The sequence below is a fragment of the Contarinia nasturtii genome, unplaced genomic scaffold (assembly GCF_009176525.2).
Source record: "Contarinia nasturtii isolate CC-2019 unplaced genomic scaffold, AAFC_CNas_1.1 Cnas_scaffold_414, whole genome shotgun sequence".
Taxonomy (NCBI): domain Eukaryota; kingdom Metazoa; phylum Arthropoda; class Insecta; order Diptera; family Cecidomyiidae; genus Contarinia; species Contarinia nasturtii.
In genome coordinates this window covers 4,087,225-4,154,039 of record NW_022197768.1, presented here as the reverse complement: position 1 = coordinate 4,154,039, position 66,815 = coordinate 4,087,225, and the positions used below count along the sequence as shown (strand labels likewise).

The window sequence follows — 66,815 nt, the reverse complement described above, 5'->3', positions numbered from 1 at the left end:
AGCACCATTACAATCAAATGACAATGCAGAATTACCCGCTGATCATTGAAAAATAATAAGATTCTCTACAACGCCCCACAAATGAGCGATAACGAAAAGTAAAAGAAAAAAGTATTGCATATTTATCGCTATACGGATGGCTGCAAATATGTTGACAACGCAGCATAAACAGTAGAAATTTGAAAATTGATTACAACATGGTATTATTTAAATTAAAGCGGTTTAAGTAATAATTCGCATTTCGATAAGAAATCAGTGCGAAATGTACAGCACCCCACTTCGGTATTGTGAATGTATTGATGTTATCCATAAATAACTTCTGACCACTCACTGACTCAATGTTCGAAAAATTTCATCACATCGAACATTTGAAAAAAGTGTCTGGTGATCGCACGAAATTTCTCCTTATTTGAAAACTAAATTACATTGCATTGCACTAACCAAATATTCAACACACATTTTAACGAATGATAACATTATTAAATCATACAATGTTGTTTTTTTTTATTTTTTATTTCACAGCAGTGGCCCAAGAAAGCTTCAAATGTCCAGATGATTTTGGCTTTTACCCACATGAAAATTCATGTGATAAATATTGGAAATGTGATAATAATGTAGCTGAATTGAAAACATGCGGAAATGGTCTTGCTTTCGATGCATCTGATTCGAAATTCTTAACAGAAAACTGTGATTATTTGCACAACGTTGATTGCGGCGATCGTACCCAACTTGGTAATTAATTAGCTATCTTTATCGCTGTACATCGAACGTAATTGAACAAACAAATTTAATGAGACGCTTGCATACATAATAAGAAAGTGGGATAGAGATAGAGATAGAGAGAGAGACGTAACCACATTCGCATTGGTGTCTCGCATTCAATGCACGCACTCGAACATTCACGGTGTAAACGCTTCGTTGGATTCATCTATTTTGGTATTTGCCATCAAAATCGATTGCATTTTACCGTTTAAATTATTTTTTTCGTTCGATAATGTGCTTCGATGAATTTTTTTTTTCACACTCAATTTATTCATCTGTCACCGTTTTACGAAAAATGCGTCAAACTTCGTGTGTGTACAATGTTCAGTTTTAGGTATTCATTTGGCACGTTCGTTCACTTGGTAAACAACTAGTATTATATTATATTTGATAGTATTACGCTAATACAAACGGTTCAAGTAATGGACACTGACATTTCCATTTGACGTTCGACAAATTTACTATTTTACAGTTTACATTCTCGGCTTCAACTTAAACCATAAACATGTACGGAATTGAAATGCATTTCCATTCAATTGATTACGTAATTCTCTCTCTACATTTTGTCTGCAAATACAGTAAACAAGAGATGGAAAAAAAAGAAGAAATAGAGTAAGATGCAAAGAGTGAAGAGTACACAGAGAAATGAAGTAATGATAAAAAAACCGATGCACTCAATGCCCATACACACTTGTTGAATTGAGCAAGATTTCTAAACCTTTGAAAAATTTGACGTATTTTTGATGATTCAAAGCGTTGTCGATTGTCGTTCATTGCTTTGTTCTTGTTTCTCTATTTCATTTTCGTTTTTATCTTTACGGACGATGAAAAGTTCGAATTATTTGATTTCATTTCTTTTATATGTCTTTACAACGTCTTTACAACGTCCATATGTGATTTATGGAGTCGGCTATCTTAAAACCACACGTTTTTCGTTTATTCTTTATGTCATCAGACAACTGACTGAATCATAATCACACGATGAATGGAGAGATTTCATGGTCGAAATTATGTGGAAACAGCCAAATTTTGACACCAATTTGGCCATACATTGATGCAAGTTTTTATTTTCAACGAAAATTGGGAAAGTGTCGTCTGTTAGAACTTCATTTTTTGTTTTCGACGATTCAACAGCCAATTTAATGTCTGATAGTTTGGGGTTGATCTCTGATTGAAGTAAAAACCTTTTCCCCCGCAAATTTTCAAAAAAATTTGAAATTACCCATTTCTGTTTTACTAATTTCCAACAATGTTTTCCATGTATATTGAGAAATTTATTCTTATTGTTCGATTTCATCATTACCTCAAGCATTTCATCGTTCAAATGAATTCATTTCTTTTATATCTCTTTTTGCGATTTATAGAACCAGCTATTTCAACAACACACTGTTCCCGCTTGTATGGTATCTTTGCCGATGAAAATAAATGCGATGTTTTTTGGAATTGCTGGAATGGCGAAGCAAGCCGTTATCAATGTTCACCTGGATTAGCTTATGATCGTGAAGCACGTGTCTGTATGTGGGCCGACCAAGTTCCAGAATGTAAAAACGAAGGTAAACCCAAACGATTTTTGCTTTATATTTGGTCTTCGTAATTCTGTTGCCACTAAATAAATGAATCGTATGCCTTGTATAAATTAATCGGTGCGCTAAACAAAGTATCACGTTTTGAATGAAAACTTGCAGAAGTCGCCAATGGATTCAATTGCCCAGCACCCGGTGAAGTTTCAAATGCTGGTTCATTCTCACGTCATGCTCACCCAGAAGATTGCCGTAAATACTACATCTGTCTGGAAGGTGTTGCCCGTGAATATGGTTGTCCAATCGGAACAGTATTCAAAATTGGTGACAGCGATGGCACTGGAAACTGTGAAGACCCAGAAGATGTTCCCGGATGGTAAGTGATCACATAATTATCACTGTTTATTTTTTGTTTGTTTCGTTTGCTTTTTTTCGTTGCACTCCATTTTAGCTTTCTCTGTGTTGCTTGATTCGCTTTTTTTTATTAATTTGCCAATCGTGCTTAGTAGGTTTTTATTTCGATGTATTCCACAGAGATTACGTGCTTATATTTGAAATTTTTCGTTCATGTAACAAATGCTTGCAACTGTGCACCTTGGTGAAACTGTACATGATTTAAAAGAAATTAATTTATAAATAACAATCTAATCACATTCATTTACAACCAATTAACAACAATTATCTCCCAAACTTTGTGCTAATACATATTTATCTTTCAATCTTTGCAAACATAAGACATTTTCCATTCGAACACACACACACACACACACACACCTATCAAAATAAAATAATATAAAAAACCATCAACATAGAAAAACACATATATCGTACCAATGACCATAAAAAAATGACATGAAATTGCTGAAATTTTCTGTAAAAAACAAACAAACATCTATTTACATTACAGCGAAGACTACTACGGAGACTTGGATTTGAAGAGCATTCGTAAGAGTGAATTGTTAGCTGGTATTGCAAGTACATCAAACAAAGCACCGTCCAAACCACGTCCATCTGCCGAAAAGGAAGCGTAAATTAAGGACAAATCTTGGCTTCCCTTTTCTATTTAGTTAAAACTATTACCTTATAATCTGAGTCTCGAAAATAATTTATAAATATATTATTTGACAATAAAATGACAACAAAAACAAGAACATCACACAAACAAAAAACAACACCAACACCAACAATCAACCGAAATTTATGACAATATGAAAAAAGAAATGAAGGCTACATTGTCGAAAAATTCGAATGTGGAATCACACATTCAATTTGCAATATCCAACAAATAAAAATGGAAATAAACATTGATTGTCTTATTGTTTCATTTGAGAAATCCCTGCATTTGCTTACTTTCGCATGAATATCTTCCAATGTTCAATTCTTAACATCATTCTTGTTCCAAAGCAATCGGACATTTCGAAACGCAACCATTGTCATAAAATATGAACATTTTTGTCCAATGCATAAGATGACCAAAATGGCAATCAATTTTAACTTCTCATTTTTATTGAAAACATTTATGCGAGACTGTTAATGTATAAGAAAACGTGACATCATTTAATGACACAAAGAATTCAAGAGAAATAATAGTCCACCGTCATCAATTAATAAAAAAAAAACAAAATCAAAACAATCATTTTTGTGAATGTATATAAAATCACATGTTTTCTTTTCAATTAGTAGCAAAAATAGTTTCATCGTTATTAATATGCGATAGGCATCTGTTCTACACACAAGTTCTTAAAACAGAACCATTCAAATACATCTAGAAAAAGAAACAAAAAACTAACCATAATGCCTATTTTATTAGAAAAAGAAGAGAATAAAAAGTCAAAATAAAACAATCAAATATCGATAGCTTTTGTGTATTTTCACTCAAACTGATACTGAAATCAGCCAACTTTTTTTCTATTACACCCAAAATAGCACAAGAAATTTCTTTTTATTTGCAACAAGTAACCACTAACACATTAAAGGTGTACCAAAGTAGTGGCCAAATTATGATCCAGACCAGATAACTGTAGTTATGTGCCTAATCGTTTCTCAAAATATTCACTTAATATGGCACATAAAATCGAACGGTTCTGGATTTGTAAGGGGAATCAGGAACAAACTGTCTTTACGAATGATTTAATCACTGCACTTTTGTGATGGCACACATTTCTTTCACACTATAATAGAGAGATATTAACTTCTTCGAAATGTTTATTTCACTTCATAATTTAGCCGAAATTTTTTGCAACTATCGACAGCAAACAATATTAGCAACAAATATCTCTACTCATTACCTTTTTTTCTTTCTCTCTTTTTTCACACATTTTCGATTTTTAAAAACAAAAACATCATACCATTTTCTAAACACATACAGTGAAGAGTATTACGGTAAAGTCGACTTGAAAGCACTCAAGAAAGCGGGCTACTGAGATTGAGATGTGCAACAGTTAAATATTTGATGAACACCACAATTTCACTGTTCAGCGGGATTTCGAAAATGGAAACATTAGAGTGAATAAAAATCTTTTCTTTTTTTTTTATCAAATCAAATAAAACGAAAATCGAAATTAAATTTTAAGAAATACACGATAAAAGAAATATAACGAAGAAAACACACGATAACATATCAAATCTTATTGCGAAGAACATCAACTAAAGACTGACAGGGATATGCAAATCGAAGCGATTTATGCAACAAAAACGAAATATTTACATCGAATACATCTATTCAATCGACGAAAACGTTTATTTATTCCGCTAAATTGAATGTATTAAATAATTTTTAATATTAAAATATTTTATGTTTTCCCTTTTGTTTTTGTTATTCAAATCTATGTTTTTATTATACGTATGGAATTTAATTTCAAAATATGGACAATTGACTCATTTTCACAAATAAGTTTTTGGAGATAGTGAATAAATGAAAAGACAACCTCAAAATCTATTCGAATCATTTTACACCATTTTTCTTAGATAAATCAAAACGGACGCAATAATTCTTTTGAAGGAATTTATTGATAAATTTTGAATGATTTCGGTAAGTATACTTCTTTACCAACGAAACGATGGCCAATATAAGGGGTAATATTTTATCTTCGCTGTGTTAGCTATCGATTAACAAAAATGTGCCTTAAAATGTTGTACCATTGATTCAAATATTCATTGAAATATTTATTTCACGATTACAATTCGAACGAAGATTTGGTTTTGAAAAATGAGATATGCCGTAGAATTCAAATTCCAGTTTTGCTTTTGATCCACGAGCGAACAGATGTCACACGACCATATACTCCCGGTGATTTCGGATTTATACAGCACGGCCCCATGAAACTACACCGATTAACACACGAGCATCTCCAGTCATAACCAGCACATATCATTCGATCATTTATTATAACGGCAAAACCATGCCATGTAAATAAACTGCGTGTAGCTCCTTTGGAAAATCTTGTTTTGGAAAACTCCTTGTTCCTGATGAAAAAGTCAATGGTCATTGTAATTTTTTCATTTTTCTTTATAGTTTAACCATTTACCCCATCCAGATGCCAATGCAATTGTTCCGCACTTTCAATCTCAAAATCTTCCATTTCTAATGCAATCGGCTGAACTTTGTCAGAAAATGCTAGCTTTTCGACCAATTCCAAGAGTAAGAAATCGAAATCGATATTGATTATATTATAGTTTTCGTGGCGAATGATGTGTTTTACTTGGATAACAGATCCATCTTGTTGATTGTTTGATGAACCAGCACGGATGAAATATTCACTCGCATTTCCTGAACTGGAATAAAGAGCATTGATCAAACAAAATATCACTTAAATAATGGCTTCACTTCTACTCTAGTGAATTTATCTCAACAGCTCTTCAATTGCCACCATATCAACATGGAATGATTCACGGTACAATGCACTGCTACTATGAATGTAGTACGTTTAGAAATAAACTTTAGTGAATGACACTTCCCGAGAGCACATGTTACGCTCTAAAATGAGCGTCTACGCTCAAGAAAATAAATGGACTGTCAACAAAGAGTCAATGATCATTATTTGGATTTGAAAAATGGTTACGCTACCATTACGCTTTTTACTTTGACATCAAATCATTGAATTCAAACAATGGTTACACTACGTTTATGCAACGGCCTAACGGCTCAACCGTATTCTTACAAACCCATTAGATGTGATATTTGTTGTTTCAAAAAATAAAAAAATATTAATTTAGCCGTTAGGCCGTTGGGCCATTAAACTGCCTAACGACCCAACGACCCAACGGCCCAACGACCTAACGCATAGACCGTTTTGTTCGGCGGCTCAATAAAAGGTCACGTTCATAGCGTTTTTCTTGCGAATTGTTTTTTAAATCACAACTTTAACCCATCGCTTACAAATCATTTCGCATAAAATTCGCAAAATATCGAATAATTCGCTATGTTCTGATTGAGTTTCGATCCCCTAGTTCAATTCATATTAACAACTTTTTTCATCTTGTAATAAGAGCACACATGAATAAGTGCGAATAAAAATTCGTCGAAGTAATTTTTAAAATCTTACTATTAAAATGGAACTAATAAATAGTTCTTCATAAGGTGTTCGTAAACATACCAGCAACGAATGGTTTTCGTTTATTTAGCTCCATTTCTAGCGACGGCTTGATTTTAGATATAAATTATATTGAGTCCATGTATTTCAAATAAAAAAAAGACAAAAGAAGAACCTGGAGACTGTGAATATCCCCATAGAAGAAAATTTTGCTTAATTCATATTTGAAATCGCTTTTAGATTATTAGCTCCATCTATTGTATAAATCAAACACTTTAGACCAAAGCTATTGCCAACAGATACTAATTAAAACTGCTGCTATTTTTTATATCTTTGCGTAAGTTCCGTTTAATAATATTTCTATTTAAATAATAAAAGGATATTTGTCAAATTTCTTTATATATTTGAATATTTTAATCTGATAAATGCGATAAAAAGGTATTTCAAGATGTTTGCGCTTCTGAAACAGAAATGAGCGGTAAACTATGTTGACATTCGTTTATGTGATGTCAATTTGAAGCTGAATGTTTTGTCAAACCAAGGTTATAGTGGAATGATTTTTTTTTTGTGCAAATCATTTGAATAAACAGCAAATGAAATCATGGATAATTTAAAAAAAAGTCGATGTTTATTAAAAAGTGTTGAGGCAACGCATCCACACATTGAAATATCTACAAACAGTGACACATTAATTGGTAGAACGCGCGAATCACAACTTGACGATACATTGGTGTCGAAAAAACACATAAAAATGCGCGCTGATTTTGATAAGAAATGCGTTATCTTCGAAATACTCGGTTTGAATCCATCGACACTGAACGGTGTGACTTTAGAAAAAAATAAAAAACACAAAGCTTTCCAAGACGATATAATCGAAATTATTCCATCAAAGTATCCATATAAAATTCACTTTGAATTGGCCAATCACAGTCGAAAACGAAGTGCAGACGACAAAACGATCGAAAGTCCACCGAAAAGAATGAAATACAAAATAGGCATTTCATTGGATGCGAACAAACAAGGTACAAATACATCATGGGAGAGCTACAATAATGGCCAATTGTTGGTGTATACATCGCCAAATTGTCAACCATCGGAAAAAATTGCTGCTTATGATATGGATGGAACGCTCATCAAAACTCAATCAGGAAAAGTGTTTCCAACCGACATTGATGATTGGACATTGGCATTTGGTCCTGTGACAACAACACTAAAATCAAAACATTCGGATGGATTCAAAATTGTGATATTAACGAATCAAGCTGGTGTTACGTCGGGAAAAACAAAAGTGGCTGACATCAAAAAGAAAATCGAAAATGTTATAAAAGCGCTTTGCGTACCAGTACAAGTATTTGTTGCAACTGGTGACAATTACTTCCGTAAACCAATGACTGGTATGTGGCAGGCTTTATGTGATCAAAAAAATGGCATAAATGTCGTTGACATGAATCAGAGCTATTTTGTGGGTGATGCAGCCGGTCGTCCAGAAATCAAAGCAATGAAAAAGAAAAAAGACCATTCATCTGCCGATCGTTTGATGGCCATCAATTTAAATTTGACATTTTTCACACCCGAAGAACACTTTTTAAAAGTACCAACGCAAAATTGGATCAAACCGGAATTTAATCCCAAAGACTATTTAAAACGAACAGTTCAAATGATCGATGAGCCGAGAACCAAAATTACATCAACTGATCTGGAATTGATTTTATTGGTGGGCGGACCTGGAACCGGTATATAAAACTGAACAATTTTCTTTTTCTCTCGTTACATTATGATTTATCGATATTCATATAGTTTCTTTTGTCATTTTATAGGTAAAAGTCGCTTTTGTAAAGATCATTTGGAAGGAAACTATGAGATTGTAAGCCGTGACGTGATTGGAACATGGCAAAAATGTGTTGATCGTGTCAATGATTGTTTGAAAACAAAACGCAAAGTTGTGGTCGACAATACGAATGGAGACCGAGAAAGTCGTGCCCGTTATGTGAATGCAGCTAAAAAGCATAAAGTTCCATGTCGATGTTTTGTTATGACAACTAGCTTCAAGCATGCCGAACACAATATCGCATTCCGTGAACTTACTGATACCAAACATTCGAAAATCAATAAAATTGTACTGAACAGTTATAAAAAAAACTACCAAGATCCAACGAAGGAAGAAGGATTCACTGAAATTGTCCGCATTAATTTTGTTCCAAAGTTCAACGATGAACAAGATAAATGGCTTTATGAAATGTATTTGTTAGCGTAAAAATCATTTGATGTCGCTTTTTTTTCTCTATTTATTGTCATTTTCGAGGCTATTCTGTTATTTGAATAAAAGAAATGCAAGTAGATAAGAAAAAAACAAAGATGTTAGAAATGATGGAATTTCTATGAATTTTTATTTCGATTTTTTTTTTATTAAAGAAGAAGAGCCATTGTTTTGAATAATGTCTATTCCTTCTTGGCGGCAGCCTTTTTGGCTTTTGGTACCCGTTGTGATCTCAACAAAGCGCTAGCACGGCGAACGGCAGCCTGTAAAAATTGAAACATAAATAAAAATTAATCAAATTATCAAAGATGATTGTGAATCGCATTCAATTGAAATATTGGGAGTTTGTCAATCAGTAAGGTTGGATCATCAAAATTATTACAGCGATCTTGGTATGTAGCAAATTTTTATAACAGAGTCATCATAACGACGTTTAAGTGAAATTTAAATCGTTAATCAATTTACCTGTTTGAGGTCGTTACGATAATGGTTGTGAACCAAAGTGTTTCGTAGCTTCTTCAATGAACGACGTGCACCTTGGTCGAAATTGACTTTGTAGGTGTTCTTTGCTGGTTTGTTCTACAATTTTTAGAAACAGAAAAAAAAAGACATTTTAAACACAACTCATTTTTCATTTTTTTTTTTACAAATATGTTTGTTTTTTTGTAAATAATCAGTTATCATGGGTGATGAATGTAGTCAATCATAAACTCTCAGTTAAAATGAACATCATTTTGTAATCAATTTGAGCGAACAAAATAAAAACAAATGCTAAATAAAACTCACTTCATTCTTCTTGGTTTTCAAGACAACTGTGAAACCTTTCTTGTCATTAGCTGGAACAACAGCAACGGTTTTCTTTTGTACCAAACCACTGTAGCGGAATGAGCTCACATTTTTAAGATTGCTTGCTTCCTGAAAGCGGAAAAAAGTGCATTAATTACCTTGGTCTCACTACAAAAATGTGACGATTTAACGAAATGTGAAAAGCCTCAGAGTAGCAAATAATATGAAATAATCATGATTCGATCAGAGATCTTGGTGATAAATACATTCATCATAAATTGTATGCAAAATTTGCGTTTGCCACTGTACTTCATTGAACTTACCGTGCTGAATGGTTTCTTGATGTTGCGTTTTTTCAGCAAGTATGCATTGTTGTTGCGGACGATCAACCAGTTCAAATCAGGTGAAGCCATCGTTTATCCTGAAATGATCACGCCATAAAAATACGGTACATTAGCAAAAAAAAGTTCCATTGAACAAAATTGTATACGACACATAACCTCACAAAAAATATAGATTTTTAATGTATTGCACACATCAGTCATATGGGTGATGAATGTAGTCAATCATAAACTCTCAGATTTTCAAAAACATCATTTGAATGCAATACACAAGACAAAAACCATATTTTCCATAAATTATGTCTCGACTTTCACTTCCGAATGGACATTAAATGCAAAAAAAAAAAAACAAATTGAACCATTTCGTCTTGTTTGTCACCGAGATGCCGAACATACAACACGTGTAAACACAAGCATTTCGTTTTTAATTAAATTTCTAACGCTAATTTCTGGACACATTTGGAAAATTTCCATGAAATTATTGTGCACAATGTAAAACCGAATTGAAATCAATTGCACTTAAAATGTGGTTCGAATTTGTTTTGACGAATTGATTAAAATAAAAATTTATTTGGTCGGAGAAACTCACCTTTGTGTGATAGTGGCAAATGTCGAAAAGAAAAAGGAAATGGTATGGCGGATTGAAGTCATATTTGACGTTTCAATTGTGAATAACAAACATGGCGACCTCTATCAAATTGATGTTCGAAATTTCGAAATGTGTGCATGTCAATGACAGATGGCAATTTCACAACAGCAACACCACTATTTTTATTTTGAACAAATGAAATAAACAAATCAACGTAAAATACGAATAAAAATAAAAACCACCGAAATTTGGAGTTTTGAACATAAGAGTAGCGACTACTTTATTCAATTTCTTAAAATGCTTTCAGAACAACACAAGAAACAAAAGTCAGCTGAATTTAACAAGAAACAATTTATGTTGGGAAACATTCTCAAATTGCTACAAATTGTGTGAAAAATTGAATAATTCAAATGATTTCACTCTATTCACATGTTTTCAAAATATGTGTGTGTACGGTGATTTTGTGTGTGGTTTTTTTCCTGTTTAAATTATTTAAGTCATTTTGTTGGATATGTTCAAGAGCTAAGAGTAACGTGTAAACATTTTATTTGTATTGTTTTCGTTTTGACCGTATTATCATTTGGTTAATTTTCTTGTTTTAAATAGGTTTCGGCACGATTTTCCACAATGTCTTTCACCAATTTTTCAAGTGATTCGCGTGAGTCTATCATTTGGCCAACTTCAGATGCGATCTCTTTTGCTAGCCATGGTTTGAAATGTTTATCGTCGTCTAAAATAATGTTTTTATTAATTTCAGCATCAACTGTGCTCAAAACATCCGGCAGCAATTTTGAAACATAGTTATGGAGCAATTTGGCAGCATTAATATCGTCAGTCGTTTGTTCATCGATTTTATTTGTATTCATTTCCATATTTTGTTCCGTATCCAGTCTTTTCAATTCGGAGTTTTGCGATTCCCTGAAAGCTAAATATTTCTCGGTGTCTCTTTGCAATTCGGCCATTTCTTCTTCTTGCATAAATTCACTGAGCGCTTGTTTCATTGATATTTCCACTAAAGAGTCCAGAATTGGTTGAACTTCCTCATCAAAATTGTACAATTCTTCCATATTTGTTTCGGTCGCAACATCAACACCCGATTTTGATGACATGTATGGCACATTTGGTATATCATACAAATACAAATCGGTTTGACATTCAACACTGAAATCGGATGGCTTAACGAGTAACTCTTCAAGATAACGTTCCGTTTGGATTGTTTCATGGCGTCGACCCTTAACGGGTGGCGGTGTTCCAATAACACTTCTTTTACTTCGATTTGAATAACGTTTTCGTAGCAATTGACGTCGTTCGGCTTCCGACTCCTTTGACATCGCATCAATATCACCCTTTAATTATAAACATATCAATTATTTATTCGCATTTTCATACAAATCCATTTCTATCAAAATATTGATCTTGCTAGATTGAATATCGAATATGTGAACACTCAGTAATACTAGAAATAATTATAGCAATGACTAAAACTACGCCTACATCTACAATTATGCGATTACTTTTTATTCGTCCAATTCAATAAATTGACACGGCAAAAGCATTACTAAAATTAAATTTCAACTAAACAGAATTCGAATGAACATCCAATTGTCCATTATTCAACGAATCAAACAGAATCAAAAATGATCAGATAGATCGAATGCATATCACAGACAATATCCATAATATATATGTCGTGATTGTGCTAAATAAAAAGCATACATGATGTTAACACGATATGAATCATATGGAGAAATAAATACGAACCAAACAAAATATGCCGATTGAAAATGTTTTGTGTCATTTGTGTCTATGCAAAATAACGAATTATTTAATAAAAATTTCATCAATTTCATTGAACAGAAGCAGACAACAAATGCAATCGGCATGTGTATACATGATAAATATATGATTTGTCCAATGCAAATTGAATGTGAAACAATACATTTGGTAATATGTTAACATTCAAAGCAATGTGCCATCATTTATTTTGATGAATTTTGAATGTCATTTTGAAGTGATACTGACTCGGATTATTCAAAAAGAAAAATACTGGAACAATTTTCCAAAAATTCGGGGATTTTTTTCGTTCAGAATTTTTTTTTTCGAGAAATCTACCGGCATTCCAAAAAGTACGACTCTCAAAACGCTATTTTTATTTAATCTTATAAAATTAAAAGAATAATCAATATAAAACTATTGGCTTGTCTGATTTTATTCCTCTCTGAGATTTTTTTGTTTTGGCCACAATTTAACATTTTTGTGAATTTCCACGTTAAAAACTCAAGCTATGGGTCAAAAATGACTCGAAAATGGATCAAAATTTTAATTTTTCGACAGAAAAACCACAAAAAGTTAGAAAAATCTCAAAGATGAATAAAATCCGATGAACCTACAATTGTTGATTCATTTTCATTTTCTAACCAAAATTTTAACATTTTCTTCAGACTGCGAGACTTTGAGTGACATTTTGTCTGTGGGACAAAAATTGATAGTGCTAAAATTGAATGCAGAGAGGTGCAATGGCAATGAAAAAGTTGACTGACAATGTGAATGTGTAAAGATGAGATGGTTTTTATTCATGCAAAGATCAGCAAAAGACATAAACATGCTGCTAACATTCTTATATCAGGTGGATGCTCAGTTTGGGATAAAATAACTTTTGTATTCGGGATGAACGACAATGGTCGCTACATAATCATTGTAATTAGGCCATTTGATTTGCTACATAAAAACTCACCTTTCCTGATAGAAGACCAGCATAAGCAAAGTATGGATTCCACTAAGTATCCATAAGAAATTTTATTGGATTTCAATAGTAGGATTTATTTTTGTTTTGTTTCGATCGGGAAAATGCACAAGTAAAGAAATTAAATGATTCAGTCGAATATGCTCCGATGTGGATAAGTAAACAAACATATGACATACCAAAGAACATTCAAATTAGGGGAATAATTAATGAAAGCAAATAAAAATATTCCTAAATACTCTTGACAGTACATAAAATTATTAGAAACAACTAAAACATGTTTGCGATTGACATAATTTCATATCTAGAATATTTGATTTTCTCTATGTCTTAAAATGTTTTTTTTTTTTCATCATTGAACGTCAAATTGGTGCCGGCTTTATTCATTCAGTTTGGAATATTACGTTAAAAGTATTTGATGAACAATTACTATTATTGTTTGTATAAAATTTTAGTATTGATATCGATGGAAATGGATGCATATAAATGATTCGTTGAGTAAACCGGTATTTTTTACGACAGCGCACAAACGGTAATACGATTGAAGAACATGGTCACATGGACAAATATAATTTTAATTTTAATGGTAAAATTTTATGAGCGAAAGCCAAACAAAGAAAATTGAACGTTTATCCACGAATGAATAATATTATGAGTGTGTTAATGTGACCTCATTGGCTTCAAATTTATCATTTTATCAAGTGTAATGTGAATGAACTACTAATTAGATTGTATCGCTTGAGACACATGCTATTTAAGTAAAACAAACACATAAGATACAATTCAATAAGGATAAAAAGTAAATAGAAAATTAAATTGTGATTGATTTACGGGCAAAAATATGGGACCAAAAATCTAACAAAACTCTACAATCTATTATAATGCTATAAAAAATGTTGGTCTTATTTTTGTTCATCGTTCAAAATGATAACAATCGTACAGTGACCGGTTCGCGCATATTTCTATGCCTGATAGCTATGCTAAGCATTACGGAGACGCAAGCCGCAACGCACCCGTCACCATTCGATTCGAGCTATATTGTATGCGCACGGTCGTCTGCATAAACGAACATGTGTATTGTTCATATAGAGTGAACGGCGATGCGTCGGTTGCGTTTGCGGCTATGCTTGGCATATCTATGCTACCTAGCGTATTTAGGCAAGCAAAGAAATATGCACGAACCGGTCACTGCAATCGTATCTAATAATTCAGATTGATTTCTCAACTGCCTACTTCAAAACCGGGTGGAATATATGTCAATGGATAGGGTGAAAGTTCAACGGTAAGGCTATTTTTTTTTTCTTCTTAATTTTAGAATGTAAAAAATTGAAAATATCTTCACTTACCGCTTGCATATGGATGTGACTGTAGTTGCTCCCACGCACCACACGCTTGTCATACATGATATTTTGTGGTTGTGACGGTGATTCTCCTCTGTATCGTCAGCAACGGGGTTATCAAACCGATTGGACATGAAAAATGTCATAATTTCCATAAATGTTTAACAATAGCACGACAAAATTTAAATCATGTACAAAAATTGAATAAAATATGAAAATGGAGAAATGTAGACAATAAAAAAAACGGTCAAAGCCTTGATTTGAACGTGTTCATGTATTATGGTTGAAAAAAAAATAATTCAGCACAGACTTAAAAATAAGATGATCAAGTATGAAAACGAAACATCTAAATGGCGAGGAAATGGTGTATTAAAATTGAGCCTTCAGAACAGGAACTGCAGAAATGGACATTCAACATAGTCTCAGCCATCTGTTATGATTTGGCATGATCCTTGTCCCTAATTTGAAATTGCTTCATTTAGCAAGTGGGTTTCCTTGCCGAACAAAAACCATGTTCATTAGTCAAAAATATCTATTAACTTGGTCATGCACAAACGAAAACCGAACGAAAGAATAGCTGTAAAAATGTACATTCACCTCATATTGCCTTTTCGTAAATCATTTGACCATTAAAATGAATCGAGTATTTGCCATACCCAAAACCCATATCTATATCAATAAGTTCAAAAAGGTACTTGAAGCTAAAGGACCTCGTACTATTTTAACAACTGGAAATTATTCGTTGCAGAGGAACAGCACACAGCAGTTGAACGAACAGAGAAGAAAAAGAAGAAGAAGAAGAATAACGATGAAGAAAAAAAAACAAAAACAAACCATTTCAACTTCCGATTCCTTTTGCACACGGAAACTAACGAAGTACGCAGACTAAAAAAGACATTTAGCCGGCAAATATTTCTTTCCATCGATTGCATTTAATGAATAGAGTGTAATGGCATACATATGTTATGTCATTAAAAAAATACGCTGCCTGAATCCGTGTTATTGGCTCACATGTGTGTACGGGTCGGCATATACGATGGCTAAAGTCGATTTTGTTATCGTTGCAATGTAAATGTGGTACCGGTAACATCACAGTAAATATTGCGACATGCAAAAAAAAACGCACACAGAACAAAATTGTCGAATACACGCATATTGCAACAGCAAACAAATTGCTAAACATATCATACGTATGTAACTAGCCGAAAATAGTCATTGCAATGGTTATTAATTTAAACGACAGGAAAATATTTCATTAAAATTAGTTTATGCGGCGGTAATTGTACCTACTATGCCACACAGTCATTGTATATAATTGCATATTCATAAAAAAAGTAATGACTCTGGCTAAGAATTTTGTTGTTATAAAAGAACATCCGCAGTACGTTGTTTTCTTTCTCACTCTCTCTCTCTCTCCCTCTCTCTCCCTCTCTCTCTCCCTCTCTCTCTGTCTGTCTGTCTTTTTTGTGTGAAATTTACGATTTTTCATTTATTCAGTTCAAAACCTTGAGTCAAATCTTTTCCAATTTTAATTATCCATTTACTGTGCCGAATGAAAGATAAAGTGCCACGTAAATGCATTACTCTTCATATGCAAAGTTTCAATTTGCGATTGGATTTCGTTGACGTGGTTAATTGTTTTTTATGTGTATTCAAGCGTCACGACATACACTAGCGTTTGTAAATCTTTATAAATCATTATTTAACATGTCATTTGCCATAATCAACAATTTTCTAATTCATTTGAGTATATTCCGAAACGAATTCCAAAATAAATTCAAAACAAAAACATATGAAAGAAAAAATATGTTGATCTAATACGAAAATTAAACAATAATAGTTGCATTACGCTGTAAATTGATGAGAACATCATGATGGCTGATGTTATAATTAAAATAGCCATGAATAATAGAGAGGAAAAAAAATGTTGTTTGAGACAGAGCCATAGGAATTCTTGTAATTTTTCCCAAATGTGCTTATTAGGCGCCATCAAATGATGTGCATGGAAACACATGAATCAAAACACATAAAGCGACACAGAAACGGGTTGTATTTTGCGAGTGTGCATGTCACGCAAGTGTCGTTCGAAAGAATGAACATTGAATTGTTTGTGTCTTTTTTCTCTCTCGGTCGGCTAACATGAAAAAGCACTTTTCGGCAGATGCATTCATGGAATGGAATTTTCATAAGTTATGTGAAAACACTGAATAATGCACCACCATTAAAATGTGGTGCGGCCTTGACAAGTTCTCTATTCTTTTCTCTTCAAAAGAAGTACTATTGACTTTAAACACCACGTATTATATTCGATTCGAGTGATTTAGTTAAGGTTTCGCTTTTTTTTTTTATCACCACGTTTCATCGTTTTTTCATTCGGAGTCCATTAAATTTTGATGGCTTTGCCAACGCAAAAATATTTTCTTTTCTATTTGGGCCATTCTTAGAAAATGTAAATTGAGCCGAGTCTTTTGTGTGTTGCTTCATTTTTGTCCGTTGCCTTTTTATTTCTTCGTCTGTCTCGATATGTGAATATATTTCATTAAATGTAATTGAAGTCCTTATTTTACCATTTTCGTTAAATATTGAAGCACGAATTTAGTTTGCATGCAGAAAATGCAATATTTTAACAAGTGAATAACATGTGATTTGTTTTTTTTTTCGCAAATAATAAATAAATGGTGGCATAATTGATATGCCAGTTTGCTAATTTCGTTTTAAATTAAAAAAAGAATGTGAAGCGACAGTCACAAAAACTGGAAATGATGAGATGATTGGGATGATTAGATAATTGAGTTTGATGTCCTACTGAATGAAAAACGTACCTCGGTTTGATCGATTTTCCATAGGTTGTCATTGTTTTTAGAGCATGAATCTCTGTAATTGGATTCTCTTTGTGTCCCTTATCGATGTTTTGGGCAAATATTTTCGGAATACTAAAGTATGCATATGTACGTGGATTACGAACTTTTGATGCGATCGGTAATTCTTTTGAGGGTGGCAAATAAACACCAGACGGAACAGTGGTAAAGAAACGAGGACGACTCGATGGATTAATCAATCCGTTATTCTCCTGTACGAGATTTATAACATGCAAGTAAACATTGTTTTATACATTCACAGCAATTTTAACAAATAAAATTTTAAATTAATAATCAAAAAGAAAAAAAAAACTAGACAAAACATATTTTTCTATAACATCGGCTATGCCATATGAATTTCATATTATAAAAGCCATGAAAAGACTTCGCAATTAATATTCTACCTAATTCTGTATAGTTTGTCATACCGACATTTATGTATCGGATTTACTAAGGTTAAACCTTGTTTAATTGAAATCAACGCGAAGTATTTACAGCAAAACGAATGAAATTGATTTGAACATGGCCTTTACGGGAAATTCAATGTCATCGTTCAACTTCCAATGATTTCATTTTCCCATTGAGAATGCGAGCAGCATAACAATATTGACATAAAACACTTGGATTGATTTTCCTGGTTCCAGGCATTTTGACCATGCCAAAAATCCAACACAACATTCACTCTCTGACCAATGATCACGGAGAAATTGAAGTCGGTTTCAGTGGGCACAAAATGACACGAAATACATTTGATCGATGACCGAACGCAATTTCAAGGATATTATTTGATTCTGCCAATTTATACATATATAAAATGGAACAATATTTATTATGTGAACGAATTGTGACCAATAGTGTGATAGCTTATTATAAATGGCAAGGCCAAGGTGACTAGCGTGTTGGGATCATAATCAAAATTCGAATCTATTTTTGAGATTATCATAATAAACATATTGTCGGCCAAAAGTAAATGTACAATTGCAATTGCCAAAGTGATCGCATTTAGGTTTTTTTTCCCATATGTTATGTTGTGCTTATTCATCGAATAAACGGAGCCAACCATTTAATTGTATAGTTGTACCGCCTTTTATAATAATCAAGAGAAAAATTATGTGAAACAGTCGGCGATTATAGTATTCTCACGTGTCAATACCTAATGCCTTTCATTTACTTTCGATTGGAGTTTTTCTAGAGGGCGACTGAAAGGACACGATTTGTTGTGGTTCCGAATAACTTTGGTGCGGTGTGAGCTTTGACGTTTTTCTCTGTGATGGTTTGCGTGCACAACAGCGAAAGTTATTAAACACATTGCCCACGAGCACACATACATTTATCTCGAGTTTTTTTGTTGTTGTTTTTGTTTGTTTTTATTACTTTGCGTTCGTTGAATGTGTAGAATAGAATTTTGGTATGGAGAAGAAGAAAAAATACCATACATACGTAATTCGATGAATTAACTTGCTATGTGGTGTATACAATCATTTGATAATCAACGAATTTAAAAATAAAATCCGTAAACATTGTTTTCAATTATAATGTGGCAAATAATTTCATTCTCATTTGATTAGTCAAATTTTTCAAAATATGTTGATGTTAATGTAAAAACGTGTGAGCAAAAGTGGCACTGTATCGATATAATATAGATCCAATTGAATCGCACATGCGGCATTAAAATAATCGATATGCATATATGAACATTTGACGGTTTCCATCACAAGGAAATCGATATACAGATATTCATCGAGCAACAAATTCGAAAGTCGAAGCAATTATAAATAAAAAATTAAATTGAATATTAAATTGGTGGTTTTACATTTTTTGAAGAATTTTTTTTATCCTTCTGCAGGTGTCGTAGTTTGTTGTCCAATTCCTTGGTGAACGTATCGATTTCTCGTTTTTTTTGTTTCACAGGAACATTAACCTTTGGCGTTGATTGACTCGAAGCCGGTAAATTGGCTTCGTTTGCCTCTGGCAGTATCATTTCATTTGGTTCATTTCTCCGAAGTGGTCTTACAATTGCGTTTGGTTTTCCATACGGACCATATTCGTCGGTGTTATTATTGATGGGAATAACGGAAAAAATGGCATTAGGACCAGTTGCTGTTGATGCTGATGCTAGTGTAGTTGATGTATACGCATTTTTCGCTTCAATTGATTTCGGTTCGATGATCGTTGGTTTCACTGACAATACTCCAGATGACATAAATGACATTTTTTTTTATTCAATTACGATTTTATTTCCAAGGGTTCTTTTCTCTCTCTATCTCTCTCTCTCTCTCTTTCTCAAGTTGAAATAATTTTCAAAACAATTACACACCTGCACATCTCGTCATTTTTTTTGTGATTCAATGTTCAAAAATAAAAACAAAAATTAAAAGAAAAATAAACAAAAGTGAATCCTTCGTATATTGTTCACACCATTTTACACTTGTTTCGTTCTGTTTTCGTAATAGATCAATGAATAAAATTCACACATAATATGATCAGTAAAAACACTAAAACGAGATATTTAAATGTATGCACGTCATTTTTACGATGAAAACCAACATTTTCGATCTTCGATTTTCTTTTGGTTAATTCGCTTGTGTTGCTTGAAGCTTTTACCGGGTGTTGCTGTCAAATTATCGAGCTTAAGATAATATGAACTGTTCATGCAAGTGTCTTACAGTCGAATGACCAGACGCTTTTATTATAGCGATTATGGTTGGGTAGTTGTTGTGGTCAGCTGGAAAAGACACACAAAAACAAACGCTTGAAAATATTCCATTTGATTGTGTTTCGCACCACAAACAAGCTATACAACAATGGGGGGGAAAAAGCACACATCGTCGATTGCCATGTGTGAGTGTATTTTTACCATCAGTGGAAATATTTGTATTTTCCACGCCAGCAATACCAATGGCAAAGCAATGGAATAATCGACAACTGTATGGCAAACAGCTGCTGTCCATTGTGAAAACTACACCAAACATCCACTCAATTCTGGTAAAATATAATTCAATCATCCAACCATATTTCACCCGAAGGAAATGTGCACATTAACAGGCACATGTCGCATTCAAAGAAATATCTTACACTTCATTATCCATTTGAAAACCTTAATTACATTTTCATTTTATTTCAATGGATTTTCGCACTCTGATTATTAAAATAAAAACAATCACACGAACACCCAATTATAAGGCAACTGCATTGATCTATTTTTCAATTTTTTTTTTAAATACACAAAACACAATGATCCTAAGTAGTTTTACTTTTGATTTTGTTGAAATGTGAAAAACTGCGACATTGATCGATGTCTTATTCGTATTATGATTTATTTGACCTCGGATTTTGTTCGCCGAACTTAGTGTTACCCTTTTGTGGTGAAGTATACTTTTACTGTGATTAATTCAGCGTCTCAAGGTTATTGGGAAAGACGTATTAATGCAGGATATTGTTTTTTGTATCATGCTATGTAATTTAAATGCTTCGACTTGGATTGTGTTTAATTTCTGGGCTTTTTCTAAATGAAAGCGTCGATAGTTACATTCCAAAATAGCACAAACAGTGCGAGTCGCAATTCTTCGGAAATCAATGGGAGTGGAAGAAAAAATGAAAATTACTAATTTACTAAGGTCAATTTTTTTATTGCTTAAATGTTTGAGCGATAAAAATTAAGATTATCATCGATAATTTTGTTGATGTAAATAACAACAAACAGGAACAGGTAACATACAACTAAGGTTAACATTCCGAATTGAGATCTAATTCAGTTTTATTTTTGTTTCCTAATAACTTAAAAAAAATCAAAACTGTGTATATTTTGAGAAAAAATTTAGCCACAAGTGTTCGTCATTCCAAAAAATTTCTTCTGAATTTCTAGAGGAGTCATTTTAAATTCATTCAAAACAGGGGGTGACACCTGGTAAGAAGCCATGAATCGCAAAATATCGCTGTCAAATAACAATATATCGCTGCCAAATCAGCCTACCCCTACATTTGGAGTCTATTGTAAATTTTAAATAAATCGTATATAATTTATCCATTCAAAATTATTATATTTTCATAACATTGAATAATATCCAGTTTCCACGATTTCATTCAAGTTGCGTGCATGTTTTTTTTTCTATAAAATATCTATTATTCAAGTAAAACATTTAAAACGATGAAACGGAACTAGTTATTGAGATTTTCATTATTATTTTACCGATTCATTCATCGTAAATAAGTGAAGTGACATAATTTTCAAAACCCATACTGACGCTCTCTTCATGAAATAGTAAATATCTTTTTTTTTGTAAATTTCGTTTATAAATGGACAATTTTCAACTGTTTGAATTAATAAACAAGACAAAGTTAATCGAATCCCATTCAAAATTGGTAATTCACCAAAGTTGATTTTATTCGGCGTTTCGTGTTGATTTGCAGTCATTTTTTCATTACATGCAGCCAATGGGAGGAAATGACACCAAGTTTTAAAATTGGCGCGCTGTTTAGTTTCGATTTGAGTTGTTAAATTACATTGACGTCCCCTTTGAAATTCGGGGCGCCACCGTTGGCTCAAAGAGACTTGAAGTCTTCACATCCTTCCATTGCATGCAGCTCCTGTCCAGGCAAACAAAAAAAAACGCGGCAAGTTCAACGACGGTCAAATCTAATGAATCTAAAGGCAGTCTCAAAAATACCAACAATAAATGTATACACAAGCCATTGTATGAAACATGCGATTACTGCATTATGGAGGAAATTTTTAAAAATCGTCAAATAGAATGTATATATATACCTATAAATGTATTAGGCTAGAAAATGAAGAGAGAAAAAAAGCCTAAAGCGATGACTTGACATGCAAACACAATCGATACAATATATTGTTTACTTCTGCAAAATGAAAGGATTTCGCAAATAACTTTTGCGAAATAAGACAAGAAAAACGCATTCCGTTCGCGCAAACAAAACTTGATTTATGGCTAATTAGCATATCGGACTAGCAATCAATAATCTCATACCATAATCACAATACACGTCAACGAGCGTCATTTAACATTCGGCTTTCTTATTTCATTTTTTGCGTGTGCGGCTCGAAATGAATCCTTGTTACTACTTCAGACTCAGAACGTTAGAAAATCTTCCTATTTCGTACATTATTTTCATTTCGGCCGGTTTGACTTTGATTTTGGGTAATGTAATGGATAATTCATACTTACGGTTGGTGTGGTGTTGGTGCTATAATAGCAACATTGTTTGATTTGCGATTGTTGTAGACGGTTTTTGGGGAGCTAAGCCACGTGTAAAAGCCCTTTTGCGATTGTGATGAATTGTGAACTTCTTTGGTTGATGGCAAAGTTCGTGGGTTTGCATATTGCTTTGTCATTGGACTTTGTACACCAGATTCCATTCCGGAGAAATATGCACGTGATTTCACTGTCACACCCGGCATCAGAATATTGTTAAACATTTCATCGCAAGATTTCATTTTTTCGCTCGTTTCTTATAATTTTTTTTTTTTAATTCACAAACACAACGGTTTTTTACCAAATATTTTTTTTATGGTCGTAATCATTTGAAATGAAACGTGATGTGAGTTTCGCGTGCCAAAAAATCACACGATAATTATATAGAGCGATGAATCTAATTTTAAGATGTTTGGCAATGGACAAAAAAAAACGATAAATGGCTCTTGGCAATACAATAAATTCCAAATTGGAATTTTAATCCTCGCAAACACACGAATTTTGAAATTTTCGTTCGAAATCGATAAAAACGAACTTGTTTTTTTTTGAAACCAGAAGCCGTTGTCATGGTGTTTCGGTTTTGCGTGCAAAGAAATTTGTTTACTAATTTAACGATGTGAAAACATTTACGCTGCTACGATAAATGTGCCGAAAGCTCATCGAATACTTACGCTAGATGGCGGTTCGAGCATAATTTAACAAAATAATTTCTGGCCAAAATGGTTGTGATTCGTAATATGTGCATTGGATAAAAATTTAAAATCCATCTGGCGAGAGAATCCTCATTGAATTTCAATTTGAATCGATTGTCTCGGCTTACCATGGTTAAATTTGTTTCGATTCATATCACTTTTCATTGCCTTTGAATTATACCAAATGCCATCAAATTCAACATTGCATTATAAATCAAAAGTGTTTTCATCTGAAGAAGCGCGCCACTTATTGATTTCGTTTGAATATAATTATCTTTTTTTTTTTCTCGGACACACGACAAATGATTTGATCAAATGATTCAAGGAAAACTGTAATTATTCGTTGTCTCTCGTTGTTTTTAAATAGCGAATGAATTCAAACATAAATTACAAATGACGGAAACACGTGTTAAATCTGTATTATATTGGTTAGAAACGGTAGTACTTTTCTTATTGAACCATTTCGTGTGACGACGTGTTTGGTCCTCTGATCCATGTGTAAGTGTAGATTGAATATAAATATTTAATGTTGTTTCTTTAATCTGTCAATTTGAATCGATTTAATACTCTCGTTGTCATCGACATAAGACGAAACAGAAGAGAAAAAAAAAATCATGATACCACTCTATATTCACAAATGATAAAATCGCTGAGATAATTTTTTTTTATTTGAATTAACAAATCCGGTAAAGGACTGTTCAATAATTAATGTGACAAAAATGTCGATCAAATCAACAGCTCTTCGAGTGAATAAATCTGTGATCGAATTTACACTTAAATTCATTTGAATTGAATCCAACGGTTGCTGTGGATTTCTTTCAATTTCGCTTTTTCCACTGTTCGATATACATTTTGTACTTTCGTCTGCTCGAATTTTTGTTGGAATTGTTTTACATATTATTTCATAGAATCGATTTATTGATCCAGGGCTCGTGTATAAAATTGTCTTTAGCCTTATAATTTATTTATTAAAATCTCAGTTTTGGTATCGCTTGAGCACACGTTTGTCTCATTGATCAATGAATAATTCAGCGTGAATTTGTTAAACAACTGAGAATCTACTTAATTCGTTATTTTACTACTGAAAAAAAAGGTAACAAATTAACATATACGTAAGTATGAGAGAGAAACGCACAGTCTGCGAGAAGAAAACAACCAGCGAAAATTAAGACGAAGAAGGGAAAAAAACACAACATTTTATTTTGTATGCATTCAGAGCCCACATTTAATTTTCAGAATTTGAAAACAATCAATTTAGTAATCGATGAATATACTTTGATTGTGTGCATCATTTTCCCTTGTTTATGATGATTATCGTCATTTTCGTTTCGGATCCACGTGTGCTTGGACTTAAATGCGCTTCAATTTTTTGGGAAACCAATGCTTCAAATCGATCCATTTTTATTGATTGATTGATTTTTCAAACAATTTTCATTTTTTATAAACCAGTCATTGGACAGTAAATCCGATGAACACACATTTAGCTTGAAAAAAGAAAATTGATATTTTTTGTACAATTTTCATGTTCTGATATCATACATTTCACATAGGAAATTTTCTTCATAGGAATATGCAATATTATAAGCGAGTTTGTAATTGCTTCGAACAGATTGCAAATTGGTACTGTTTGTCATTGAGATTGCGCAATATGCGAGAATATTTTTGAATGCCACAAAGTCTAAAATGTTATTTAAAAGTTGTTTCAAATCTTTATGTTTTAATTAAACCAGTGCCGTATCCAAGTGCGTACTCAATCCCATGTATGTTTCAAAAATGTTGTTTTTTTTTGTCAAATTTCCGATCCTAATCAAGGGTGAACAGGTCATACGTCACTGAGTGAAATCAAACCAATATTTGTTCGAAGTATGCCTCACGATGATGACAAACAAAAAAGGCCACAATTCTCTGTATTATACGTAGAATGAAAACAATCAACATCAAAGATCAAAACACCAAACATTTCACGCCTCTGCGTTGCATTTTACGAGAAACGAAAAACGAAGAAGAAGTGACGAGAAAAAAGAACACGGGTTCTCTAAGCGGGTGTCAGAAAAATAATAAAAAAAATATATAATCGACTCTAACGATAATTTCACATCGATAAAAGAAGCGAAAATATATTGGAAAACAAAATATATTACGAAAAATTGTTTGGACATTTTAATGAAGTCCTTCTTTTTGGTTTTTCGTAAGTATCAATTGATAAATGATTCTTCGGTCATAACGACGTTTAAACGCATTACTTCACACTATTCGACAATAAATTATGATACGATTGTAAAAGAAATTTCGAATCGACAAAAAAAAAAGATTTTTGAAAACAGATCTCGATAACTGATTAGAAAATGAATTGCAGAAAGTGAATAATTCGTAGTAAAATTATTTAGCAGGTAAATAGGTTTTTTTTCCAGTAAAGTATACATTTTTTTTATTGAAACAATAATAAATCAGTTACCACTATTGTTTGCGTTGTAGTGCAATCGGGGTCAAAATTTGTTATTTCTGAAAAAAAAGACGATTCCACTGATTTTGATCAAATTTTTTCTCACTTCTCGATTAATGTTAAATATATAGGATCTATTCCTAACACTTCCGTTGCTTTATTGCAAGTAAGGTGAAGCACAAATTTGTAGGAAAAAAAACATGCATCAATCGATTGAATATTAAAGGAGGCATTAAAAACAATATTTTTAATTAAAAAAAACCCTTTCTAATGGCCGCATTGCTTCGATTTCAAGTCTGCGCAAATAGCGTTTTATTTATTTTATATCATTTCCGTTCGATTTTAGTCAACGATGTCGGAATGTGTGACACTCGAAATGTGTTATGTGAGTGTGTGTGTGTGTGTTTTTTTTTGCGTTCGTAGTTAACAGCAATCCAATGCACAAATGATTGTAAACTCGCATTCACCTAACCTTTTCTTGATTTGTTTTTTTTTGTTCGGTTGTGTTTTCAATTTTAATTATACGATTTTTCGTTGGTGTTCCGTGTGTTTGTTTATTTGTTTTCGTTTATTTGAGCTGCTGTGACATTGCTGGAATTCGACATTTATATGAGTGAATGGCTACCGGTAACATAACCAATGTCGGCTTTTGTAATATGATATAGTCATAGGTGTACATTCGATTTCAATAAAATCTATCATGACTGACGCATTTATTTGCAACGTATTCTAAATGGAAGCGTACGTAGATACTATTGAAAATAAGTGTACAAATACACAAATATTCCAATACTTTAATATTAAGACGTTGGTTGCTTCATATTTTCGATGGAAATTTTCGTTTTGTCGTTTCATTGTTGTTGCTGTAGTTGCTTGTTATTTTTGTTGTTGTTATTGTTGTTGTTCAACCTTTTCATTTCATCGGTTCTACCAGTCTATTGTGTTTTGTATCGTTAATTCATTGGCGCACGGTGCACACATGAAACAAAAAAGAAAAATTAAGCGAAATAGAATCGAGCAAATAGTGAAAATGAATGCGAAATAAAAAAAAAAATAAAGTAATGAGTTCAATGAGGGCATTTAATTCTAACAACGCGGCGGTAACGACAACCACAAATACGATGACGACGGGAACAACGACGATGACAAAAGTATTGATTTCATTTTGCGCGCACAACGTGCGTTCTATTTACAACAACGACAAACTCAAGCCATTCGAGACAAACTGAAAATGATATCAAAGCAGTGTTAATTTTACGTTTCGCTAATAATTTAATAGAAAGCCAAAAAAAAAATCCATGCGGCCTAGCACATGCTGATTTGATTGTGAGTGTGCAATGAAAAGACAATGGCAATAAAAAGGTAATTTAAAAAAAAAATCAAATAAAACATGAACAAAACGAAATCAGAAGGGAAAAAAAGCAGGGAAAAAGGAGACAAGCAAGAAAAATGAAAAGTCAAACTACGATCGGCCTCAAACACACACGCACATACAAAATATGTGCCCGATCGATAGTCTATTGTTTTAAAATAAAAGTCAAAAGGTATTTTAACCTTAAACTATTTGTTTGTTTGTTTGTTTATATTCGGCATTATTTGTTTTTTTTTCTACTTCTCTCTTTTTCGCTCCCCATTTGAGTCTTCACGCTTTTACGATTCATAGAGTTCTTCTTTTGTGTCGCACCAACGATGAATATGAAAAAAGTATAAAATAAATATCGATGATAGGGCCAAATAAAGTGAAAGCGTTTTACAAAGTGCTGCTGCATGTTGCTATTGAAATTAGAGAAAAAAAGGGTTGTTTATTTGTGAGAATATTGAGAAATTCAATTTAATTCATATCAAATAGACCAGATTCCACTGCATGAACAGTCTAATACACAGCACAAGTCATACAAACCCATTTCACCTAATCGTTTAGCAATCGAACGGATGTTCCCAATAAAAAGGTAAAGTTCAACAACTTGACAAACACATTCAGAGGAAATGCAAAAGACTTATATATTTTTATTCGTTTATTTTACACGGATATGATATTGGCGTTGCTTTTAAATCGATGTCAATGGATCTAAATCACAGAAATTTATGTGTGTTACGCATAGGTAAAAGGTCAGTCACTTGGAACACTCCCGCCCGGGAGCCATTTGAATTTCCTCTTCCTATCTATCTTATCATTACCATCAAACGATTATTTTTTTATGATTTCCAATATTTTATCCGGCCGAACAATGGTGACATCAGTGCATCATTAAACCACACAAGTTTTCATAGTAATCAAACGAAACCACAGTTTTCTTAGTAATAGATTTGTTTCATTTCACTTAAAATCAAAACAACCATTGAGGTCCTTGATATTTTCTGAAGAGCCACACACACAAAAAAAAGAGAAATGATTGTATCAAAAGACGTGCAGAACAAAACAATAAGTTTTCTATTTTTGATTCGAAAACAACAACAAAAAAGTCCACGAACAAAAGCAAGGATAGAGAGTTTGAATCATGACGACATCAAGTTTTTGTTGTTGAAATGAGAGACAGAGAAATAGAAAAAGGAAAGAATGAGCTCAAAAAAAGGGAAGAAGGGAGAATATGGAAAAATGGAAATATGTTTCGTGTACTGTGTAGGAAATTGATGAACAAGAAGAACTCAGCGGGTCAACTGAACAACTTCAACGTTTTGTTTTCCACCTCGTTCTCTGTTTTCGTTCGTGATTTATATTTCAATTGTGCAACGTATACTGTTGCTTATCGGCCAGCATCCAGAAAGTATCTCTAGAAAAATGCGCGCTCATAAAAATTGCTGGGCCATTAGTGTATCGCAAATATACACAGCTTGAGAGTGGAAAAGAAAGAGAAGGAGTGTGAACGGTAGAAAAAGAGTGAGATAAGAGAGAAAGAGCAAGCAAAAAAAGAAACATTAAATCATAAGCAGTTGAAGATTCAACATTCTGAAATGTACTTCAACACTTTGTTATCGGCTCAACATGTAATTCGAAATATTCTTGAACACTGTCCATTAGCTACTGATGAAATAACCAACGAAACAGACACAATATCGCAAACTCATTCATTTAAGCATTAAATAAAAATCAAATGGAATATTATATGGATGGATAGAAGTCGTAAATGTTATCGTTTGTAAATGAATAAATTGTTTATCACTTAGCGAAAACATGTTCGCATCAATTTGATAACAGTAGCACTGGCACTAGCATCAAAGTTGCGCCAAAATGAATCGTACAGCGCACACGACGAAAACAGCAATTGTTAGCACTTCATTCGCCGAAAAAAAATGTTTTTTTTTGTGCTGCTGCTAAAGGTGAAAAAAAAACAGAGCAAGAAAAAAGAATCATTGGAAAACATTCATATGTGTTGGCTGCACGCCTGATTTTTCAGATGGTTGCTAGTTTGCTGCCCGCGTGTACAGTGTCGGCACATTATAGTCGACACACAATCACAACTTGCATACGATTTGTATTATGCAAATAATGTTGGGCTTGCGAAAACTTTCAGTGCATTTGGCTTTAGTTTAGTGGCTGGTCGCCTTTGAATCGGCACAAAAATAAAATAAGCAAAATGAGCATAAATCGCCCGATAAAATCACATTTGTACAAAATGTGAATTTATTGAAAGATTGGTTGAACCCAAACGCACATCGACCGCACGAATTTTCGGGCTCAACAATATAAACGTGTGAGAGGACACTCTTAATGCGGCGTCGGTATTGTTTTCGGTTTTTCTCAAGTTTTTTTTTTCACCGTGAAGAAATAATTTGGCAAATTAGTAAGACAAAGATTTGTTCACTGCACAGTTTTTCACTTCCATGCCCAATAACCCGTTCGATTTAATCGCAACTTAAGAGTTTGAAAGTTTTAATATCGCGATCGAATTAATTCATATAATTGGTCGTGACAAGATCAAATGCAGAGAGCACTGTAGGTCGGCACTATATAAGAAAAAAGCCTATGTCTGCCGTCGACAACTTTGTTTCGTTCAATGTTGATTGAATGCAGAGTTTTCTTGATAGGGGGCTTTTGGTGAATTTGCCCGCCACGACAAAAAGGACAAACAAATTTCAACTGATTCGTACGCGCTCACGATGGACTTGAATCGGCGGAAGTAAAGGCGGCTAAATATAGTTGGATTCATTGAAGAGAGAGAGAAAGAGAGAGAGAACACAAAAAAAACTGGGATCCCTGTGAAGACGGTTCTTTCTTTTTTGCAAAGAAAAATTCATTCGATCTTGCGGCGCATTGTTCCCCATTTGTGCTATACTTGTTTCACATCATGATTCGCTTTTTTTTTTTCAATGAGTGTTGTCTTTTTGTTTATTGCATTCCGTATTGTCTTTGAGTTAGCGTGCAATGTGCACGTGTATGAGTGCGCGCGCTCAAATCTTGTTCGCCAGTAGCAAAAATCATCTAAATTTTTTTTTGTGCTTGCAAAATCTATAGAAAACGCACATTGTGATGTTTATTTGCACTAACATTTAACATATCGTTCGATTCTTCTTCTACTTTGGTCAATGCCGTCTTTTTTTCGCAGTTGGCTCGCCAAATCCAATGCATAACATTTACGTGGATGTACGAAACGGACGACCGTTTATTCAATGCGTTTTATTTTTTTTATATTTTTCATTGTTTCATTTTGTTGTAAGTTATTCGAAATTTCTTAGTTTTGTTTTCTCCTTGTCATTTTTCTGTGTTCTTGCTGTTGGTGTTGTTGTTCTTCTTTTTGTGCACACATCACATATATGAGTATTTATCTATATTTTTTTTTTCGTTGAAAATACGTATTTTATTTTACCCACGACTTGTTTCCATTTTTGGAAATGCTTTTGAATATTTCTGTTCTCATTAAATCACTCTTGATTGAACTTATGCTAAGCATAAGGACCTAGGTAAGGACCATCTACTCATATTTATATGCCACCAGTTTGTAAGTGAGATGTAAAAGAAACTTTAAACCACATATAAATGAAGTGACACAATTATGATTGGTTTCCTATAGCGATTATTTTGAATAGACGCGATTTTTATTACTGAAAATAAAAAAATGTGAAAAGTCATAATTACGTACTAATACAAATGTTGTACTTCACTCTAACAAACTGTTATAAAATCATGTTTTTTACAAAAAAAATCCATTTTTTCATAATTAGGTACTCTATAGTTTTTTTGATTTTCCTTCAAAACTTCTATGAAATGGCTATACATAATTTTGATTCATACAAACAAAATATATTTTAGTACATTTCTAAATATTGAAAATATAGGAAATCTATCGCGTATTTAAATAAATACAAAGTGTCTCTTCCAATCTCAGAGAAGCAGTACATAATGTGTGACCCTCTGATGTGTAATTTACGTGTTTGAAGTGAAAAATCCACAAAAATTTCAAATTTTGGTGTTAAAATTTCAAAAATGACATCGACCAAAAAAAAATCGCTGAGAGCAACAAAATCCGACAAGCCCAATTAGTATAGTTGTATAAAATGAGACATAAAAGAAACAATTGGTTGGGGGTAGAATCACACAAATCTTCTTGGATTGAAAAAAGTGACAAATTATTAAAAAATTGATTAATGAATAAAGGACCTCACACCGAATCCATTGTATTCCATCTATATTATCATATCTGAAAATGGGCTGGCCCTTCGACATTTGTAACTTTTATCTATTCGGCTTGGGTCTCATTCGCACTCAATTCGTCTGAAAAAAATGAACCAAAATAACAGTAGTCCACGAAGAATTAAGCATTACATTTGGTTGTTTCATTGTTAGTCGCAGTCTTCAGTTTCAAACAATTCTTCAAACCTCTCAAAAATATACATTCGAAACAATGGCTCGAATGGAGCCACATCATATGTCATAACAAAAAAAAAAACTGCTGTCATTATGACAATGACACTCAGATTTATAGTCATTGGCATAGTGATTTGTGCATTTCACTCAACGCAATTCAAAAACCAATTCATTTTATGACTGTACAGTTTTGGTTGGAAAACTAATATGCGCGTCAAATTCATATTGTTACTTTCAATCAATTTTTTCAATTTCTTCGATTTGGTTTCGATTGTTATGATTTGTTTGAGCATCAATATTGTTGGCGACTATATTTCGTTGTTTTGTGATGAGTATCTGTTTGATGAGCATACAATACATACTATTGAGTAATATGATCGAACTGTTTCAATTTTCTTTTGAATATTGTTCACTCTTAGCTTAAAATAGTTGGTGGGTGTCAAACATTGTACAATATTCGCTTGTTAGCGCTCTTGTTCCAGTTTGTCTCATCATCAACATTCAAAAAATTGTACACACAAAAGTGCTTCATAATAAAATTGATGATCACAGTTCAAAATTACATGTGAACGCTGCACTATTTTCATTAAATAAAGAAAGCATATAAGAAACGATTGAAAAAACTGACAACAATTTGAGAATTTTAATTAAATTAAGAATCGAATATAGAAACTGGTTTGGTTTGTGTAAAAATTTCATTAAATCAGACAATTTACTAATTTTCTTCGAAGCAATTGTGAGATCTCCTTTGGTTTTTTTTTTTTTTGGTTCATCATGCAATCTCGTCGTCGTTTCATCGATGAAACGCATATGGTGCGCTTGAAAAAAAAAATCAGAACCAGTTCAGTGTTTAGTTGTTACATCATCACTAAGGGAGGGCTTTTTTACGACTTAATAAGTTTTAATTAGAGCTTACAACATAAATTAGTGCGATGTCCAATCAGTTTACAATCAGTTGGCTTAAAATGATCTCATTTTTATGCGATTTGTGTTGTGAGAATGCATTCCAATGAGATCGATTGTCTGCCAACATGTCCACACACTTATATATATAAAATCGAACGAGAGTGCGCCGGCGCATTCATCATCCTCGACACGATGCATTATAGAAAATTGTACATAGCGGAAAAGAAGTGGTCATTCAATCATATTGCCACATTAAAAATCATGTTTAGCATTGAATTTTATTTATTAGCTGAAATTAACTCGTAAATCGTTGGATGCGAATCGTGTTGTGTTGTGTTGTTGATGTTGACTCCGGTCCAATATTCCAATAAAAGAGAATGCAGAAAATAGCAAACCGTATAACGCCGATGGTTCATGGTGTGCTAATAAATGTGATGATCGGAGCACGCAACAGTAAGAACAGCGGAGAGGAGAGAAGAGAGAGAGAGAGAGAGAGAGAGAGAGAGAGAAAAACAAGTCATAAGTCACAATATCATCGTTGATATAGACAACGGCGGTGATTAACTTTTAGTGTTCATGATTAAGTCGTTGCCACACATTGAATGCAATGATAAGTTTCTGTTTTGAAAACCCAACCCATTGCCGTGTCAATTCCTATGACTGTATCTTAACAGCGACAATACATTTTGATCTACTTGTGTTGAACAAATTCTTTCTCTGAATTCCAACAGCACACCAATGCTGAAGAGTAAAATTGCAATTGAATCTCGATAATATAATGATTATCAATGTTGCAGGGCGAAACAAAAAACCGTAAATACCAAACAAAATGCATATGCATTATTTTATGTTTGTATTTTTCAGTAAATCGGACGTGTATCAAGAAAATCAAAATGAAAAAAATCAAACATACGTACATTCTTCTAAACTAAATGAAATGTTTTGGTTTTTATGATAAACATTTTTTTTTTCTATAAAATAAAACGTCAAGCGGCCGCCCATCAGCTTACCGTGGTTAGCTACACTTATGTACAACTGAGTCATGTATATATGTGGCGTTTGTCATTGTGAAATATCATATAAAAACAGGCAAAATATATACAAGAATAAAAAAGAGTTTTACAGAAACAGCATCAGATGCATTGACTGAATGGGAAATTGTGCACAAAGCATAAGTAATAAGAAGTGAACTGTGTATAGTTACGCTTCGTATAGAGCTTATCAGTAGTAGATAAGCAAGAGACAACGAAACCAACAACAACTCATCAGTTGTCGTCGTCGTCGTCGTCGTTGTTGTAGTAGTCAATAATCAGCGGTAAGATACAAACATATTTATCCAATCACAAATTAAATTCAATGCGATTGGATGAGAATCAATGCGCTTGCAAGTAATGCATTTACAGCAAAAACTAGAGCTCAACTGCGAATGACGCAGTAAAATAATCACTAAAATAAAATGTATGCTGCAATTGTCCGATATATAAATATATATTTAGAGTTGAAAAGTGTGTTGTGAATGTAAATCTGTGATTTATTCTTGTCGACAAAATGTGTGGTTTTGATCACACGCTCTCAATATTGATTTTTGCTTGTTTTGATCACACCCCAAATGTTGTGCCAAAATGTCATTCGTATAAAATCCCGAATCATGTACAATAAACAGCCACGGTTTTCGTTCTCTCTCTCTCCGCTCTTTGACGGTGATGAATTTAACGAAATACTTGATAAAGAGACAAGTAACAAGTGAAAAAGATCAATTCGTGAATGAGCTTTAGAATAGATTTTTTGTAATTCAAGTCTTGTAACACCACGGTGTATGCACCAGTTGGTATGTTGATCACGTTTGATGAATTGGACGAGGAAAACGCACATGTTCAAAATTTAACCCATTTGAAGTAATAATAGAGAAAACAAAATTGAGAGATAGAGAGAGAGACTTTATTTCGGTTCGCACTTTATGAGCATTTGACGATCTATGAATACATATTACTTGCATATATATTCACATTAAAATCGAAACGATCCACGTTAATTCAACACAGATTGGAGGAAGCGATTTTATGGATGTGATCGTAGCTACCTGTACTGTTCACACGCACACACATAAGTATTTCGTCACGTAAACATTTAAAACTTCACTCAGTTTTGATGTTTATTCCTTCCTTTCGGGCTCCATTTTTTTCCCATTTTATTTCATTGGCCGGTTGTCGGTTTTATCCATCGGCAGAAGTGTGTGAACGACGGCATAGCATAATTGAATTACACACTGCATACAGACGATGTGATAAAAAAAAAAATGCGTGCATTGCACATAACAGTCAAAAGTCGGGATGAAAAATGTCTTTCTCATATTTTGAATATGGACGAGGATATGCGCTTGCATTGTGCTTTTACACACAATTTGCTTTCGATTTTTCTTTTTTATTTGTACTTCTTACAATGGCCAAAGAACACTTTTCTCTTTCTCTCATTTCCATCCAGTAAACAATAAAATGAACGCAAACCAAATTATCGTAATTATTATGTACGCTTAATATTTTAAGTACTTATTACATACACTATGGCTGCATTTCATTATACATTTTATTTTTATTCATTTCATTCATTATTTTAGTGCTTTTTTGTTGTTGCTGTTGTTGTTATTGTGTTATCTTTCATGGCGTTTTCTCATTCTCAGTCCTTCGCATATAACATAAAGTAAAGCGCGAATCAAACTGATTGAAAATTCAAATGCGTAGCTTTGCACACAGACTGAATAAAGCTGCTGTTGCCGCCTATGTTGATGTTGCGAGATTGATTATGATTATGATTATTATACACATGTGTTTACAATATAATTTAAAGAAAAAAATTATTATAATTCAACTGGTATAGCACAGCGACGAAGACGAGCGCACCAACATTGCAACCGCAATAGAAAGGAACAAAAGCAGAACACACAGACACGACTTGAAGAAACAATTAAAAGTGGTAATGCTTACAATAAATACATACGGTATTTACGCGTAGATTTGTTTGCTGTGATTAGAATATATGTGTAAAATAGTTTGATATGCGACAGACAGAGACCGAAATAACTGAATGAAACATATATCGCTGCTAAATTAATGGTAATGAAAATAATAAATGAAACACTAAAATAAAACCAAAAAACCGGCAACAGCCACGTAAAACGATGACACAAAGATGAATGAATGAATAAATGAATGAATCTTCATTCAGTACATTGTGATGTAATAATTTATGGAAATCAGTAATTTTCATTTGGATACGTTGACACGATCTATAAACGAAAAGGGCAATAACATGCCAATTATAGCGCCGTTTCATTCACCACAATTGCGCCGATCTCTCTTATCGAATGTAACATTGTGCCACTGCATTTCACTAACATCCTCTTCTTCATAATAATATACGCAAAATGTTTGACATGTAAAACGCCCAGTTATAGTCAGCAACTCATAGAATCATCCAATTATTGCATATAATAATTTAATTGATTTTAAAAATAGTACACAACACTTATGGCATTAAATCAGTCCCGCGCAACTAAACTAATCACAATCGTAATTGTTCATGAACAAATTGTACATAAAATACTCATAAAAAGATTAAAACTATCCGTTTAGAAAATATTAAAGTATAATTTAAGCAATAAATTGAATGGGTGACTTTTCATCCGTCAACACTTTATTGAATTCCTGTCATGTCAATGTGCATTGCATCGAAAGTAAAATTTGAGCGAGAACAATGGTAAACATTTGTTAATGCGCCGTTTGCCATAGTTAGAATAAATGTTTGACAAAAGCCGAAAGCGTTTAGGCGCCATATTCGTGTTCCTCGATCGAACATGGTCTTGATCACACCGTTCAAAATGATTATGAGACATTTTGATTTTCGGCATACATTCAATTGGCATTTAAGTGTGTGATTGCATTTCAATTCATGCGATTGGCTGTTCGTCTTCAAATGAATTGTGAGTAATGAATGCGTTACATTGAATGTCATTGGAACGAAGTACAAAAAGTTACAACAAAAAAAAAGTGCAGAGAGCACTAAAATTCGATGAATGAGAATTAAATAATCGAAAATTGAAAAGAAACAACAGTTACACACATACTGACAACATGAAGACAAAAACAAAATATCGTAAGAAATAAAAGAAAAAAAAGAAATATGTATAAACAATTGCTTGTATTTCCTCGTTCGGCCTTTTCATTGTGGATTACTGAGTTCTGAGTGTGCATATCATTAACTTTTGGTTGATGTCAGTGTGCACTTTTTCCACGTCTTTCAAATGAACGAATAACAAAACGGCATGGCACAAGAATACCGAAATAATAATAATAATAAAATAAAATAAAATACAGCGGAATTATTATTGAAAAATGTGACTGTATTGTTTTGTTGTCGCTTTCTCTAACAACCGTCAAATGTGCTTAATAGATGGTCCGCTGTCTCTGTTCTCGAAAGGAAAACTACTGTTGAAAAACGTATTCTTTTGTACGTGCACATTGTATTGTTCCTGAATGCGCATGTCTACGTTTTCGGCTGATGCGCGCATGGGTTTTTCATTTTTGAAACAAAGTCGCAGCGCGCACCGGAAATAGAAGTAATAGCGTTTCTTTTTATTCCATACCATTTACTGACTTTTTGTCTTGCTTTTGTGAGCCGACCAAAGTGTTTTTTTTTTACACTCTTACATTCCGTGAAATGCGACAAAATTCCCAGATATTTTCTTCGTTCGACTCCATTAAATACCGATCAAAATACAATACATGAATTGAAAATTAAATGATTTTGTGTCGGCACAAGAAATTTTTAAATTATTTAAATAAAATCATCACCGAAGTCTAGATTCATTGTTATCCTGTGAATATTTTGTGATAATTTTCTAATTTTTTTTTTTATTTTGTTCTAACTAAATTCGGCATTTATGTGTTTTCAACACTACAGTTTGGATTTAAACATAGTTTGTAACAACATTTCATGATATTCTGAACCATTTTTGATAGCACCAAGTTATTTGCTAAATGTAAATGCTAGATCTCAGGTGTCCGACATTATCAATGTTCGAGCAAACATAAAAAAATTCGATCGAAAGTGGATTACATTTGGTCTCTTTTCATAGTTTGCGCACTTTGGTCATGTTTTACATACACAGCACATTGTTTTCATTGTATATTGTAAATAAAGAGCCATCCGAATTGAAATTGTGCGCTCGATATTGCATATTCATGATGGAATCCAACTGATCATTGTATGTCAACTTGAACCGAACCAAGAATTGGTGTGTTGTTTTTGATTTCCATTTTGTTTTTTTTTTCTCTTCTAAATGCATGAATCCAAGTAAGAAAAATGTAATCTTTACATTTTGAAAGAATTTGCTTAAAGTTTTTGAATTAAAAATGAATTTCCTTGATTTCGTAAGTAGGAGATAACACTGCATTGCATCAACTGTCTCGATTTTGTCTGTTGAACATTGTTGTTGGAGTTTTTTTTTGTGTTTTGAGACTTTTTGTTTCTCTCTCATTTTTTTTGTTGTTCGTGGAAAATCGTCTCTTTTACAACATGATTTGAATGGAATCAGTGATCTTCTGTCAAGATAGCCATTTTGAAAGATGTGTTCAGTGACACATTCTTCCTCTTCGAGTTTAAAATTCCAAAAACCGAAATTGTTTTTTTTTTTGTTCATTTGTAGGTAATTTATGCAACAGCTCGATCGATGTGTTTTTTTTTGTTTTTCATGAATTCGAATTAACCCTTTCGCAGCAGGAGTACCATATTACTTGAGTAAAACTTTCATTGCGAATACATAAACGTATTGTATTTTTATACATTTCGAAAGCTGGCAATGGCAAAAGTGTTGAAAGAAAATGCTCTCTTTTTATCAAATTCGTCGAAAATATAGGTTATATAGCAAAATTGACTATTATTTGATGGCAATGAATTTAGCGCAGTTATGTGAAATATACTTTCACGACCAAGACCAGATGGACCAATAGGAATGAATATCCTGGAGTGATGATTACGTTGGAGAAATGTTTATGTGTACGCTTGATGCAATTTAAGTATCCAATGGATCCATAGTTTAATCACATTCAAGTTATTGGTTGTATCATAATGACATATACCAGCATCGTAAATGCATAAAAATTTAATGATTTCCAAGCAAATGATTAATATTCATAACCGAAAGAGATTTGTTAACGAAATGTGTTTTGCCATTGTTATTGTGAATGTCTTGTGCACGACCAATGATCATAAGCCCATTAAATGAAATATAGATGTTAAAAGTAAAAATGACTAGAAAATAGACATCAAAGGTTAAAGAGAAACAAAATTTTTATGTTCATATATGCTTCCATAAGGCACCAAATAAATTGTTCAATTTAACAGGATCAGTTAATAGTACATTTCTATAGGTAATTATCTACGAAATGAACTTGTAACGATTGCATGTATTAATCGTGGGTTCATGATGAGATCATCATTTTACAGATCGAAATGTTCGATTTCGTGTACACATTTCAACAAACCAATGCCACAAAGAAGTTACATAAGATAAAAAATGTTCACATGGTTGAACCATTCGAAATAATAAATAATATATCAATTGAAAACGTAATGCCCTCCAATGTAAAAAAAAAATAAGAAGAAACGTTCCCGAAGACACAGCGATGAAACATCTATAATTCAATAAATAACCGTTTATAATTTAATTATATGGTCAAAAAGTGAACAGGATACACCCTCACAATGTGCGCACAGTTTTAGATGTGTGGGGATCTTTTCGTTGGTATCGATCGCAAACAACAAAGCGATCAAAAAGCAATTGGCTTGCTTCTACCAATTTAACTATCGCATGAAAATTTCGTTCGATAGAGTTAAATAATAATCTCGATAAGATCATAACCGTGATTTGACTCACTGCATGAAAGGTTGGCGATTTGGCTCGAGGACATTTACTTAAATTTATTTCCCAAGTATTCTCTCGACACCCTTTCCCTCTCTCACTCCCTATCGATATAGTTCGCTGGCTCGTTTTGTTGTTGTCTCTTTTTCTGTATTTATTCAAGTGCAAATTTAAGACATCCACAGTTACAATCATAATAAAATCGACAGAAGGAAATATTCGAATTACTTTTGCCGCTTAGTATTGAGTCTCTTTTTGTTTGCAATAAATATAGAATTGATGTAAGTATGTTTCATTTGGTTGGAACGACTACATTCATGTACGCTCTTCGTAACGCAATATAATATTTATGTTCACCTAAAAGGCTCTTAACATAAAAATATTGAATAGCCAGTGTTAAATTTGATAAAGCCATGCACAGATATGCTTTTTTTTCATTCAATATAAATCGTTTTCACCAATTGGCCGCAAGCGGATGCAAAATATCGTTCGATTGAATGTGACTTGAAGAGCCATTGGCATAAAAAATATCATGCGGTATTATTTATTGTATTAAAACGTTTTTTATTAACGATGCATTTGTTTGTACTATCCACGTACTATGACTAAAAAGTGATTGCGCCACCACAACATCAGCAGCAGCAACAGCAGACAAAGCAATAGTAGCCGATAAACGATTAAGAAATGAAATAAAAACAAACGATAAGCAAATATAACAGAATATGTCGATTTTAATTCGTATGCATATGGTATATAATTTTTATTTGTGTTGACAAAATTCGTAGTCATTATTTTTGCGAAAAATTCTAGTGAGTGTCGATTTTTTTTGATAAAAATTGACGATTTGGCAACATGTTTTTAGCATTCAACTGTATATGCTTCATGTGACAGCTTATGATATACTGTATAAGAAAAGGAGCTTCACTTCGAACCACTCTGAGGAATATGACCAAAAGGAGTATTAACAGCCTATGCATTTTTTTACGATGTACAAAAGGGGCTGGCAAATGCTAATAAATTTAAAACGCATATTATTTTAAACATTCGTTTTATGCTGTTGCTGTTATTTGTATTCAGTACTGTGGTGATGTCCAAAAAGAGCTGGCGATACTGCTGTTTTCATAGCTACATACTCACATTTTTTCTCGATTCAATGAAATTGTACAATTGTTTGCTCACCAAAGACAATTTGTATTTGTCATTTTTGTTCCCGTTCACTTTATCTCTCGCTCTCCTCTTTTGATATCGATCCAGAGATACTTTCGATAATTGCTTGAAGCAATTACATATATCAGTATTTTTGCTCATTTTTTTTTCATGCGAAAGACTGGAATTTGGTGCCACCAACGTGAAAGCACAAATAAATTCAGTTTTCGATATTGAAAATAAAATAATTCCACTGAATTGGTTAAATGAAACAACCTATAGAAAGAAAATATTCTGCACGTAATTTGCAGAGGTGCTGAAAACCATTTGTTTTCGAAATATATCGATCCGCCTTTTGATTTGTATCCCCCATTTATTAATTAAAAGTAGAGAAATCCAACACAACATTCCACAGCCCAAGTTTATCATGAATATTTACGCAAATGCCCATTGTCCATATAAATCTCTGTGCGAAGAATAAAAACATGTAGACAAAAAGGAAACACCGGTAAGCAAATCATAACTTTTGATAACAACAGAGGTAATAATAAATTCTGTTTAATTTTATGGTTTGCGTAGACGATATTCCACTATATTTATTCAGAAGCCAAATAACCCAGCATGAATATTATTGTGGATGAAAAAAAAATTGTGTAACAATGCCAACAAGAGAGACAACAAAATGCAAAGCGAATGAAACAAAAAAACAGACAACCCAACCAAATGCTCAACAAGAATATGGAAGCAATGCAAACAGAAGTCAACGAAGACAAAAATACGAAGAACAAAAAAAACTGCACGTCGAAAAACAATTAGGATCTTTTAACGTGTAACTCAGCAGAACACACTGTTATCCCCATACCAAGTGCATTTGAAACGCACTACACAGCATCGATGTGCCGGGGAATGGGTTTATAAAAAAAAATTGAAGTTGCAGCACAATGGTATATCGCTATATTCACATTCTCTTATCTTACCATAAAATATTTTTCGCTCTTGGCGACGTCATTTTGTCAGGTTTATGTGAGCAAAATGGAAATTACAATGTTTCGCGCGATTTCAGTGCATAGCGTGCAATGCAAACGGTGTTTCTGCACATTACTTGCATTACAGCATCGTCCTTTTTTAATCGCTTGAATCACTTTGTCTTCCAAGCGTACACACACCAAAATGCACAGACAGGTCTGATGATCGACTTTGTGCATTTTTTTGGCCAAAATAGACTAAGCAACATTTATCATAAAATTGATGTCGAATTGCGCTCATTTCTTTTCGACCATTAAAAAGCTGTACCAAAAATATTATTTATTACACTATCATGTGATTAGCGGCGTTGTTTATTTCGATGAGGTACATTATTTTTGTTAAATTAAATTTTGTATTTTCACTGATTTTCGATGAATATTTTTTCGTTTTCTTCTGAGAACTTGCAAAATCGCATATTTTCTGCGTTCCATGCGCATCCGTATGGCGTATGATGCTAAACACACGCCCGGACGAAAATGCTAACCAATATTGTCCGATGTTTCCATTCAATTATCCAGGGATTCAGTACAAATTTAACTAGAGCTATAGAATAATCCACTGTCGATCAAAACCACATGTCGTTTAAATTACAATTCGATTTTTGGAATTTATTTGCAAATTATTCAAATGTAAGAGTATGCAATGAATTTCGATATTGATTTGATATTCGATTAGTTGTAGTTTTTCTTCTTTTTTTTTGGGTTTTGACTTGAGGTGAAATTAGAAAATCCATTCAAAATATCCCTTTTGATATCAATTGGCATGTGTAATACGATAAGTGCATGGCATGGTGTTATATTTCATAAATGGATGATGAACGTTTCGAGTTAACGTCTGAGTATTAAATCGATGATTAGGCCCTGAGCACAGTAGCCGAATCAGTTTTTCGTTCATTTTCCATCAAGAAACTTCAATACATAAAACCATATTATTTGATCACGAAAATTACAGTGCTGTTCCGATCAACATTTACGCAAAACAACAACAACATGCTATCATTAAATCGAGTGCATGCCGAATTGGTAACATTATCTGCTGCTGCGGCTGCTCTCATAAATAAATGAGTTGATGGTTAACCATAATGGTGACAAGACATCGTATGAACGCATCTTGCACAATTTTTCCGTTTTGAAAGATTGAAGAAGATTCAATGCAATAAAGAAGCTTTGCATCACGACACAAATGCGCATACCATAATTGTTGGTAAATACCCTATCATTAAAACAATAATATCGATTTCGATACAATAAATTGATAACGGCGTAAATGATTCGGTGATTGTGGACTTTTTCTTTTTCCAAGTTAAAAAAAAAAAAAACAAAAACAATACAAACATCTCTAACGACGCAATTCAATATTCTAAACAATTAAGCAGATGAAAACAATTCAAAATATATTCATTTCAATGTATTACACATTCATTTATTCATTTGATCATGAAGTTGATCAATAAAACATTGATTTATATAAATTACATTTGGATTAAACTGCTTCGTGTTTTTTCCTTGTATTTCAAAAAATTTTGCATTTCACTCTTGTTCGTAGTTAAATTCATCATTTTGAATCGATTGAATGCAAGAAAACGAGATAGAGCAGAGAGTAAGTATTTGTGTGAGAGAGAGAAGATTTCTTATTAAATTCGGGCGAAAGAGGGAGAAAAAAGACAAAATCGAATGAGATGTTTACATTAAATGTGTCGTACGTGGTAAAAACCATTTACCGTTTATAAATCAATCCGATTTTATTCAGCAGCGATAAAAATTAAAATTGCTCTCGAAAGATAGTTGCTGCTACCCTGATTCTTATTTGTTGTTGTTGTTTGTCATCAATTGATTTTATGGTACGATATTCAATGTAGTTTTGTGTTAAGTTTAACTGAAAATGAGTGAAAAGCATTTCTACTGAATTGAATTATGTAAATCGAAATTCAATTTAACACGATTTTTTTTTTCTACCATGTCGAATAAATGATGATTGCCTGTGCTCACGTAGAACATTTCATGAATATATGCGACCAGATAACGATAATAATCGTCGTCGCGACTTATAAATTTTGAAGGGAAAAAAAGTTCAAAATTTCTCACCAGTACATGATCAGCGATCGCATGATTTGATGTTCGGATAATCTTCTTTTTAAACAAAAATTCACTTTTGAATTGCATTTCAAATGGTGGGCAGATCAAGATGCCAGCGGGAAAGAGAGAGAGACAAAAAGAAATCGTTAAACCGCACATAGTTGTGATACAGTTTTAATGATAGCCAAAAACTGGCATAAAATAATATTTCATTTTGATGGTTTTTGATTTATATAAAAGGTTCTTCAAATTCGATCGAATTCCAACACTCTAATCTCCTACTTAGAATGTATCCCACGAATATGCAATATCATCGCAATCCGAAAACTTGGCTCATTCAGATTTACGGAAAAAATGTGATGTGGCTCAAACACGATTCAGATCAAAAGGTTCATCGACGGCCGTCGTAGTCCTCATCGTCGTGGACACGTCAAAGAGAGAATGACGATTCTTATGTTGTGTATGTAATTGTTATATTTTCATCGCTGTTAAACGCCAAAATGAATCTGAAGCACGCTCAATAAAAATATACGTATAATATCGACACATTCGGTGAAAAATTGAAAGAAGAATGATGCCACAGTCTAATCATTTTAATATAAAATCACTAAAACGAATCGCATCAATTTTATTAGCTGCTGGTGCGTGTGGTTTCATTTCATTATTTTGTTTTTTCTTCTTTTCTTAATTATTATTTAGAGAGTTAAATAATTTTATATTCATCTGCGTCCACATTATAGGGCAACTAGAAATTACAACTAAGAATAAGACGCAAAGTGGACACAGACCGAATCATCAACAAGAACTAAACAGATTACAATAATATGAACAACCAAAGATAAAACAAAGCCTAGAGGACAAAAGTAATCATTTTCTGCTTCTTACTTGCCAATCGAAACATTGTGTGAGCATAAGCTATCGTCGTCGTCATGCGTGCGCGACGCGAATTATCCACACTTACTGAAAGATGGAACCAAAATATATGAATGCATTTGGACACAACGTAGGGAACAGAAAAAAATGCAGAAACAGATAGAGAGAGATAGAGAGTAAAAATACACTAAGTTGCATTTCTTTTTGCCCGAATGATCAGATAGCCGCCAAAGTTGACGGTGTATTTCGAGCAAATCGTTTGGTCGTCATTTTTTGTGTGTGTGTGTGTTGCAGTTGCGTTTTCGTAACGCTATTTTTTCCCTTTCATTTTTATTCGCTATAAAAATAAACTCTCAATATCAAAATGAAATAGACCTTGCACACGATTTGATGTTGGACGGCAACAAGACAAAAGAAAATCGGCGAATATTCTAACGAAGCAAAAAAAAAGAGAGTATTTTGATTCAAAACCTATATTTATTGGCGCATTGCCAGAAGCTCTAACAAAAACGATTTAAACTTTTGTGTGTAATTTATTTTGTGATGTTTTTTTATCCTTTTTCTTCGATCGACTTTTTTCTCTCTGCGATTGCGTTGATTGTGGATTTTGCGTGTTGTCGCCGTGATCGGCGTGCTCATGTTATTGTGTAGACGTCGCACATTTCAAACGCGTCGATCGCTTTTCTTCACAAATATACGTGTTTTGTTGCATACATATTTTTTTTTTCATTCTTTTAATCCATCGAAGAATCTATAGAATGCATTTTATAACTTGAACATCAAAATGCATAACATTTTCTAAATTGGAAAATGGATCTTCGTACGTTTTTTTTTCTCGCTCTCTGTCTGTCTTCATTTCATTCAGTTGGCATTGTTTTATTGTTGTGTTTATTGATCGTGCGCCTATTTACCGTAAACATTTTGAATTTCAATAGCGTGAAAAATACAAAAATGATATGCCATTGTGTCGATTTGTTGGAGTCATATAGCAAAAATGCGAACGAAAAATATCAAACATTTGAAATATTTTCCACTGTTTGTTGATTTCTCAGAAGTGCGAGTTCTTTATGTGTTTTTTTTTCCACTTCGTTTTTGTTTTGAGTGGATTGAAGATTACTGAAAAAAAAAACAAAAACAAAAAATACAAATTTACGAACACGTGCACATCTTCATTATCATATGATATTTGGAGCAGCAAACCATCTAAATAAACGAAGACAAAAACAACGAGAGTGACAGCAGATAAATGCAAAAAATCGAATAACTTTACCTTGTTTGCAGTGTTTTTTTTTTTCTTTTTCAATAATAGGGGTAAAATGTTCTTCTAAATTGCTAACAGCGCTCATGCGGCAATTTTACTCGTACGGTTTGTGTCTGTACTATGCAATTGGGGTAGTGTACAATTTTTCATGCAAAATTACTCTGACTAGAATGCAAAGCATTCCGTTTTGTAAAAGGGGTAAGAATTTTTGCTTGAACGTTTATAGCAAATCGAGCGGTTGCGAATCGTCAATTGGAATGGACACAATCATAAATGATTGTGGCGTCAGATCATGTTTTAACCAGATACTGTCTGTCGCTCTCGCTCTCAGGCGATATTATTTTCTTTCTTTTTATTTGATTTTCAACAAATTAACGAAGGGGCTCCTCTCTCTATCTCCATCTTAATGCATTACCAATTTGTAATTAATTCATTTACTCGCCTAGCTATTCACTTTTTGTGTTGTTATGGAATGTTTTTCGATACGATTAAGGCGAATAAATATCACATTAATAGTGACTTGAGCGACTTCAATTCATTCGAGAAAAATCATTTAACTTAAACATGTAGCGTTGGAAAAAGGGAGAGAGATAGAGAAAGAGAGAGACTAGATAGTTTGGTATGTTACTTCACTTGGCTGCGTGTATCAATTCCGAGTACAGTGTGAGTCTGTACGGGCTGATTATAGCAAAACAAACAAACAAACGAAAAAAAAAATAGTCATGTTGTGTCGAGATTTAGCCAAATCGAAATAGAAATTTTTATGTATTTCTCATCAGTGAAAATGTTGTTTTTCAACCATCTCCGTCAAGATTGGATATGTGCACAATGCATCACTCAAAACTAAAGTGGTGGTAAAGATACAAATACATGAGCGTGCGCTCACACACACACACATCAATTCTTTATAATGCGTTCGAATCATTCAATCATACGTTTGATACCTTATTCCATTTCTTGACTCATACCTTTTCAATTATTATTTACTAACGAAACCCATAAATGGAGGTTGTCCTAGATATTTTTCGCTTCAAACGATATTTAGTCGAATAGACTACAGTTAATAGTGTTTGTTGTGTGTTTGATTATGCGAATTTAACTTAAGTTTTAATCGAAACCGAACGAATGAATGAATAAGAAAAATTGTTGGAATCATTTCGAATCCATTACTATTTTCCTCTGTATGTGAATCCATGGAAAAATCACATCATGTCGATGATGAATGTGGGTTACATTTTTGGTCGATAACCGATCGAACCGTGTAACCAATCGACCAAACGACTGACCAACACCGAATACGTACATGAAATCCGTGAAAGTCACAAATTCAAATCATTATCGTGGCGCATCGCAAACAATTGGAAGTAAATGACACATCGAATGACTAAACATGATGTATGATATGCGACATTTCGCACGGATTCTTGTTCTCATCACTACCACCATGATTATCATCATTGTCAACTTTTGAACGGAAAGAAGAAGAAGAAGAAGTACTTATTATGGCAACAACAAGCATACAGGTAAATTCACGCAATGGGAATCAATTAAGCCAACATTTCAACCATCCAGATCAAGCTAATCGATTGACGGAATTGCAATGCAACTCAGTCGCATTTAATTATTATTTTCATCATTTTTATGCGTATACAATTTAATTCATTTAATTATTTTCAACAAGTATGCGCTAATTAATTTATCAACGATCGCTGTTGTTATTTGTAATTTGCTATGTTGTGTGTGTGTGTTTTTTTTTCTTCTTTTATTTCCCTCTAATTCGTTATTAAGCTAATTCCATGCGTATTTCAGGCTTAAAATGGTGCGGCGTAATAAATGGACTCATTTAGTAACAACAAAACTAAAATTGCAATATCAAAAAAGAAACATACAAATCGTAGCTGCAACAATTCAAAATGAATTTATTTGGTGCGGTTTTCTCTCCGATCCACTTCGATCGGATGACACATGAATGATAGTTTAACATTCATGCAAATTAGATTATTAACGACTTAATTTGTCAGTATGTGTCAAAGTCACAAATCACTACCACCTTTAAATTGCTACCAATAAATTGGCATAAAAAATAAAACGTAGAAGATCATTTGGTTCGTGTTTGGGTGCATATAAAAGAATAAAAAAAAAATTTAATATAAATTTCACACTGAATGAGTCGAGCCCTTAATTTCATGCAGATTCTCTGTTACCTTCTGTCTTATGTCCACAGAATAAACAACATGCACCTCCCAAATTGAACCGATCTCCAGCGGTTTTATACCAGTTATTCAAATTGAAATGAGATGCACCGATTTGTTTTCGGCTGCCTCTTCCTATACCGATTAATACTGTGTCTGTTTTTTTTTTTTTTCAAATTCAAAATTATGAACGCATGCAGCTAAAATCCTAATGAAAACTGAAACGTATGTCACATTATGTAAATAAATATCAAAAGGGATATGAATTGTTGAGAAGTGTTCAGAGTCAATGATGATATTTAAAAACAAGGATTAATTTTTTTGTTGTCTCTCGTGTTCAAGTGTTAAACAATCTTCTCCGTTCTATCCATAATTTAGTACCCAATTTACTAAAGAGAAAAAGAACACCGTAATATTGTCCTGATCGCTTTTAACTATAGATACATTTATTTTTCTCAATTTTTTTTTTTTTTTTTCATTTCATTTCAAAACTCAATTTCGTGCTGGTTTTCGTGTACAATTTTCACTTTCAACTACGTCAAACCGAACGGTACGCGTGTGATCAAACCAAACAAAACATTCAGGCGGTATGCATATGAAATCGGCATTATAAATATTCATCGATGACTAAAGATGAAGAATGCACAAAGATCGGCAAACAACGTGCGCTAACCAAATACACACTCTCAATGAAAAAAAATTGTGTGTGTTTTTTTTTTCGTTCATGTTTAGTGTGCCTCGAATTCTTCTTGTTTCTCGTGGCATTATTTTTTGTTTGTTGCGGTTGCAGTTTGAAACTTCGAAGCTTCCCCGATTTTTCGCTTGATTCGTTCCAGGCAAAATCGTCTTCGTTTGTTTACGCACACATTAAGTGAGTAAAAGATATGGGGCACGCAGTTGATTCCATACCATATAACCATGATTTGCATATACGGCGCATGCCAATCTGAATAATTTAGATTTTCGAAATCATACTCGCACACGCATTACACTTTCAACCTGTTGCAAAATATGTTTAACATGCGGCCGCATCCATACGCATTTTGTGCGTTAATTAAAACAAATATTCTTAACCATCGAAAAGAAAAAGAAAACAAAACATGTTTCCAACAAATAATAAATATCATTTTAAATGGACGATATTTATTAACAACCGCAAACTATATCACATCAAATTTCATTTGATAACCGCATAACGTTGACATTTTTGAATGTCTTTTAGCGCTGAATTAAGAGCTGAATTTGATTGTATTTGAATAAAGATTGAAATTCCGTTACACTTCAATCCAATGTTCGTTCCAACACGGATAAATTCTATCGAATGAAATCCAAATTGAAAAGAAGATTATTCGACAAATATTTATACGATTTTTATTTGATTTTACATGGATGAATTAAATAGATTTGATATAATTTTGGATAAATTTTTGTAAACCGTATATTTTTATTCATTCATCGTGTATCGCTTTGCTGCCGTATCAGTTAAATGTGCATTCAAATGAAAATCGGTGTTGAAAGAAATGTGTGATTTTGTTGCGTGAAATTGAATGTTTGAGCAAAAGAATAAATTGTGATATTCATTGTATTTGAAGCGAACAAAATAATATGACGAAAAAATTTAAGAAAAAGAATAATTGTATTCCAGCAATGTTGAAAATATCTCTATTGAGGCACCGCAATTTCTTCACTTCACCGAAAATAAACGCGTGAACGAAACGAGTATGGAATTCAGCAGAGCGAAGAAAATTTTCATTGCTCGTCATGCGCATACGATCAAATTGAGAACATTTTTCACACTGATAGAAGCATCAAAACGTATCATTGTCAGATAGTTTCATTCTGTTCGCACACAATCCACACACCACCACAATCAACAAACGACAATTGCATATAATTCCGTATACGTATACGAATTGTTGGGCGGAGCCAAACATACGCATTGGCATACGTGATGGGTGTTTACAAAAAAATTGTGACGTCACCAGACACACAGGCTATTGCCTGCATGTAAATGTCTAATATGAGTCCAATCATTTTCAGTTTGCATGAAACGGCTGATAGGCACTCTATATTGAAGTACGACACAAGTAAGTGGGGTATATATCGAGTATGTGAGTACACGCTACACAATCGAGGCATCAACGAATCGACGTTATGCATGTGTGTGAAACGTGTAAAATATCTTCCGTTTCATTTCGTTTTTATTCTGTTCTCCTCACTGATTTTCATTGTGTTTACTGTATTCGTTCGCACCACCACTTGCGCATCGTACACATATGGTATTTTTGTTTGGTTGGAAGTAAATAGCAAAAAGCAAGACAATATTACATTTGCAGTGCATTAGAATGGGACGCAACGAGATGCGTGCACAACGATGTGTGTACACAGAGCAAAACAGAGACGAAAGAACACGCACGCAAAACGTAGCTGCGGTGAGAGATGAGGCTTATACGAATAAGAAAAAAGAAGAGGAAAAAAACCAAAGCAAAGCGACAGTAAGCAATATGTGAAGAAGTGTTAGTAATGTTTGTAGTAGAAGAAAATATAGAATATTGAGTAGACGGCACAGAGCGAGTAGTTCATTATTGTCAGTTGACTTCGATACCTCGTTGAGTCTGCACGTGAACAAGTTTTAGTGCGTTTCAATATATAAAAATATTTCCTCATTTTTATACACATATGTACACATGTAAACCACACAACAAAGTTCACAAGAATTATTTTCAATTTGATGACATAGAATCGGACGAAGTATTGAATTCGAGTTCTAGTTCGAAGTAAACAGAAATATATCAAATCGGTTATAACATTTATTTCGTTTATTTTTTGCGCGCGTGCTTCTTCTTCAACAAATTCATTTGTGCACGATCGATTGCAAATCAACGAATTGTTAAGAGACAATAGAAAAAAAATACATACACACCCGCAAAAAGGACAGTCCAAAGACTTTGTCTTCGATTGATGTTTTCGACAATTAATTCGATTACATTGCAACACACTGTGCAAGTGAATAAGATAAAACTTAATCGACATTTAGTTCAGGTGCTGAGTGACAATCAGTGCAAGTGATATCAAGAGAGACCAACAGAAAAAAAAACAGAAATACGAAGATAAACAAATTGTGCGAATATTATAGGACAACGAACAACATTGAGTCTTAAATTCCAGCACAATAGCACAACGGCAGCGTGTACCTGAATCAAATAAACAAATAAAAAAATCAACCCGAAAAATAACAAGAACAAGAACATATAAAAAAAATTTGATGCTTGATCGCTCATTATCAAATAAACACCAACGCCATAAAAAAGCGAAACACTCACAAAAATTTGCTCAATTTGTGACTGAATTTGAATCAAAATCAAGCGAGATTTTTGATCCTTTTTTCTATCAAGCAAAACGTTAGACACGAAGAAACTTTGCTCAATTTAAGTGATTCAAAAGCACTTCATAAGTGACAATATACAGTGTGTTTATGTGTTTGTGTTGTTTACCTGCTCGATGGATTAATATCTTAAGTTAAATTGAAACAACGTACAACATTCACACATCCAAACAAAACGAAAACCAAAAAGAAAAACAAAAACAAAAATAAAAACCCGAATCAAATGTAATTTGAAAGGATTGCGTGAAAGACTGTGACAAAGAAAAGAAAAGACAAACAAATCAATAATCGAACAGATTCTCCTCGATTTTATTTGTTTCGATAAATTTCATGCGACGATTTTGATTTTATTTATTTAACTGAAATCGCATTGTTCAAAACGCAGCCCATAAATTAAAAACAGAACAATAGCAACACGGTACAATTGAATGAACGACAAATACTATCGACGGCCACAAAAAAGTACATATATAAGAGCATGCCGTTGGTTCAATTGACATTTTGAACTGATTGCTTTAATAATTTCAAATTAAACGGTTCTACAAGTTTTCGAGTGTGCTTTCGATTCAGTTACTACTGTTCAAAATAAAAATAAGAAAAATAGACGAAATTGCAAAAGGGCAAAGTACGAATTAGAGAGAGAGCATATCACGGGCGCAACGCGAAGAGAAAACGAGAGCGAAAAAAAAGGCAAAGGCAATTCGCATTGAAATCGAATTGCAGTGTGATATGTGTAAAAGTTTTCGACTGTAAAAACTGGAAAATTTTGGAGACTTTCTCCAAAAATGGCCACAACTTATATGACTTCATCGGGAGAATTAGATATGGCACTGGGAGCTGCATATCACACACCGTCGCCGAGAAGCGGCACAGATGCAGGCGAAATGAAATACTTGCACCACCATCATCCAAATCATACCGCACATCATCATCATGTACCATCGAGTCCAAGCCCAAACACGGGCGGTGCATTGACCAGCAGCTTAAGCTCAAATCCATGGTCAGCGTTGCATCCAAACGATCCATGGGGATTGCAATCGCATCATGGTCACCATCATCCAGCTGATGTGAAACCAGAAATGTCACATTTGGCACAACAAAGTAGAGTACAACAGGGAATGGCATCGCCACATGGTTGGCATGCACCAGTACATGCAGCTTCGCATTATGCACCAACCGGCGGTTCACCGCTCCAATATCACCCGGCTATGAATGGTATGCATCATCTCACAGGACATCCGCATCATCAAAGCGTAGCTCCTTTACATCATGCGCTACGAGAATCGCCACAATTGCATTTACATTCACATCATTTGCAAGGCGATCGAGATGTAAGCGCCGGCGAAGAGGACACACCAACATCAGATGATTTAGAGGCATTCGCAAAACAATTCAAACAGCGACGAATTAAATTAGGTTTTACACAAGCCGACGTCGGTTTGGCGCTAGGTACACTTTATGGAAATGTCTTTTCACAAACAACGATATGCCGTTTCGAGGCTTTACAATTAAGTTTTAAGAATATGTGCAAATTGAAGCCATTGCTACAAAAATGGCTGGAAGAGGCTGACTCAACGACCGGCTCACCAACTAGCATCGATAAAATAGCCGCACAAGGTCGAAAACGTAAAAAGCGTACAAGCATTGAAGTATCGGTAAAAGGTGCATTAGAACAGCATTTCCATAAACAACCAAAACCGTCAGCACAAGAGATTTCATCGTTGGCCGATTCACTGCAACTCGAAAAAGAAGTGGTGCGTGTTTGGTTCTGCAATCGACGGCAAAAAGAAAAACGAATGACACCTCCAAATACAATAGGCGGTGATATGATGGACGGTATGCCACCATCGCATATGCACGGACATGGTGGCTATCATCATCATGACATACACGGAAGTCCAATGGGAACACATAGCCATTCACATAGTCCCCCAATGCTTAGTCCACAAAATATGCAAAATCCAAATGCTCACCAGTTGACGGCTCACTAGCAATCAGAGATCCAGGACTCCATGTCGTCTGCCCAGTTTGCTAGTGGATCGAGCCCATCGAAAATGTTACCAACATCACAAATGGCCATGTACATCGATCATCGCTATCAACAACACCATCAGCAGCAGCAACAACTTCATGCCAGAAGATTGTTTCAAGAGTGGACCCTGCAATTTGGCAATTAGAAATGTTTTTTATTTCGTGTCAATTCTGTTTATATATAAATATATTTTTCTGCCCTTTCGGCTGGAATTCAATGGCCAATTCGATGGTATTCATCGACATTGTCCGTACATTTTGGCCACAACGAACCATTTCGCCTGAATCGCAATCGAAAATTTAACAAAAAAAAAACAAACAAAAAAGCAAAAATACTTCTCGGCTGTTCACTATTCCGTTCAACGAGATGCATTTTATTTTTCACACATTTTCCACACACCACCCACAAACACGTTCAACACAATACCGACCAAAAGGGCAACCAAAACGAAGCAAATTAATTATACGAATCGTAATAAATACACTAAACATAAACAACAAAAATAAACAGACAAGTGATGTTTCAAAATAACCAGATGCATAATAATAATAATATTAATGAAAATTGAGCGAAGAAATGAGAGAAAAGATAGAAGAAAAAAAGTAACAAATATATGTATGTCCTAAGAATATGTATATACAAATTCCTAAGATTTAGACAAATATATAATGATCTTCGTCTATAATTTTTCCATAGACGATTTTAAATTAATAATGTAACAAATAAATAGAGAAGAAGAAGATAAAAAAACACACACAAAAAGTTCTAGTGACAAACACGACTAAAAGCCGACTCAAATAGCAACAATAATAAATCCAAGTTTTTTTTTCGTTTTGAAAATCGAGCTACTCACGCGACAACAAATGTAATAATACACAAGAATCGAAAATATGGCGCAAAATTTTAAATTCAATATATAATGAAACAAAAACGAAAAATAAAACAACCAAAATCATGTGAGCAAAATGAGAACATGCAACATCTTAATCATAATAAATTTGAACCTCCCCATCTGAACCGTCGTTATCAGGCGAAGCGAAGCAAAAACAAGAAAAAAAATAAAACAGAGAAAAATATTTATCGAAAATGTTCAAAAAAAAAGTACGAAATAACGTCATTTTTTGTATTTTATGTAAGTAATTTTTAAACTTTTATTACACATCTTACTTACACATAAAAAAATAATATATATTATTATCTAGTAATATGTTAATGTGGCTTAAATTTAAAATGACACACATACAAAATTGAAACCAATTTAAGTAAAACAAAAAAAAAAAAAAACAGAGAAAAGCGTTTGTTTAGTAAGAACATGTTGTAGGCTAAAATGATAGTGGAACCACAATCAATCAATCAAAAGAAGAAGGAAAAGAAAATTATGTAAAGATGAGAAAACGAATCAATATTTTTTAGTTTCGATAGATTTCTGTGGGAATAAAAAGTTAGTTTTGAATCGGATAAAAAACGAATCAAATTTTTTTTTGTTGGTGTTTTGAGGCATAGTTAAATTTTGGCCAAGGAAAAAGAAATAATTATGCAGATGGATTTTCCACAGCTTTCATTTCGTATCAATTCATTCAGTAATGCACAAAACTACCACTTTTGATTCCTGTATCTCTTTCGTTTTCTTCTTAGTCACACATATTTTGTTTGTTTGTGTTTTATTGTTGTTCATTTTTCTCATTTATTTTTCTTTTTCTTTCATTATTTTGTTGTTCGCCGAAAAATTGGCACATTTCAAGCCGAATAAAATGTAAGCCCGAAAATTCCATGGGAATTTTTCGCCAATCACCGGGTGGGCATATGAAATGACGCCAAATATTGGACGAAATTTTTGATACGATTGCTTGTAAATATGACCATCTTTTAGGCACATAGCTTATCATAAAAGTTTGAAAAACAGAATTAAAAAAAAAACTAAACACAACATATTGAATACGGAAATCTGTGGACAAAATTCAAAATACGAATTACCAAAAAAAAAAAACAAACAAATTCAAATCAATTTAAAAATTAAAAAATGAATTACACTCTTTACGTTAAGGCATTTGGATTGTTTCAAAGCGAATCATGTTAGTCCCGACGATTCAATTGCAAGCTATTGATTTTATCTAATTTGTAAGAAAAACAGTTATACAAACGCAATCACGATGTGCAAAAAATGCATAAATTCTCTTTTCATTTTTCATATACACTTGATTTTGTTAATGTAAAACTCTTTGTTTAGTGAAAGAAAAAATGACGAAAAAAAGATTATGAAGTGAATAAACGTTTTAGAAAGCCTACCGTGGACTGATATAATTTCTAGTTGTTATAATTTCTTTTCTTTTTATTCCCCAATGTAGTGTCCGATCGATATTACTCGATGAGAAGTGAACATATTTTCCAATTGTTTCGTTCACGTATATGTGTCAAAAAGAAGAAGAGTTAAACGTAGACAGTGTTTATTTTATTTATTCCATATATTTCGTGTGTGTTTTTTCTTTCTTCTACATTGTCAATGTGCGAACACAAGTTAAATATTTGCTCAAACAAAAAAAAATTCTGATAATTTGTAATAATGAAGAGAAACGACTGACAAGATTCTGAATGCTTTTGTTTTTCAATTGCTCAGTGTTCGACTGTAAACGAAAGACACACATGCAAAAGGATCGCACATATAACTTAACAAGGTAACCCCATTACTCACTGCATCTCAAAAAACACCCAACGAAATGTCCACAATTGATTGCAATTTTTAAGAAATTCGACAAGATATACACACGCACGCAAAAGCATTAAACCGGGAATTTCTCTTTCGTTTGCTTCATGCACGTTTCGGTTGCATTTTTCCTCATCTCTCATCATTGTTCCTTCAGCCAGTCAGTCAGTCAGTGTTAAATGAAATCAATGTGCATTGTACTGTAGAGATGACGTATGAAATGAAAGAAAAGAAGGAAAAACCATGCAGTTATAAAAATATAGGGATGTTAGCAAGAAAAACCATGGGCTTAAACAGAGATGCATAGGCTGATACAGGAGAAGGAAAAAAACACAATTCAAATCCATGCAATAAATTATATTGACAACAAAAAAAAACAATAATCCAATAGTTTGTCACTTTGGTTTTTGTTTTCTTTTAGTTTTACCCAAAACAGATTTGATCCGCAGCGCAAAAGTCAGATTTTGTGTGTGTATGTGTTTTTTTTCTCTCCTTACTCTTTATTTTCCGTTGATAGTCAAAGTTCAAATTAAATGCGCATTAAACGGATAAAATTGCAATGAACATAAGTGTAAATGGGTACAAATGAATCAGTCGCAAGACATTTTATTTCTCAGTTTGTTGAAGTTTCTCTTGGAATTGGTCTTTTGTCATTGTCACTGTCAGAATGAGATGAAACAAATAGCAATCAACAAAATTTCCCCAAAAAGACAAAAAAAAAAAAAGAAAAAGATACAAATACATAGGTATACAGAAGCATAAAACACTGCACAAAACGGTTTTAAAATCCTTATGCATTTCAAATCAAACACACAGTTACACTTTTCTTTAACACGTGCAACCATACGTCTTTTTTTTGCCCTTTTACAATTTAACACAAACAAACACAACAATCCAACAAAATATTTTTTAAAGATGAACTTGAGATGAACGAGAATGATGTTCACACACCAATTGTATAAAATAAAACTTGAAAAAATCATCTACTAAGTACTATAAAGTATATTTAATGAGCATAAAAATGAAGAGAGAAAGAAAAAGAGAGAGAAAAAAAAATCGCAAAAAATTAACAAAAAAACATAAACTATTGCATATTACTACTATTATTATAATAATTTAGATCATTATACTATAAAATCTCTAAAAGTAAATCTATATATTTGAGAGAAAAAGAGATAGAAACAAAACAACACAGAAATGAAAAAAATACATAGAGTTGCTCTCTTGATTGATTGCATTAAGAAAAAAAAAATGAAACAGCAACAATAACAATTCAAATATAAACCCAACTGAACGAATTGACACTCAAACACTACACCACAAATCAAGAGTGAATTAATACTATTTAAATATAATTCAAATGAATTTGTACATAATAATAAAGTATAAATATGAAAAAGAGAGAGAGAGAGAGAATAAACGAAAGAGGAACTAGGAAAAGAGAGAAAGAGCACAAGAAATTGATATGCGTATGTAAAGCGAGTGGGAAAAAAGAGGATGACATGAAGAGAGCAGTATTTCAGATGCAGTCTCTGTGAGATTTCAACTGAACTACTACTTTTGAATATCTCTACAACTATCTGATAATTATGTAAAACATACATTTAATTATTAAATATATTTAAATAGATAAAAAAAAAGACAAAAAATGTTTAATGACTAAATCGTGCATAACCCGAAAGTGGATAAAAGCAAAGTAAACCACATTTAAGAGACACAACACCGACACTCACAAATAAGCAAATTGTAAGAATTAAAACAACAAGTATAGTCTAAGACAACCAGGAAAAGTCATTTAAATGAGAGTAAGGCGCAAACAAAAAAAAAACTTGCTAAAAAAATTAATGAATATAAAAAAAAAATCGAAAAAAATATGAAAAATTCGACGACGGGCAAATAGATTTCAATGCGCAAATTTTGAGCTCAAAACCAACATCAACAACATTTTTAGACAAAAAAAAAATGAAACAACACATACACACAAAAAATTATTATATTAGACAAGCAGGGTTGATTTACATACGGTAGATTTTGTGGAATAAGTGTCTGTTTGAAGAAAAATTAAATAAAATTTTGACGACAAGCAAACAAAATAAAAAATGAAAATAAAAAAAACATTATTAAAAAAAATAGGCGGTACCGTGTGTCATTATTTTATTGTTTATTGTGTATGAAAAGCTTATTTTCGTTTAGGCCAGTGTCAACGGTTTTGCGAAGAAATAAAACTGTGTAAGTGTGTTCTTTTTTTTTTTTTGTTCAATTCACGTTATAAATTTTAGTTTTAGTGCACATGCAGACATAAAAAGCGGCCCTAAAACGAGTACGAGCATAATTAAAAACAATGAGTGATTGAGTATAATGAATGAAATTAGACTGCTTCGAAAATGTCAAACCACGTGACCAAAGTGTCTGTCAATTGAAATGTAAGTAAAGCAACGAACAAGTGCGTCGGCATTGCGCGCAAACACATAAAAAAACGCCTATATGGTTTAATGGCAATAAGCGTAAAGCAGGCACCACAATCATTTTGACAGATTTTTTTGTATCTTATTCTCTTTTTTTTTGGTGAGCACACGAACTTAACTCTTTTTTTTCTCTACCTGTACCGTCATCACGGCATTAAATACTATTTTACATAATTCGTACGAGGAAAGAGAGAGACAAAGACATATGGATTATAGTTATTTCGATATTGTTTAAAATTATAGGCCATAACAACCTATAATCAATGGATGTTTTTTTTTTCTTCGGAGATCACAACTTTTGCTCATCACCAAATTGTGCGTCGGTTTATTTATAAGTGTATGTGTGTATATTTTGGTATCAAATCTTGTTTCTTTTCTGTTTGTTATTTTCACGGTGTCAAGTGGTTTAGGAAAAAAGAGTCGAATCGAAATGATTTTATTTGTTTTGCGCTCATAAATATTCGTAATAAAATGAAATTGAAACAAAGAACGAGTATTTATGTCAGCCAAATGTGCTTGTAAAATCTCTGCATGCATAGAACGCAATCCGGATTTGTTTATAAAATGATTTTTTTTTTTGTTCGTTATATTTTTTTTTAGTTCTACTCTATCAAAATGAATGGTTCAATGGCTGGGCAGCATTTGATTTTATATAAAATTAGACTTTTGGAACGAAAATTGTCTTAAGAATGAAGTTATATGTAGAAAGTGGTCAGAAAGGACAGCTGTTACTATCCATTGATTCAATGCATTTGTCTAAAAATTATCAATAGAAACGCACTTCGTGGATAAATATGGAATGAGTTGCGATACAAACAGCTACAAATCAATAGCCGCACGAAATAAAACTTTATCAAAAATAAATAAACAATAGCAGGTAGTAAAAATCAATGTATATTCGATGAAAAAGAAATCCACCAAAAAGAGAAGCGACGAGGAGAAATGAAAAGAGATCGAAAGAGAATGGTCTGCATTTGAGGAAGAGAGAGATAGAGAGAGAGGAATGAAATAGAAACGAAATTCTCACCAAATTGTTATCCGCCGACGGACAACCAAGATGCTATTATATACATATATTATATTATCATTATTATTGTTATTATAAAGCGATACGCATAGTGAAATGTTTTAAAGTTGGAAAAAAAGGTCGTCGCACCGTTGATATATTCCCTTTCATCTACATACACACACATGAATATACATAGCCAAATGAACATTCAACAGTGAACACACTCTCTGCTTTCAACATGAATTTTCCACTGTTAAATTCATTTGTGTCTAACTGACTTTTTCGTCTTCTTATGGTCAATTTTTTTTTCTCGAATTTCTTTGATTATATCGGCGATGCGCCATGTAAACTTTTTCCACATACCATACACCGATTCTACTTTTTATTCCATAAAATTTATGTTAAAAAAAAGAATTTCTTAAAATCGTATGCTGCGCTGTCTCCGTTTCGCCGGTTTTTGTCTACTTTGTCTCTCTTCTATCAGTAATACTCTTCTTTTTTTTTATTTCAACATTAAACGTGGAACGAGAAGAAAAAAATATCGAATAAGAAAACAACAACAAGAAACAGAAGAAAATCTATTGGAATTTGAAAGCGATCGGTGACCAATATTGATTTATATCGCAATGTGATGGTATTGTGGATTTCTTTTTTGATACATACAGAGCCAATATGACGACAACTTAGTCGATTTTTTTTTCGTTCGATCGAATGTCCGTCACTTTTTTTTCTCTTCGATTTTCAAATGGTCGAAATACGGAAAATAATAATATGGAATTTTATCTTGCCATATTTGGTGTGTCACGGCAAAATACCGTTTTTTTTCTTCTTCTTCTTCTTCTTTTCCTCTGCGTCTTTCTCTCGCCATGCAAACCGAACTTTGAATAAAACTGTTTCGCATTTATCTAAGGTCTTTCAGCTCAAAGTCCTTGAAATATGCATTTTGATTTGAATTTATCTTATCCATGCGCATAGAAGTTTATCATTTAAATGGCCATTACTACCGGCGATATGCAAATTTAAACGGCTTCATTCTAAAAAACCGCATCCACTTCTCTCGCTCGCTCTCTATATCGTCGTTGCTGCTTTTCTTTCTTGTTTCGCATTTTATCTGACTGCGTTTTAATCGCTGCATATGCTTACGTTAAATAATTGCATTTTATTATTTTGATTATCAATTTTTCGTATGCATATATATATTGAATTGTATGTTTCAATAAATAGCGAATACCCATTGATTACATCGCTTCGATTTCAATACGAAATTGAATTGCATATGTTCATTAAAGCGTGTAAGTATTAATTAATAATCTTTATGAATATTCGACAATTGTGTCCGTGTCTCTGTGCAAATTTGTATATGTTCTTAATTGTAATTTCAATACAATTTTGCTGAGAACAAGGAGATGTGAGCTGAACATCTGATGACGACCAAAAAAAGCAGCTGAAACAAAGTCGAAAACGAAAATTAAACGTACCGCATTTTGTGTACATTGAAATATATACATTGTACATTGATCGATAAGCAAATGAGTGCATGCATAAACTAATGTAAAGATGGGAAGTATTAACGGCATTACAAATCGTAATAATTAAAAACGACAAACAAAAAAAATTATAAAATGGAAATGCATAAAAAGGAAACGGTAACATTTTGGACATCTTGCAAATCGCTGAGAATTAAATTCTTACACGAAAATCACCTTTCCAGCGTCGAAAAAATCAATCCACAGACACCATAATTGCAGCTGTCAAATACTTAACGCACTTTAAATCTGAATTAAAGAAAAAAAAATCGCTCTCTTTCTCGCTCGCTGCTTTTTTACGTCTCTTGTTTTTCGGTTCAGTTTGTTTGTTCGCCTTTTGCAAACATCGATCAACGATATGTCACTTCAAATGTTGTAAGTATAAAGTACACACACGGGTGAAAAGTGAACGGATCCAGTAAAACTTGATTAATACTTATCTCTTCTTATGAGTGCCATGGACTGATCAAAAAAAAAATTTGCCGTCAAAATTTTCAGGAAAACAAAAAAGCAATGCACATACCAAAAACAATTTCATGGATTTGTCTTTGAATGAAAGACTGAGAACATAAATAGCGCTATTATATTTGCGTCTTGTGTTGTTTTTTTTTAGTCGCTTCGAATCGAAAATCGGTTTAGAGTCTCAATAACCAACATCGTCTAAATAGAGACATGCGCATCGAAACAGCGACGGCATCGAAAACCGACAGCCGCACCAGTATTATAGCACACAACGGACATTTAACGAACATGTATGTATAACATCGACAACAAAGGTGAAATGAAATATTTCAAAAGTATTTTATATGACGAATGTGACATGCAATATACCAAATATCAACACGAACGGATTCAGGGCCATAAAAGAAATCAGCCATCTATATAGAAGAGAAGAGAGAAGAAAAAAAAATGAGAAAAACACATCAATAACGATAGCTCCAACAATTAAATTTAAAACAGTCCACCAAAAGGGAGAGAGAAGAGGAAAAAAACTTTGTTTTGACGTGTATATGATGCGTGCTTTTATGTTGGCTGCCAACTTGTTCGACTTTTCGTTCTTCAATGAGCAATGTGCAAGTACATTGCATTGCACAAAACGTATATACGGATTTCTAGCCTTCCATATCACATGGTGTTATGCATATATATGTAATGTGTGTGTGTGTGTGTTTATTTCTTAGTGATGTAGCAGAGCAAGTAGCTGTTATGAATAAAAAAACAACAACTCGATGAAATAAATGAAAAACGCAAAAAACAAAAACAAAGGCACAAAAAAGTCCTCCATGCCATGCACAGCAGACTGTGTGTGTTTGATGTGTGGCATAGTTTTGAATATTCACGTATTCGATGTAGCGAGTGAGTGTATATTTGTGCTTCTTTGCCATATTCCATGCTGGCGTGGAAGTCGTGTAACGTGCATGTATGATTGGCGATGTGTGGTTGGCTCAATTCAAGCTATTGTTGTTGTCGTCGTCGTCGTTGTTGTTGCTGTCGTCTTTTTTTCTTCATTTTTATTCTTTTTCTTTTCGTTTATTTACTTTGTCTACAATGCACTTCGAGCATTTTGTGTGTGCTTCAGCACTGGCTTCGTACATCTTGTATATATACATATTCCGCACGTACTTGATTTTGCTTTTTCCATGCCATGCCGTTGATGCCGCGCGCTTTGGCTACTGCGTTACAACTATTAGAGACTATGGTGCTGCTGCTGCTGTTGATGAGAGAAACCTTGACGCGGGCACGTCCTCAATAAAGTATTTTGCAACAAATTGCTTTCCATAGGTTTTTTATTTTGAACTTCTGCGCTGTGCGCTCTTCTATACATTACGATTTGCCTATTCGTTACACAGAAAGTATTGCCGGTTAGTGCCGGTATCAATGTATGAGTGTATATGGATAATAAATGCATAAACTTATTTACGTTTTATTATTATTATTCCATTCTGTGCTACGCGAAATCCATACATCAGTTTGCTGTCATTAATCCATGCATATACGAACACACACACAGTCCATATCAGACACTTCTTTACACATTTATTCATTATCGTTTGTCTTCTATTATTTCTGTCAATGTATCGTTGTCCCTGTTCCACCAACTGATCACTGTATTCACGGCATTGACTATCAACGATATAACGCACCTAATCACACTTATTGGTTGCTTTCTTTGTTGTTCGTTTCCATCATGCTTTTCGGCAATGGTGTCGCTTACACACCGTTTACCAAATGCAAAATAAAATTGATAGTTAAATTAAAATGTTCGAAACCAAAGACACACACACACAGAGAGAGAGAGAGAGAGAGAGAGAGAGAGAGAGAGAGAGAGAGCGAGAGAGAGCGATAGATTGACACATGGCGAAAACAAATTAATATTATAAATAGGTTGACATTTTGATGACAGCATTGCAATACTACATTTAGTGTGATATTAGTGAACATTCAACAAGTTTCGCTTTTACTATTTCGAAGAGGATTTGCCTATTTCGTTATGATTTTATTTCTATTGCTCAATATGATGCAAGAATGACATGTTTCCACGCATTTTTGTTTCGTTTCTTCGAAATTTCATCGGTAAAAAAAAGAAATTGGAAAAAATAGACCGCCATTGGTTTGCTAGCATTGCTATTTACTATTTTTCAAGTCAATTTTTCTTCTTGATGGATTTATTAATCCAACCGAGTTATTGAAAATAAAAGGTCACCGGAAAAGAGAACCAACACACCTTAAACATATACGCATCATAATATTGCAAATAATCGCGCCACCGTTCCACGTTTCATTGCTGGTATACATAAGTCATATAACCCAAGTCATTTCAATTCAATGATTTGTTTACTCAAATGTAGTACACAAACTTACGTAAGAAGAAGACTTCAAAATCAAACAATTTACCGTTAGTTTGTTTTATAAGTATCATTGCAGTGTCCGCGGCAAACGAATCATATGTATTTTATGAACACGTGTGCATTAGTTCGACAATTTGTGTACCGCGTACACTTAAGTTTCAGAGTTCTTCATGATGAACACGAAAGAAGAGAAAAAACAGCAATACCACGTTGAAAATTAATTGCCAAAGTTAAACAAACCATAAGTTTAATGACCACCGATTTATTTATTTTTTTTTTTTTTTTTGTTAGGTCTTGTTGAATGAAGAAGCCGTATCTCAATAGAGTAAGTGTCCCATAGTCTTAGATAAGCAGTAGCTAACATGATTTTCAATTTAATAAGAAAAAAGTGTTTTCGAAGTATTCACAGCTCCACTAATGTTTGAATTCATTTTGTTTTTTTTTTTTTACACATAAGAGGTTTGCTTCATGCCGGACTCTTTTTTAATACAATATTTATACAGCTAAAATACGCTATGCATTGGAATGAGCTTTTTCTTGAAAATAGAATTGCTTTGGTGCCAATTGTTCATTGAAAGAACAATTTAGACAATTTTTTGCACAATTTTTTCAACACTGTACCAATTCCATCGAGCGTTTGATAAACAATATGGATTTGAAAGAAAAAAAAACATTTTGAGCAAAAAATTTAATTGAAACATATTAAGGATTCGATCATTTGTTTTTCCGGTGAATTTTTCCTTACAGACACCAAAAAGCCGATAATTATTTTAAACCATAAAATAATAACGTCGAAAAATCGATGCAATGATGCAACAATTTGAGCTGTGATTCACACGCAATTCAAATTCAATTATCCCGAGATTCTGACACTTTTGTGTGTTGCGGCACAATATTGTCTATTGAATGCAACAGAAATTGCTTGAAAATAAAAACAAAGCCGAAGAATTCGATCACGCCTGTAAAACCTACACACTTCAATAACCCGCCAAACCTTACAAATAAATAACTTTTATAAGTAACAACAGCCACCGATGTTATTTTCTCTCTTTCTTTCTTTTTGTCGCCGGTTCGGGCTGTGTATGAATTGAAATTTTATGAGATTCATTGACATATGCTTATGCGCATCAATAAGCGATTTTTTTTTATACCTACATTCATAAAATATCTGAGTCGATATTGCGCGCTTGTGCCCGTTTCAATAAAACAGTACACCTAGATCTACGACAATAATTTCGTTGACATAACAAGCATGTATTGACGACGACGATGAAGACGAAAAAAAAAAACTTAATGACGAACGTCAATTTGAATGAGACAAAATCACAATTTCAAACAAAACATATTGTGCGCTGTGGACGACATGAAAAACCATCGAAAAAAAATAAACCTACTAAAGAGAACGCATCGACGAAATCAATTTGGTACAAACAAAGAAATACAATGTGTGCGCCAGAGAAAATGCCATTGAATGTTATTTTGCCGTTTCGTCGCAGAGTGGGCGTTTTAAAACGTGCGCTCGCTCGGTGTTTATATTTGTATATGGCAATTGATGTGTGCTCTATCATCTGTTTCATAATCCATCGAATGATCAACCTCAATTTTGTCATTTTTTCTTCTGTACATTATTATACGACTACACAAAATTTGTACTGATTTTACTTCATGCACACGCATTTAGAATCGGCCCATTCGTTTCATTCAAGAACTAACGGAAACTATGGATGAATTTCCGACCTTTCTTTAGTCGATTGATGCCACCAAATTTAGCAATCACATTAAACGCCCAACAAACGACAATAAAAATCGATCAAATCACAACAAATTGACGCTTCAGCGATACACAATTATGCTACACCATTTTTACTGTTCTCAATCAGAATAATTATATGAAAAAAAAAGAAGTGATTAATGGAAAATCAAGACGTAATAAAAATAAATTGTTAATACATACAGGCATAATAAATGAAAAATACACAACACCATTATAAATGTTTGGTAATGTAAAATAAGTACTCATTTTCTTTGCTCATCATACTCTTGTCTGATTTGATTATGTTAAGATGTGAGAATGGAAAGAGAGCAACAGATCGACCGAGCGACCGATAAAAGTTGTGGTCAACGGAAGCCAGTAGCTAAGTGACAATCAATCGCAATTAAACATGTTTAAAAGTCATTCATCTCATTCGATGGTTGTCAAAGCAAACGATTGTCTCAACACACGGTACATGATGCTACCTACTACTAGCTATACACTGATTGGAACAAATTAAACCATGTTATCGTTTGCCTGATGTTTTTGTGATTTTTATTTTTTTGTGTTTTGCATAAAAGAAAAAGTGAAAATAATAAAAACATCAACAACGGACGTATGTGTTTTTCCCCTCTAATCGAATAATTATTGGCTCTGTGATGGAAATTCTAGACTATGCATTAGTGAAGATGTTGCAATACAGTATTGCCAATACTAGTGGCAAAAATCAGCTCAAACTTTTATGTTGCTAATGGGCAAATGAGCGATGATGAGAGAACATGGCAACGAAGAACTTATAATTTTTCCCTCTCTCTCTCCCG

At 33.2% G+C, this 66,815-nt stretch overlaps 5 protein-coding genes and 1 long non-coding RNA gene across 9 annotated transcripts in view; 4 read left to right on the top strand and 2 right to left on the bottom strand.

Annotated features, from left to right (window-relative positions):
* Positions 1-5,106, top strand: part of LOC116338529 (protein obstructor-E-like) — a 20,253-nt gene extending 15,147 nt beyond the window's left edge. Inside the window, exons 3-7 of one of the 3 annotated variants that reach the window (XR_004200902.1) lie at positions 523-732; positions 2,127-2,315; positions 2,448-2,658; positions 4,651-4,787; positions 4,856-5,106. Coding sequence is in view for 2 of the 3 variants with exons in the window: in XM_031763861.1 (XP_031619721.1) it covers positions 523-732; positions 2,127-2,315; positions 2,448-2,658; positions 3,190-3,313 (734 nt within the window). In the remaining variant the exon portion in view is untranslated. Of the gene's footprint in view, positions 1-522; positions 733-2,126; positions 2,316-2,447; positions 2,659-3,189; positions 3,902-4,650 lie in introns of those variants that run through there. The other 2 variants (XM_031763862.1, XM_031763861.1) reach the window with 2 other exon arrangements.
* A 2,219-nt stretch (positions 5,107-7,325) lies between these two features.
* On the top strand, positions 7,326-9,115 carry LOC116338707 (uncharacterized protein F21D5.5). Its single transcript, XM_031764130.1, has 2 exons — positions 7,326-8,547; positions 8,632-9,115. The coding sequence occupies exons 1-2, from the start codon at positions 7,416-7,418 to the stop codon at positions 9,066-9,068; spliced, it is 1,569 nt and encodes a 522-aa protein (XP_031619990.1). The 5' UTR covers positions 7,326-7,415; the 3' UTR covers positions 9,069-9,115.
* Positions 9,116-9,211: 96 nt separating this feature from the next.
* On the bottom strand, positions 9,212-10,817 carry LOC116338708 (60S ribosomal protein L28). The gene is made up of 5 exons (XM_031764132.1): positions 10,788-10,817; positions 10,181-10,278; positions 9,858-9,986; positions 9,537-9,650; positions 9,212-9,334 (listed from the first exon to the last, which is right to left on the bottom strand). The coding sequence occupies exons 2-5, from the start codon at positions 10,268-10,270 to the stop codon at positions 9,254-9,256; spliced, it is 414 nt and encodes a 137-aa protein (XP_031619992.1). The 5' UTR covers positions 10,271-10,278; positions 10,788-10,817; the 3' UTR covers positions 9,212-9,253.
* A 343-nt stretch (positions 10,818-11,160) lies between these two features.
* LOC116338860 (radial spoke head protein 3 homolog B) lies at positions 11,161-20,030 on the bottom strand. 2 transcript variants are annotated; one of them, XM_031764379.1, is made up of 5 exons: positions 19,542-20,030; positions 17,693-17,940; positions 14,877-14,964; positions 13,522-13,563; positions 11,161-12,133 (listed from the first exon to the last, which is right to left on the bottom strand). In XM_031764379.1, the coding sequence occupies exons 1-5, from the start codon at positions 19,938-19,940 to the stop codon at positions 11,372-11,374; spliced, it is 1,539 nt and encodes a 512-aa protein (XP_031620239.1). In that variant the 5' UTR covers positions 19,941-20,030; the 3' UTR covers positions 11,161-11,371. The 2 variants fall into 2 exon arrangements, with proteins under 2 accessions (XP_031620239.1, XP_031620238.1); XM_031764378.1 differs by lacking the exon at positions 13,522-13,563 and having other exon boundaries at positions 11,162-12,133.
* Positions 11,185-12,654, top strand: LOC116338862. Its single transcript, XR_004200933.1, has 3 exons — positions 11,185-11,322; positions 11,394-11,445; positions 11,545-12,654. It is a non-coding gene; the product is annotated as an uncharacterized LOC116338862 (long non-coding RNA).
* A 30,823-nt stretch (positions 20,031-50,853) lies between the features above and the next one.
* LOC116338415 (POU domain protein CF1A) lies at positions 50,854-53,760 on the top strand. The gene has a single exon (XM_031763638.1). It carries the CDS (start codon positions 52,445-52,447, stop codon positions 53,648-53,650), a length of 1,206 nt encoding a protein of 401 aa, XP_031619498.1. The 5' UTR covers positions 50,854-52,444; the 3' UTR covers positions 53,651-53,760.
* The last annotated feature ends 13,055 nt before the right edge of the window (positions 53,761-66,815 follow it).

Excerpts from the sequence above, each read along its gene's own strand:
- LOC116338707 (XM_031764130.1), top strand. The coding sequence starts at position 7,416 with ATGGATAATTTAAAAAAAAGTCGATGTTTATTAAAAAGTGTTGAGGCA. Across the intron at positions 8,548-8,631 it reads GGTGGGCGGACCTGGAACCG|GTAAAAGTCGCTTTTGTAAA; the intron begins GTATATAAAACT and ends GTCATTTTATAG.
- LOC116338708 (XM_031764132.1), bottom strand. The coding sequence starts at position 10,270 with ATGGCTTCACCTGATTTGAACTGGTTGATCGTCCGCAACAACAATGCA. Across the intron at positions 9,651-9,857 it reads TGAAAACCAAGAAGAATGAA|AACAAACCAGCAAAGAACAC; the intron begins GTGAGTTTTATT and ends TAAAAATTGTAG. Across the intron at positions 9,335-9,536 it reads ATCGTAACGACCTCAAACAG|GCTGCCGTTCGCCGTGCTAG; the intron begins GTAAATTGATTA and ends CAATTTTTACAG.
- LOC116338860 (XM_031764379.1), bottom strand. The coding sequence starts at position 19,940 with ATGTCATTTATGTCATCTGGAGTATTGTCAGTGAAACCAACGATCATC. Across the intron at positions 13,564-14,876 it reads GTCACATCCATATGCAAGCG|TGGAATCCATACTTTGCTTA; the intron begins GTAAGTGAAGAT and ends ATGGATACTTAG. Across the intron at positions 12,134-13,521 it reads CTGGTCTTCTATCAGGAAAG|GGTGATATTGATGCGATGTC; the intron begins GTGAGTTTTTAT and ends TTATAATTAAAG.
- LOC116338415 (XM_031763638.1), top strand. The coding sequence starts at position 52,445 with ATGGCCACAACTTATATGACTTCATCGGGAGAATTAGATATGGCACTG.